The 72,089-nt window shown below is 35.5% G+C and overlaps 3 protein-coding genes, 1 non-coding gene and 2 pseudogenes across 5 annotated transcripts; 1 reads left to right on the forward strand and 5 right to left on the reverse strand.

Annotated features, from left to right (window-relative positions):
* Positions 1 to 2,133: 2,133 nt before the first annotated feature.
* On the reverse strand, positions 2,134 to 5,672 carry LOC108346504 (uncharacterized). The gene is made up of 2 exons (XM_017585580.2): positions 5,133 to 5,672; positions 2,134 to 4,527 (listed from the first exon to the last, which is right to left on the reverse strand). Exons 1-2 carry the CDS (start codon positions 5,481 to 5,483, stop codon positions 2,551 to 2,553), a joined length of 2,328 nt encoding a protein of 775 aa, XP_017441069.2. The 5' UTR covers positions 5,484 to 5,672; the 3' UTR covers positions 2,134 to 2,550.
* Positions 5,673 to 19,624: 13,952 nt separating this feature from the next.
* Positions 19,625 to 24,743, reverse strand: LOC128193888 (uncharacterized; annotated as a pseudogene).
* LOC128194160 (small nucleolar RNA R71) lies at positions 23,838 to 23,944 on the forward strand. The gene has a single exon (XR_008245475.1). It is a non-coding gene; the product is annotated as a small nucleolar RNA R71 (small nucleolar RNA).
* Positions 24,744 to 26,041: 1,298 nt separating the features above from the next.
* On the reverse strand, positions 26,042 to 27,733 carry LOC108346503 (ethylene-responsive transcription factor RAP2-4-like; annotated as a pseudogene).
* A 4,490-nt stretch (positions 27,734 to 32,223) lies between these two features.
* LOC108347097 (uncharacterized) lies at positions 32,224 to 35,188 on the reverse strand. The gene is made up of 6 exons (XM_017586223.2): positions 34,872 to 35,188; positions 34,319 to 34,378; positions 34,110 to 34,222; positions 33,711 to 33,779; positions 32,823 to 32,874; positions 32,224 to 32,657 (listed from the first exon to the last, which is right to left on the reverse strand). Exons 1-6 carry the CDS (start codon positions 35,148 to 35,150, stop codon positions 32,526 to 32,528), a joined length of 705 nt encoding a protein of 234 aa, XP_017441712.1. The 5' UTR covers positions 35,151 to 35,188; the 3' UTR covers positions 32,224 to 32,525.
* A 10,252-nt stretch (positions 35,189 to 45,440) lies between these two features.
* On the reverse strand, positions 45,441 to 54,816 carry LOC108347427 (uncharacterized). 2 transcript variants are annotated; one of them, XM_017586657.2, is made up of 3 exons: positions 54,442 to 54,816; positions 47,454 to 47,549; positions 45,441 to 47,009 (listed from the first exon to the last, which is right to left on the reverse strand). In XM_017586657.2, the coding sequence occupies exons 1-3, from the start codon at positions 54,676 to 54,678 to the stop codon at positions 45,750 to 45,752; spliced, it is 1,593 nt and encodes a 530-aa protein (XP_017442146.1). In that variant the 5' UTR covers positions 54,679 to 54,816; the 3' UTR covers positions 45,441 to 45,749. The 2 variants fall into 2 exon arrangements, with proteins under 2 accessions (XP_017442146.1, XP_017442147.1); XM_017586658.2 differs by lacking the exon at positions 47,454 to 47,549 and having other exon boundaries at positions 54,442 to 54,814.
* Positions 54,817 to 72,089: the final 17,273 nt, after the last annotated feature.

Here is a 72,089-nt window from a genome sequence, read left to right on the forward strand (position 1 = left end):
AGATCCTCGTCGTCGACTAGGCCATCAAGTTTTTCGCTTTCCTTTCCAAGCTTGCGGCTCTCTGCAACGCCACGCTGCAAGACCTCACCTTCAAGTACCAACTCCCTGGCGAAGACCTCGATGCCCTAATCTCCGTTACCAACGACGACGACCTAGAACACATGATGCACGAGTACGACCATCTCTATTGCCCTTCCAAAACTGTTAGGATGAGACTCTTTCTCTTCACGCTTTCGTTAAACCCTAATTCCCCGTTCTCCTCGGATCGTGATCGCTTCGTTGATGCTCTTAACTTTGCTCCAATTCCTTCACAACCTAACGCCATCAAAACCCCTCCCGTTACTCCTTCTAATGTCAATTACCTCTTCGGTCTCGACAAGGCCGTTGCTCGTCCCACTCTCCCTCCTACCTTTGCGACCGTCAATCCAAGTGGAGGTTTCACATGCTAATCAATTGCAGCCTCTACTCCATTGCTCTACAACCCCCCTTTTGAATCATTCCACCGAATTTCACGATTCTACCACATACTCATTCCGATGAGAAGACCCTATATGGAAATTATCACCAAAACTATTTCATGGATCCTCCCTTTTCCCCTTAAAAGCATTTTTTAACGCGATTTAATGTCAAAGAATCATATAATTCTTCTGGGCAATAGATTCCACTTTTTTTCCATTTTGAAAATCTCAAAGTTTTAAATTTTTCCATCCAAATAATAATGGGCACCAACCTGGTTCTAATCCAAAGAACAATATTCTCATTAATGACGGAGTTATCAATATTCTCATTAATGGCAAGAGAATGCGGAGAAGGAAAGAGGGAAATCAGAAAGAATAATAACCCTTGAATGCATACATGTAACGGAAACAACAGTGAGTAAATGTAGGGACATTCATTACATGTAGAAGATGTCGGAGAAGGTTCCTCTTGCTAATGTGCCCCATCCCGATGGGTACCAGCAGGAGAAGCAGTTTTTCAATGAGGGTTTTCCATCTAAGACGACCACTGTGCCACGTCATTAAAAATTTGCATAGTCAACAAGCCAACACACTTAAATTTTAACGTCGTCCAGTCCAATTAATGGCAAGGTTTCAATTGAGTCAATTTTACAAAAATAGGGGCCTAATTAAGATCAAATAATATGGGAGGATCTATTTGAGAAGATTGCGCAAAAATAAGGACATCCAAGATGATTATACCTTAAAATTTTTGTAGTATTAAATTATAATTTTAAAAAGAGTTATATGTTTATTAGATTAACAATATATTTATTTTTATGGTTAGATGTTGTAAAATAGAATTTTTAAAATGTATAATTAATTATTTTTAAATATTAAACAAAACTAGATGAAAAATAAATTAATAAATAAATACATAACATTAAGTTCAAGTTAATGTAGCAATTGTTGATTTCTAGTTTTATTTAAAATTAGAGAAATTAAATTCAATGTATAGGTTATTAAAAATTATAGATTAAAAATAAAGGTGCAATTGATTTAGTGAAAACTTATTATAAAGGAAAAAAAATTATTCAATTACAATTATACTTTAAATAAAAATTGTTTTGTAATTATACCTAAATGTTTTTTTTTTCTTTTATAATTATTTTGTAATTATATTAAATATAAACAGGTTGGAATTGGGCTACCTCGGCTAGAAGCACAGGTCGGACTCATATTCCATTGTGAACTCCCAGTTTATTGAATCCAGCAATTATACATAACAATGTTTATTTAAAACATAATTGTAATTGAAAAACAAAAGATTTCTTTAAAACATAATTGTAATTGAATAATTTTTTTCTTTATAATAAGTTTTCACTAAATCAATTGCACACTTATTTTTAATTTTTAATAATCTATACATTGAATTTAATTTTTAATTTCTCTAATTTTAAATAAAACTAGAAATCAACCATGGCTACATTAACTTACACTTAAATGTTCTGCATTTCTTAATTAATTTATTTTTCTTCTAGTTTCTTATTTCAATATTTAAAAATACTTAATTGTACATTTAAAATTCAATTTTACAGCATCCAACCATAAATATAAATATGTTGTTAATCTAATAAATATAACTCTTTTTAAAACTATACTTTAATACTACAAGAATTAAATATAAAAATTATAGTTTTAAAAAAACAAGTTCAGATTTCTAACTAAAAAGTTCTCTACAGGAAAACCACGTTATCAGGGTAAATATTCTTTACAATGTGCTATATTGAGAATATAAAAAAGCACACGTGCTACTGCAGAAAAAAAAAAACTTTTGGGACATCCTAACATTGCATTGACCGGCAAAATTCATATCCCAAGAAAATATGTAAATATCTTTGAAGCCCCGAAAATGAAAAAATTGAAGTGCGGGAGAGAATAGTTGAGTATTCTTTAGTCCTACCAAGCAATGGGAACTACATATTCCGAAGGTATTTGGTCATAAAAAAGCTTGGGTAGAAGCGGGTATCACAACTGAACCATCTTGAGGAAATTTTACAGCCTTTTAGTTTCAGAACCCTCTCCACTTTGGGCGCTGACACTTGCACCTGCCTTAGCTTTTGACCTCAGTGGGACAGGTAACAGTTTTTGTTTCGTCTGAAAGATTTTCTATCTCAACATGTTTTTTACTTTCTGATACTTGGGCCTTCAATAACTGGGGTTCATGACTTACTCCGGTCATAGATGTGGGTGCAGGTACCTCTGCAGTCACGGCAAGCTCAATTTCTATTTCGCCTGAAGGATTTTCAATGCCAACATGAGCTTTGGTATCTGATGCTTGAGTCCGCAACAACAGAGGTTCATAACTTGGTCCAGACATAGATGCGGGAGATGGTATATCAGCAGCCATGGCCAGCTCAGCTTTTGTTTCACCAGAAGCATTTTCCATCTCAACATGTGTTTTGATTTCTGAACCTTGTGTCTGCAACAACTGAGGTTCACAACTTGGTCCAGTCATAGATGTGGGTGCCAATATCTCAGCGGCTACCACAAGCCGAGGTTTTGTTTCACGGGAAGGATTTTCCTTCTCAACACGAGCTTTGATTTCTGATACTTGTGACTGCAACAACTGGGCTTCATAACTTGGTCCAGCCATAGATGTGGGTGCCCCCGGTATCTCAACATCCACTGCCAGCTCAGTTTTTGTTTTGCCGGAAGAATCTTCAATATCAACATGTGCTTGGATTTCTGATTGCAATAACTGGGGTTCAGAACTTGGTCCATCAACAGATGTGTGTGCTGGTTCTGTTATTGTAACTTGTGTTTTAGATAGAACAGTCGTCAGGAGCTCAACAAAAAGTGCACTATTACCATCACCTCGTTGAACTAGAATATTAATTGCATCAGACACCGCCTGCTTGAGGTTTATAACTCTTTTACTAACCTCCTCTACTTTACGGATGTGAGTAAACTCTTTTATATGGGCGTCGTAACCTTGTCTTGACAAAAGCTTAAGATGGCAAGTATCACATGTAAAAGGCATTGGATTTTTACCACCAGGTCTTCGCAATTCAACACTTTTTGCATTCAACGTGGCATTGATGTCAGGTCGGTAAAGTCCTTGAGGCCGCAAGGGCTTTCTAGACACAGCTCGCTTATCCCCCCTGGGCAAAATGTGCTTGCCTTTACTGCGCAAAATGTGCTTATCTTCTCTGCGCAAAATGTGGTCATCTTCTCTGCACAAAATGTGGTCATCTTCTCTGCGCAAAATGTGCTTATCTTCTCTGCGCAAAATGTGGTCATCTTCTCTGCGCAAAATGTGGTCATCACGAGTGTGCCTTGGTTTTGACAAATGGTTTCTCCCAGTCACATGACTCTTGTGAACAAATTGTGACTCAGATTTAACATCATCACGAGTGTGCCTTGGTTTTGACAAATGGTTTCTCCCAGTCACATGACTCTTGTGAACAAATTGTGACTCAGATTTAACATCACACAAGTCATTTCTAACAGACACACTATTTGCAGGTTGCTTTGAACCATCATTAGTTCCCATGTATTTATCTCCTTTCTCCCTGCTTTTCCCCTCAGAAGCTTCAACTGGAACTTCAGAAATGGTTTCCACATTACTGTGAAGCTGTATGTCCCTCGTGTTGTTATCATCCATAAACCCAGAGGCAATATCTTGTGTAGAGCATCTGTTTCTTTCAGACTTCTGAACTTTCTTAGTATGATCTTCTAAATTTAATCGAGAGATATCAACCTGGCCACTCTGTTTTCCATGTATAGTGCTGCTCCTTTGTACTAATTCTTCACATACCCTCTTATTCTTCTGATGTTTCTCATCATTTTGCTCCAACATTCGTGGTTTATGGTAGTCGACCTTACAATTTTCACTTAAGGTCTTATCTGGTGGTTGCAATGGTGCTGGCTTAGGTAGTGGTGTCTTCCCAGAGAATGATGACGAAGGTTGTACCACTGGAGTAGTATTAGAAGTATCAGGTGGACTTGGTGCATTAGAAATGACATGTGCAGAAGATGGTATGTGTCTATCACCATGCACTCTACCTCCGTCTTTAGATGGCCATGTCTGTAAATGAGAATTCACAGATGACTTTAAACATATATCAAAAAGGTTGCAATAATGAGCAATGAGGGGAAGATCTGAGGAAATTTATAAATATAGTTAACTCTATCTCACAAGTAGTTTTTTTTAATGGACATTGTTGCGGTCATCTGTAAATACGATTACTATTAATCCCTTCCAATACCAAGTTAACAAGCATTTGACATTTCAATAACCATTTCGGTAATCTCATGACATCATTAGCTCTCGTGAGCCAACAAAGCTAACCCCATTAGACATTTCCAGCAGAATCAAAACACAGTCAACCACACATCACACATCAATAATCATATACAATTACGTTCATTTCCTCTTAAGCCACTTTTGAAACAAAATTAACTCATGAAGCGAGATATGTGGACAACACAAAGGGAAAAATTTTATCCTACACGACAGCTCCGAGACAATTCAGATAATATTAAACAAGTCAAAAGCAGCAAAGCACGTTACAGATCCATCCAGAAAACTAACTATGCACATTGAAATAAAGGTCCTAAATATAATAAAAAAAATTGAACCCTGTATAAGCAATAATAACAAGTGATTGGGATATGAAAATATGGAGAGACCTGATCGGTGTGACGCACATAGTGATCATCGCGAATGGGAAATTTGGATTCAAGTCCCCTGTCCCGAAGCCTAGGAGACATTGTAGAGGGAGGCACAACATCTCCTTTTTCTTTTTCCGCTTCTTCTTTTCTCCTTGATGAAAAGTGTTCAATGGCCTTGTGCCTCTTCGTCTCTCTCCTCTGGGACTCATCATTTCTCTTCCGCTTATTCTGCTTCCCCGAATCCCCACCTTGGTGTGAGGGGTTTAGATCGGAATCACTTTTGTCGCCAGTGATGGGTCGTTGTTCAGTTAGGGATTTGCTTTTGGGGGTGTCATAGGACACAGAATCAGGGACGGAGGCAGAAGACATGGCGGCGGAGACAGAGACAGAGACACAGAGAGATTGCGGTGCTTGAAAGAGGAAGGACGACGAGGATGATTGAGGTTTTATGGTGTTGGCGGCGTAAACCTTTTTTGATATCTTGCAATCTCGAAACCTAATTTTTGTTCCTTCTTCCTCGTTTTCCAGCCGAGGATTGGACTTTAGAGTTGAAATGTAAGAGTCAGATCTCGTGCTTTTTAGGGTGGAAATATATAATTTTTTATTATTAAATAACTTTTTATTTTAAATAATTACTTATTATAAATAATTATTTGAATTGAAAAAATAATTATTAAAAAAAGTAAAATAGTAAAATAATTATTTTATTATAAAATAATTAAATTTAGATTACCAGTTGTTTAAAAATATAATTATTTTAATTAAAATAACAATTATTTAAAGAATAAAATTGAAAAAAAATACAATGTAAAACAAATCTGGAAGTATAGATAAATGGTAATATGTGAGAAAAAAATAATTTGGGTAAAAATTTTAATTATTACAATTTAATGACTACAAAAGAGTAAATAAAATTAATGTTTTTTAATTATTATAATATATTTTTATATATTTAGTTCAGAGCATTTTACATTTCATTTTTTCTGCATTTTCGGATTAAAAAAATTCTTTTTCAATAAATTTCAAAATTTGTTAAAAGTTTTTAAAATATCTCTCAACAAATTTTGATATTTATTAAAAAAATTATTCAACTAATTTTGAAATTTGTTAAAGAAAAAATCTTTCAACAAATTTTGAAATTTGACGAAAGATTTTTTGAAAGTTTAAATAAATTTCAAAATTTATTAAACACTTAATAAATTTCAAAATTTATTGGATGATATTTTCTTCAACAAATTTTAAAATTTGTTAAGAAAAGAAACGTGGGATGTAAAGTTTTTTAAAATATAGGAGATAGTTTTGAAATTTTAAAACAATGTGGGAATAAAAAAGAAATGTGGAGTATTGTAGGAAGAAATACTCTTTGCGCTTTTCTATTTTCTTATGGGCTTTTTTCTATAGGTATTTTCTTACCACTTCTTTATTATTTTCCTTCTAGGTGTACTTTCTTCCTACACCTCATAATTTCTTCTTACAACCTTATAAGTATAAAACAAAATCAAATTTACCCTGTTAGAAACATTCCATACTTCATGATCTACCAAATTGTATAATTCATAACTTCAAAATATATTTTTAATTTTACAACATGAGATTGTATTTTAGAATATACAATTTAAAATTCATTTTCATTGTAAATTATGTAATTTAAAATATATTTCTAGCAATTAATTTAACATATATTTTAAAATTATGCAATTCGAAAATCTACAAGTTCATTTTTATTAAATATTTTGAGTTAATTATGTAATTATTTTAGGTTTAAAATACATTTATAATAGTAGAGTCCATAATATATTTCTAAATTTCTTAATTTAAGAATGAACATTTCAAACATTTTTATACTCTCGTAAAGAACTAAAACATTAGAAAATGGCACAACGTAATTACCCTTTCTTAGTCATAATTGAACAAACCTTCATGACATGTACCTAATCAAGATTGCGAGAGAAATATATAAAAAGATTTAAAGAATAATTCTAATGCATAATTTCAAAGAGTAGGGTAACATATATATATATATATATATATATATATATATATATATATATATAAGGATCTTATAATTTCTCATCTATTAAAGGAATGATAACTGCACACATCTGCACAAATTATAATAATGCCTAAATTATAGCCAACATAATATTTAATTATCTAATACTTAATAATAGAATATTTGACATATCTTAACACCCACACTCAAGTTGATGCATAAATATCACACATTTCCAACTTGAATATAGACTCATTAAACAATCTGCTTGATACTCTTTTGGTGAGAACATCAGTCAACTACAATTCTGATCTTACAAAAGGAAAGGAAATTATTCCAACTTCAAGCTTCTCTTTGATGAAATGTTTATCAATCTCCAAATGCTTTGTTATATCATGTTGCACAAGATTGTGAGCAATTGTTATAGCCGACGTATTGTGAGAGTACAAAATCATAGCTTCAAATGGTTTAAAGCTCAAATCTGATAACACATTTTTAATCAACAAAAGTTCATATACACCTAGTTTCATGCCTCTAAGTTCTGCTTTAGAACTAGATCTTGCTACTACAGGTTGTTTTTTACTCCTTCAAGTTACAAGATTCCCTCCTACAAAAGTAAAATATCCAGAGGTAGATCTTTTATCATCTTTTGAATCTGCCCAATCTGCATCAGTGTACCCTTCTACCTTTAAGTTTCCATGATTTAAGAACAAAATTCCTTTTCCAGGAGTAGGCTTCAAATATCTCAAAATCTTTTCCATAACATCCTTATGAAGCTTTCGTGGGTCATGCATAAATTGACTAACAACATTCAATGCATAGGTAATATTTAGGCGTGTATGGAACAAATAAATTAATTTTCCTACCAGCCTTTAGTATCTCCCTCTGTCTCTACTTGTTCAATTTGAGCATTGAAAGAGTTTATGATTTTATTCAATTGGTGTATCAACTGGTTTACTCCCAAGCAACCCAGTTTTCGATAGTAAGTCAATAATATATTTTCTTTGGCATAGGAAAATACCATGTTTTGACCTAGCCACTTCAATATCCAAAAATTATTTAAGGTTTCCAAGTTGTTTCATCTCAAATTCAGATGCAAGGTATTGTTGTAAACTAGAAATCTCATCTTAGTCATTTCCTGTAACAATCATGTCATGTACATATATAATCAAAGCTGTAATTTTTCTTTTTCCTCTCTTAAAAAATAAGGTGTGATAAGAGTTACATGCTCTATATTCAAAAACATTCACAGACTTGGTAAACCTTCCAAACCATGCTCTTGGGGATTATTTTAATCCATGTAAAGCCTTATTTAATTTGCAAACCTTCATTCCAATTGAATCTGCCATGCCTGGTGGAGAATCCATATAAATTTCTTCTGAAATTTATCCTTGTGTGAAAGCATTTTTCACATCTAATTGTAGAAGAGGCCAATCTTGGTTTGCTGCTAGCGAGAGAAGTATTCTCACAGTGTTGAGTTTGGCCACCGGTGCGAACCTCTCTTAGTAATCTACACCATAAGATTGAGTGTAACTTTTAGCCACAAGTCGTGTTTTATACTTTAATAGTTCCATCAACTTTATGCTTAATTGTAAATATCCATTTGCAGCCCACCATTTTTTTCCCTCTTGGTAAGGACACAAGACCCCAAGTGTTGTTTTTTCTAAAGCTTTCATCTCATCAACCATTGTTCTGGTCCATCTAGGTTCTGCCAAAGCTTCTTGTATATTACAAGGAATTATATGACTGGGATAACCTGTGAGATGACACATATTTAGTAATGAGATATTTAACTTTGGCTTGGAAGTGTGGTTTATATTTAGTTGGAGGTTGACCATGGTTAGAACAAGATGAAAGATTATATTGAACAGTAGTAGACTCAATGTTTAGTGTCTTACCAATGTGAAAGCATTGTATCTTTGAAGTAATTTTGATGATGATGCAAGTGACTGTGATGATCAAAGACTTGAGGTTTCTTGAGAAGCAATGCTTGCTGATTTGAAATGTTTGATCAATCTGCACAACTGGGTGTATTCTGCGTGATCAGGATTTGCAATCTCTGAAGATTGGCTTGGATTCCCTGTGGTGTTTGTAGGAAGAATAACTGTGTTCTTGACTTTGAGGGTGCCTCAAAGGGATAGACAACAGAAGAGGGTGTTCTTGTTGTTGGTCTAGTTTGGTTATTGCCTATATTTAGATTAGAGGGTTAGAGAGGTGTTTTACACTTTTGTCGTGAGGTCTTTGTAAAAACCTTGATCCTTATAGTGAATTTGCTTCCTGTGATTGGAAGGACACTAGATGTAGGCAAGTTGGCCGAACCAGTATAAAAATCAGCGTTTGAATTTTCTGATCCCTACACTATTTTATTAAGTCGATTACGTTGTCTTTATATTCGATTAAGTTTATTGTTGCATTGCATATCTTTTAACTTGCGATTCAAGAAAAGTGTAAAAACATCTTATTTGGTGAAATAGTTTTTGAAAGCTTTTATTTTTACACTTCACCAATTCACCCCCCTCTTGGTGTGAGAAACTAAGTCATTCTATTTTAACACGTCTAATGTTGAATATTAATGACATTAAGCTTAAAAACTACTGCATTTGTGAGAACTTTTTGAAATGTGGTTGTGAAGAATATAACAGTAAATACCAATAAACTCAGGATCCTCAACAGTAAATATAGGTAAGTATTAATCAAACCTTACTTGAGTTGTGCTTCACCAAAACCCTACATAAGGAGAACATGCAACAATCAGCGAGCCACACACCATGACAACAACAACATAAGAGAAATGAGGGAATGTGCCACCCACTACGATAGAGAATGCTTCATTTGTGTTTCACCAAAACCCTAAACATGAGTGAGCATCTACAACATGAGCAATGCCAACACAAGAGCTTCAGTGCGATAGGAAGGAGGGAATGTGTCAGCCACAACAACAACAACACCACCACAACATGAGCAACGCCACTACAACATAAGCAATGTCAGCACAACATGAGAGCAACCAATGAGCAATGACGAGGGTCAATGACAAATAAAAGTAAGGAGCAAATGAAAATGCAATGTAGAGAAATAAAGGCATGTGCAATGTAGAGAAGCAAATAGATGAAGCGTGAATGAAAGTGAAGCGCCAAAGGGATGTAAAAAGGAGGATTAAACATTCTAATCGGTTATAATGACTAAAAAGTATAGAAACTCTTCTCCAATATTATAGATTTGTCATCGTGCCACTTTTTATACCAGTTCCAGGTTTAACCAATATAGAAACACTTTGTAATTTATTACAGTTTTGTCATTGTGTCACTTTCTATACCACTTTTGGGTCTAACTAGTATACAAAATCTTTGTAATTTATTATAGTTTTGTTATCATGTCACTTTCTATATTGCTTCTGGGTCCAACCGGTATAGAAAGATTTCACGTATTTAAAATACTGCCACCACATAACTTTTTATACTTGGTAAATTATAACCCATATAAAAATGTGGTATAAAAAGGCTTTCTATACTAGTGAATAAATTTTGTATAAAAACCATCAAATCCGATAACATTTCCCTAAAAAATCAAACTACTACCCTGTAATTCAATATCTTTCTTTAAACTCCAAACCAAAACCAAAACATTTGCCCAACAACACTTCTACCGCCACAAAAATCACGAAGCTCGACGTCTGAATCTCAAAAAAGCAAGTAACAAAACAACAAAGGTCGCCCTCTACATACAGAAATAAAACACAATAAACAGAAACACATAATTATGCCCTACTACAACAGGTGAGAGAATATAGATTGGTAAATTAAATATTTTCTTTAAAATTAAAAATATATTTTTATAATAAAAAGGTAAATATATAATTGTTGGATACAAGTGTTTTTGGCTAATCTCGATGAATTAATGGAGCAATAATTTACATTTGCAACCTTTTACAATTTTTCTACTTTTCAAATATATATTTAATATGTTTAAGAGCTTTTGAAATTTTTATATTTTTTATGATATTAAACTATGTGAGACTAATTTCAAAAGACTGTGCCATTGAACCAATATCAATGATTACCTAAGTGCCAGGAAATTTATCGGAGTTAATTCGTTGACCTTTAGTGTTAGGAAATTTTTTAGAATTAATCACTTGACCTTAGTGTCTAGAAATTTAGTGAATAAATTTTGTTTGCCTCAATTCATGGTTTAGCCAATAAATTACAATCGTGCCAATGTGTGATTTAGGGGATAAATTTTGGTTGCCTCATTATGTGATTTAGTGAATAAATTTTGTTTGTCTTAGTGTTTGGTTTAGTGGATGAATTTCATTCACCTTGGTGTTTGGTTTAGCAAATGAATTTTGTTCACTTTAATGCACTTTTTAAGGATAAAATTTGGTCTCTTCATGATAATGAATCTCTATTTATAGACAAGTATGAGAAGTTTAGACTTTTCACCTTGAAGACTTGAGTCTGGGGCCTATGGTCTGTCCAAGACGAGTATGAGAATTTTAGGCTTTTTGCCTTGCAGATTTGAATATGAGAAGCTATGGTCTGTCTAGAATAATGATTGTCAATATTTAGACAAGTATAAGAAGTTGATAATATTTAAATTTAGATTGATTTTGGAATTTATTTAGAACAAGAAACACTAATAATAGTATCACTACATACCTTAACAAATTAACAATTTAAATTGGAAACTATAAAAGAATAATCTTATTTATTGAATCACCATGCATAACTGTGTAAAGGGTTATATATATATATATATATATATATATATATATATATATATATATATATATATATATATATATATATATATATATATATATATATATATATATATATATATATATATATATATATATATATATATACATGAAAGGAAGTAACAAACCTTAAAGTAAGGAAACAGAATAAATAGCAAATGAAGATAAGCAAGTACTATAACAAATATAAATTAGTTAGAAACTAATTTGACTAAATGACGTGTATTAGCCCCCGTCAAATTGGATAATGTATATTAAGCATTCCGAGTTTGGAAAAAATAGATCTAAAAGGTGCAGATGTCAAAGGTTTTGTTTAAATGTCATCCAATTGTTGTGATGAAGGGATAGGTAGAAGATGAATAAGGCCTTGGTTTAGTTTTTCCGGAACAATGTGACAATCCAACTCAATATGTTTTGTACGTTCATGGAAATTGGGATTATGAGCAATATGAATTGCTGAGTGGTTGTCACAAAAAAGAGACACAGGAGAATGTTCACTAACTTGTGAATCCTGCAGAAGATAAGAGATCCATTGTACTTCACACACTATTGCTGCAAATACTCAGCTTCACATGAGGATCGTGCTGCAGTAGTTTGCTTCTTGGATCGCCACGAGATTAAAGAGGAACCAATGTATAAACAATATCAGTAATTGATTTTCTATAGTCAATGCAACCAGCCTAGTCAAAGTCATTGTATGCGGTGAGCTTGTGAGTGTTTGATGATGGATATAAACGACCACACCCAGGTGAGCCTTTAATATAGCGGAGTACTCTTTGAGCAACTGTTTGATGTTGATCTGCGGGGCAAATAAGAATTGACTAAGTTTGTTCACCACAAAAGCTATGTTTGGCCATATAGTTGTAAGATAAAGAAGTCTTCTTATCAATCTTCTATAACTGTGGATGCTTGAGAGTGATTCGTCAGTAATAGCTCCCAACTTAACAAAGCTATCCACGAGTCTTGTTACTGCTTTATAATAGAGAAGACCATAATATGATAAAAGTTCTAAGGCATATTTGCGTTAGTTAACCACTATGCCTTTGGAAAATTGTGCAATTTCTAGACACAAAAAGAACTTGGCTTCTCCAAGATCCTTAACGTGAAATTGTGCATGAAGAGACTGTTTGACCTTATTGTTTTCAGAAATCTCATTTCCTGTTGTTGATGGATTGACAAGTGTACCAATTCGCACAAGTAATATAAAATGGTATCCCAGAGGACTCTCGACACTAAACAGTCGTGTGATAAATAATTAATTAAGACTTAAAATAAACGAGATCATTGGTTTAAAATGCAAAGATAGAAAATTAAATATGAATGCAAATTGATCAATAGTAGAGTAACACAAAGATGAACGAATGTTGTTTAATATGAGATGAATATGTTGTTGGGGTTAGATTTCACCAAGTTTCCTCTCATGTATATAAGAATTCCTCCTTATGCATTAATGTTAATGTCACTCACTAAAGTACTTGGGCGCCCGAGCGATGGATGTCAATTTTCGTAGGGCTTGAGCCTCCAATTTCACCCAAGCTTCGGGGCTCCGACGCTTGGGCGGCGGACATCGATTTTTCCACGCTCAAGCCTTTTGCAGGTCGCCCAAGCTTCATGCGGTTCCCTCTTCTAGTGCTTTTCTAGGCCTTTCTGAGCTCTATATCCTTAGCACTTCATCTCTGTTTCCTATATTAACTCATTTTCTATCAAAACAAAGAGAATTAGTCATAAAATCATCAAATTCAACCTAAACTCTCTTATTCACACAACTTAATGAAAAAGCATGAGTCCAAGCAAGTTTCTAAGTCAAAAAGGATGTATTTAGTATCAAAATTATATCACAGATAACGGTATTTTAAACCGTTATCACAACCCCAAACTTAGAATTTTGTTTGTCCTCAAGCAAAACAAAATGTAACTTAGCTCTCAACAAATATCACAATGGTTCAGCAGTTTTTCAAAATCTTTTTCTAAGACAAGTAATCACTTAAATTAGCTAATCGTAGGAATATAAGTAAAGATGCACAGATGCTTTCTCTCAAATAACTTAAAGTGATACTCAAACAGTTCAACAAATGCTATCCTTAAGAGCAATCAATCAACCAAGTAGAGATGTATTCAGAAATTCAAAGAACTATTCCTCACCAAGGAAAGTGTTTCACTTAAGTACTCAAAAGTGTATCACTCAAGCATTCAAAAGTATCTCACTCCCTTACAGGTGTATAGTGTTGGTGCCTTTTTCACTCTGCTATCACACTGTCACACAAATTAATTTTGCTTTTCATTTAACCATAATCAAACAAACTTACAAGCAAGTTGTCATCACAAGGGCTTTACATGGCTTGTAGCTTGGCTGGGCTAAGAAAGAAATTGGTTTTTTCTGGTCAGCAAAGTTCCTTGAGTTAAGAGAGACATTTATGAAATTATCAATTACTCACAGGTTCTCTTTTCAAGAAGATCTTTCCCAACCTTTTTCCCTTACAGTGAGTTCTATTTTCTTTTCTTTTTATTTTTCCTTTCTAATGGGGCTGTCGCGGCCCATTCAAATTTGATGTGCATTAAAAATGCAGTATAGTGCTAGGAAATGACTCCTAGGTCGTCTCTCAAGGACCAAACTGTGGTTCGAGAATCAGGTCAACATTAAGTAGGGGGGTTTTGAAAGTGTTTTTGTGATTAGAAATGGACTAAATTAAAACACGAACATAAACACAGATGCAAACACATAATTAAAATGATTGGTCACTTAAGCTAACATCACAATTTAATTACCACAACTGAACATAATAGACAACATTAAAGTAAATGAAAACACTGGAATAAAACATTCAATGCAAAAATGTGAACCAATTGAAAGGAGTGAGACTTAACATCCGTGACAATGAGCGTTGAAAGAAGCAAATGATGAATAAGTAAAAATCACTTAAAAGTTAGCAAGCATTCAACATGAGAATTGTAAACACATGCATCTCGGTACAGGCGTGAAACTAAAAAAAATAAGGAACTTTTAATGAGTAAACCATGCAACTCTACTCCTCTCTAATCTCTGCTTCCACGTTCCCTTGCACATTCGTGACACCAATTCCACTTCTTCATCTCAAAGCACCCCTCCATTAAGCCAAAATTCCTCCAAATGAAAGATGAATGAATCCTCTTTTTCCTTCAGCCAGGCCATGACACCTCACAAACGTGCTGCTGCTTCCAAAACGTGACACCACTGCCCTTCTTTGAATCCCGTGCCTTATCTAAAATGAAAAGTGAATCAACCCATCCACTTTCCGTGCCTTACTTCTCTTATGAATCACTATTTCTCAACGCTTCTCTTCTCCCTTGCAAATGAACGAGTTCTTCCTTGCTCCACATCACGGACACACCTCACACCATCTAATCATCATGCTTCAATTCCAGCATCGCTTCTTCATTCTGCTCAACGTGTGCAAGTCACCGTGCAACTAAAATAAACATAAATCACTGCTTCTCTCCATGATTTCCTATTTCAATGCATTAAGATAAAAGCCTTTTGAAACTCTCCATTCCAGCACGTCACCATGTGCACTCTGTCCGTGTTGCATTCCATCTCAATCCATCATGTGTGCCTCAGTTTTAAAGAAAGAAAAACCCCTTGACGTGACCGTGCTGGAGACCATGCTCTTCATTTTTCCAATGAAAATTGAATGTGATGAAAGATGTGCCTTGTGTATGGCAGAATAAAATAAAAAAAAAATTCAATGCCAAACAATGTTGGCTGTGACAGCGTTGGAATCAAGAGGATAAAAGAGTACTCAATGCAAAAGTGCTGAATCCTCTTTTATTCAATGAGAAACCAGCGTAAAAACCCTCCAAACTCTAAAAAAAACGTTCAAAAGCCAAACCTCTCCAAAAACAAGTGGCAAGTGGCGGCTGCCCTTCTCCAAGGCCGTGTGTCCTATTTTATGAGGGTGGGGTCCACACAAAAAAAACCCTAAGGTGCCAAGTCATCCACCCCCACTTTTGGGCCTAGTTCATTTTGCCAAAAATTGGCACAATCTACAAAAGTTAATCCAAAAACATTCTACACTACTAAATTACAATTTAATTAAGTCTTAAATGTCTATGTGGAGAGTCTTGAATTTATTTGGCATTCTTCCTGATGTCCAAAAATGTATCTCCAAAATTTTTCCTACAATCAATGATGAAAATAATTAGCTCAAATAATTCAATTTAATTAAAATAAGAATTTCTGCTCAAATTAAGCACAGTTAGCAAAAACGGAAAAATACCGGACATTTAAGCACAATTCCCTGATTAATTCTAGCACAATAAACTAAGTGAAATCAAGAAAATATTGACTCATCAAAATAGACTACACTTAGTCTTTTGCACTCTTGAGCAAAATCAAGATGCAAATCAAGGAATAGTTCAAAGGACATCAGGCAAGTGACACAAACTCAGCACACAGAAAACAAAGACTAACAAGGATAGAGACAAAATTACACAGTTCTCAAGGAATCTGGACCAAGAAGGATGTAGACAGTGCCCAACACATATTCAAAGAAAGCAGATAATCACAAAAATCATCCAAGCAATTCCAATCATGACAAAATGATCAATCAGCTCAAAAGGTGATTCAAAAGTATCAAAACCTCACAGATGCACTATCAATGTTTCTCTCAAGTGTCTAGGGTAAACAATGTCAACTCAATGCACTCAAGAAAGCAAACAACAACAGACTTGGCGAGCCTCTAAAATCAACACTCAGAAACATATGCATGTTCAAATCAAAAGGTCTTTTATGGATGTAATGGGGCCAAGGATAAGGGAGGATAAATATGGTTGAGAAGCTACAAACCAAAAGAAATAGAGGAGCAATGGGGAACAAGTGTAAACACAGTCAAATTACACCCAAAACCTCTAATTCAATCCTCTTCTTGACTCCATTGTTCACAATTTTTTTTTTCTCTATTTTTTTCTTTTCTCATCCTGTGTCTTTTCTTTTCTCTCTCTTTAACACACAACTGTAAGAGACAAGATATAAATCATATTTCCGAAAACAAAACAAGAAGAGGAACCAACTAGCTAATTCATCAGAATCCCCAGGGAGACCAACTTGTTCCCAAGACACTTCCAAAGCTCTAAAATTCCCTAAGGTTAAGGTAATCATGGTTTTTCACTTAGGGCTAGTGTATGAGCTTCAAAACAAAGAAATGGGGAATGTATAGGCTCAAAAGGGGTTATCAAAGGTTTAGAACAGGGTAGGCTTATTTGGCTAGAGAGGCTCAAGAACAAAATTGTCTTTATCACTTCCAAACATGCATATCCATCAAGAGTTATAAAAAAGAGTCAAGCCAAGGCATATGTGCAAGCAATCACTAGTAAAAAATATGCTTTTTAACTCGCCTAATAGACTTCGGTCTAAGAAAAACCGAAGCCTATCAGAAAGCGGTGGCAATTTTGTAGTTTTGATGAATTTATATGCCTCGGTTCAGTGAGAACCGAAGCATATAGCACATATTACAGCCTATTAACTCGATTAAAGGTGGAACCGAGGTCTGTGTTTTGGCGTATTGACTCGGTTAAAGGAGAACTGAGGCCTATTACCTCTATTGACTCGATTAAAGGAGAACCAAGGCCTATTACTTCTCGCACATTACCTACTCTCACAGCAAAAGCAGAAACGCTTTTCTTTCCTCTCGCAGCAAAGGCAGAAACAAAAAGGGGAATCTCTCTTCTTCCACTTGGCAGCCACGGCGCGAGGAGGTTCTTTCCTCCATTGCAGCAGCTTGCGCTCCGGAGGGGAGGCGCGATGGTGGAGACGAGTACCTCGGCGGCGATGATGGGAGGCTCGCCGATCTAAGGCGTTTGGCGAGCATAGAAGATGGTGCCTTGGAGATGATGGGAGGTTCGTCGATCTAAGAGTTGAACGAATCGCGGTGGTTTCTGTGGAGGCAAGGTCGTGGCGAGGTCGCGGCAAGGGCATCCTGCAGCGATGGCATTTCTGCGAGAAGGGGAGGCATCAACCTTCATCTTTTCTTCTCTCTGTTCTGGTTTGGCCTTGCAGGAGCCTCTCTTCTTCCCCAAATCGTTCTCAGACAACCTCTGCAATGCTCATTGCATCAAAACCCATACTTTTTTTCTGTGTTATTTTGGGAGCGATTTTTGTGTAGTTGGTGTTGGAGTGCTTGCTTCTGAGATTTGGTTATGTATTTTTTTTTATTTGGTTCTGTGAAAGGGAAGGAAAATTCAATAACTTGCTGTGACTGTGGACTATTTTGCTTGAACTGTGGATTGTTTTGTTTGGACTGTGGACTGTGCAACGAAGATGAAGAAGTGGATTGTGCAAGGAAGAGGAAGAAGAGGACTGTGCATACTAAAAAAAAACACGCTATTGCCTCGATTATCTAAGAACCGAGGCATAATCTGATCTCGTTTAAACCCGGTTCAGAACCGAGGCATAAAGCCACCCCCTTTTTACCTCGTCCGTATATGCCTCGGTTGTAGAACCGGTGCCTATAAGCAAAATTAACCGATGCTATTTCCCTTTACTGCACTAATGAATCAAGAGTCATATCACACAAGAAAGAACATAAAGTGGCTCAATTCTCACACAGGGTATTTGTCATAATCAAATCAACCTCTTAAACATCATAATCATCTTCCCAAGCAAAGAAATACAAGAATTTTAAACCATAAGTATCAATCAAGTGAAGGAAATGACAAGTCTACAACCCAAATAAAGTCCATAAAGCAAGAGAAACAAGAAAAATATTACACAAGACACAACAAAAACTACCTAGAAAACAAGACCTAAACAAAGGAAAATCTCCCCTAATAGACCACACTTAAACTACACAATGTCCTCAGTGTGTCGCAATCATCAGATTAACAATCAGAACAGTCAAAAGATATAAACAAGTGCAATAAAAGTGAGGAGGGAAGGAGAAAAGAGAACTCCATGAATCAGAGGGAAAGAGAGGCGGGGTCGACCAAAGACGTCTCCTCCACTACTGCATCCAACAAAGAAGGATTGCTGAGGAAGGACTTCAGTTTATGCCCATTAACCTTGAAGCTTTCAGCTGGGGATGGTACTTGGATCTTTACTGCACCATAAGGATAGACATTAGTCACAACAAAAGGTCCAGTCCACTTTGATCTCAACTTACCCCCCATGATTCCGAGCCTAGAGTTATACAATAAAACTTGTTGGCCAACCTCGAAGTCCTTTCTAACAATAAAACTATCACAAAACTTCTTTGTCCTTTCCTTGTAGAACTTCGAGTTCTCATAGGCCTCCAATCGGATCTCATCCAATTCATTCAGTTGCAACTTTCTTTCCTCTCCAGCTTGGTCCATGGAGAAGTTGCAAGACTTCACAACCCAGTATGCCCGATGCTCAATCTCAATTGGTAGATGACATGCCTTTCCAAAGACAATCCGGTAGGGAGACATTCCTATCGGTGCTTTGGAGGCAGTTCTATGGGCCCAAAGAGCATCGTCCAACCTATTGCTCCAATCTTTCCTATTGGGCTGGACAATCTTCTCCAAAATCCTCTTAATCTCCCTGTTTGAGATCTCCGCTTGCCCATTTGTTTAGGGGTGGTAAGGTGTAGAGACTCTGTGTATTACCCCATACTTCTTTAGCAAGGCTTGCATTGATCTGTTGCAAAAATGGGTTCCTTGATCACTAACAATTGCTCGGGGCACTCCAAACCTGCAAAATTAGTGAGATCTAACAAAATCTACAACAATCCGAGCATCGTTAGTTTTGGTGGCTCTAGCTTCCACCCATTTTTAAACATAATCCACAGCAAGGATAATATAAGAGAAACCAAAAGAAACAGGAAAAGGACCCATAAAGTCTATACCCCAGACATCAAATACCTCACAGAACAACATAGGCTGTTGAGGCATCTGTTGTCTCCATGAAAGTGATCCTCCTGCTCTTTGACATGGCTTGCATATGCTGCAAATTCTCTCCGCATCGTTAAAGATGGAGGGCCAATAGAAACCACAATCTAGCACCCTGCGAGCAGTTCTTTGAATTCCCAGATGACCACCAGGTGAGAAGGCATGGCAGAACTGTAGGACCGAGTCAATCTCATGGTCCGGAATGCATCTCCTAGTAACCTGATCACTGCACAACTTCCACAGATATGGGTCATCCCAAATGTAATACTTAGCATCACTCTTAATTTTAGCAATTTGAGCACGAGATGCTAAGGGAGGAAAAACATAAGCAACCAAATAATTGACAATATTTGCAAACCAAGGAGTAGGGTGGGAAAGTGAAACCGTCAACAAACTCTCATCAGGAAAGTCATCCTGAATAGGCAAAACATCGGCTTCATCCTCAGCCCTCTCAATCCTGCTGAGGTGGTCTGAAACCAAATTTTGTGCTCCACTCCGGTCTTGGATTTGCAGGTCAAATTCTTGGAGTAAGAGCATCCACCTTATCAATCTTGGCTTTGACTCAACCTTTTTCAAAAGAAACTTCAGAGCTGCATGGTCAGTGAATACAATAGCAGGTGAACCAAGCAAATATGATCTAAATTTATCAAGAGCAAAAACAATGGCTAAACACTTTTTCTCAATGGTGGTATAGTTTGCCTGGGCAACATCTAAAGTCCTAGAAGCATAATAGATCACTCGCGGCAACTTGTCAATCTTTTGTGTCAAGACAGCTCCCAATGCATAATTGGATGCATCACACATAAGCTCAAAAGGGGTTATCCAATCTGGTGCCTGAATGATCGGAGTGGTGGTCAAAGCTTCCTTCAGGCGATCAAAAGCCTGTTTGCATCTGTCATCAAAGTCAAACTCAATGTCTTTCTGCAACAATTTGGACAAGGGAAGCGCTTTCTTGTTGAAGTCCTTGATGAAGTGCCTATAGAAACCTGCATGCCCAAGAAAAGATCGAACCTCTCGCACGCAAGAGGGGTAAGGCAATTGCGAAATCATAGATATTTTTGCAGGATCTACCTCTATTCCCTTGCTAGAAATGATATGCCCTAGAACCAAACCTCGTTCTACCATAAAATGACATTTCTCAAAATTGAGAACAAGGTTTGTTTCTATGCATCTTTTCAAAACTTTCTCCAAACTATCTAAGCATGTATCAAATGAGGATCCATATACAGTAAAATCATCCATAAACACCTCTATGCAACCTTCAAGAAAGTCGCTAAAAATGCTAAGCACGCACCGCTGGAAGGTACCAGGGGCGTTGCATAGGCCAAAAGGCATCCTCCTATAGGCAAAAGTGCCAAAGAGGCAGGTGAATGTGGTTTTCTCTTGATCCTCAAGAGCAATATTGATTTGAAAATAACCAGAAAAACCATCAAGAAAGCAATAATGAGATTTACCTGCCAGGCGCTCCAACATTTGATCAATGAATGGCAGGGGAAAATGATATTTCCTGGTTGCTTGATTAAGCCTCCTATAATCTATGCAGACTCTCCAACTGTTCTGCACCCTTGTGGGGATTAGCTCATCCCTCTCATTCTTCACTACAATGAGGCCAGTCTTCTTAGGCACAACATGGATTGGGCTCACCCATTGACTATCTGAAATTGGGTAGATGAACCAAGCTTGCAGAAGCTTGGTCACCTCCTTCTTGATGACATCCATAATCACGGGGTTTTGCCTTCTTTGTGGCTGCCTAACTGGCTTTCCTCCATCCTCTAAACGAATTCTATGCATGCATGTGGATGGGCTGATACCAGGTATGTCAGCCAAGCTCCAACCAATGGCCTTTTTGTGCTCTCTTAGCACATTCAACAACTTCTCCTCTTGAACAACATCAAGGGAGGTGGAAATAATCATTAGTTTTTTCTCATCATCCTCTAAGTATGAATACTTTAGGTTATCTGGGAGCTGTTTGAGCTCAAGAGTAGGTGTCTGCAAGTCAGATTCATTTGTACTTCCTGCAACATGGTTAATGCATTTTGACTCTAAAGAATTCATAGGTAGAGGCAGAACACCCATCTCATCAGACTCCAAATCCATATCCATGACAGATACATCATTAACATCATCAATATCAAGAACATCATCAACATCATGGATATCAAAATCCTCATCAAAATCAACATCGTTCTCTAATTCAGATTCAATGTATGTATGTAGAGAAGACAGAAAAGAATGTTCTTTCTTATGCAAAGAATCAAACTCATGAACAACATATTTATCAATAATGTCATCCAACATGTCAATCTTAAAAACAGAATGGTCCTCAACTGGGAACTTCATTGCATCATGAATATTAAAGTGAACCACAATATCAGCAAATTCCATGGATAAAGTTCCAGCATACACATCAATCTTGGTTCGGGCAGTTTTCAAAAATGGCCTGCCTAAGATGATGGGAGCGGATCCATGAGAGAATCCCTCCATTTCCAAAACATAAAAGTCGGCAGGAAAAATCAGTTCACAAACCCTAACCAAGACATCCTCTATGTAACCTGTTGGGTGGATAACACTCCTGTTGGCCAACTGAATGACCACACCCGTAGGTTGTAAAGGACCCAGAGATAAAGATTTATATATAGACAAAGGCATGACATTAATAGAAGCACCCAAATCAAGCATGGCATTTTCAAATTTACTATTTCCAATCATACTAGGAATGCAAAACGTACCTAGGTCCTTGCACTTTTCAGGAATGTGCGGGACTGACTTACCAATAAACGCGGATACATTCCTACCCATGCTGATTCTTTCATCTCCTTTCATTTTTCTTTTATGTGTGCACAGGTCCTTCAGAAATTTTGCATATCTTGGAATCTGCTTTATGGCATCAAGTAGAGGTATGTTCACCTCTACCTTCCTGAAGGTCTCCAATATTTCCTTGTCCACCTCTTCCATCTTTTTGCTAGGCATCGCCTTTGGAGGGAATGGAAGAGGAATCAGGCGGGGAAAGGTAGGAGATTCACTAGTGGTGGTGGTGGAAGAAGAAAGTTCACCTGAAGAAGAAGAAGGTCCACCTGCCTCAAATGTCTTGCTTGGACCAGCCTGGTCCTCTTTTCTGTGAGAAGTAGTAGGTCTAGGTTTAGGATGTTCAAGTGTTAGAGGTGGAATGGTGGGCACAACAATTTGCTTCCCAGATCTGAGGGTGATGGCACTAACATTCTTAGGATTCTGCACAGTCTGGGATGGCAATTTATCAGAATTCTAAGACTGTGCCTGATTCAGCTGTGTAGCCATCTGCCCCATTTGATTAGTCAAACTCTGGATGGAAGCTCTTGTCTCCTGCTAAAACTGGATATTCTGAATAGTCATCTGCTTCACCAACTCCCTCCAAGGTAAGCTCAGAAGAAGAAGTGGAAGGTTGAGAAGCTGGCTGGGCAGGAATCTCTTGCTGTTGCCTTTGAAATCTCTAAACAGGAGGAGGCACATATTTATGAGGACCTGCAGCATTCTGAAAATGAGGTGGGTGCTGTTGTTGTTGTTGCTGCTGATGATGTGAAGCATTGTTCCATCTGAGATTAGGGTGATCCCTCCACCCTGGGTTATACCTATTACTGGACAAGTCATAGTTTTATTGTTGTTGTGGTTGATGTTGATGTTGTTGCCTGTTGTTGTAAATGTTTGTAGCATAAGCTTGAGGTGCATCATGAGCACTAGGTTGCTGTAGAGAAGGACAAGCATCAGTGTAATGGTCACTAGAAGGACAAATAGCACACAACCGTGCAACAGAAGCAGATGGAGGTGTCGTCTCTGATTGGATGCCAACTGTGTCACCAAACTCACAAGAGCGTCAAGCTTGCCTTCCAATTTCTTATCTGTAGATGATGAAGAGTGGGTAGCAACATCATGAACTCCCTTGACCACAATAGCATCATTTCTCGCACTGAAGTGCTGGGAGTTAGAAGTCATCTTCTCAATCAAATGCCTAGCTTCAGCAGGCATCATGTCACCAAGCGCTCCACCACTAGCAGCGTCAATCATACTCCTTTCAATGTTGTTCAATCCTTCATAGAAATACTGGAGAAGGAGTTGCTCGGATATTTGATGGTGAGGGCAGCTTGCACATAGCTTCTTGAATCTCTCTCAATACTCATACAAGCTCTCTCCACCGAGCTGCCTAATCCCAAAAATGTCTTTTTTGATAGCTGTGGTCCGGGATGCTGGGAAAAATTTCTCCAAGAACAACCTCTTCAGATCATCCCAATTGGTGATGGATCTAGGTGCCAAGTAATACAACCAATCCTTTGCTACTCCTTCTAGTGAATGAGGGAATGCCTTCAAAAAGATATGATCTTCGGGAACATCTGGAGGCCTCATGGATGAACAAACAATATGGAATTCCTTTAAATGCTTATGCGAGCACTCACCTGCAAGGTCATGAAACTTGGGCAACAAATGGATCAGTCCAGTTTTGAGAACATACGACACGTCCTCATCAGGATATTGGATGCACAAGCTTTCATAAGTGAAATCAGGTGCAGCGATCTCCCTAAGAGTCCTCTCGCGAGGTGGAGGTTGTGCCATATTGTTCTTAGTGTGATTAAAATGTGCAGATGTAGATGTTGGAGGAGATGAAGATACAGATGCAGAATCAGATGCAGTATGCACAAAGTATTGAGCAGTGGATTCAGAATTAGTAGTAGGATGCAGAGTATCTAATGGAACTAACTCAAAAACAGACTCTAAAGATAAATTTCTAGAATGCCTAGCTAATCTATGAAAAGTCCTATCAATCTCAGGATCAAAGGGTGGTATGGGTCCAGGATTGCCCCTAGTCATACACTAAGTCACAACACCCTACAACCATGAAACGATAGCACAAAAAATTCAAACTCACAAAACAACCTAAGCAAACAAAACACACATACTCAAACATACAAGACAAAACATATAATAACACACACAACACACTAACACAACAAAAGACCTAAGACTGAACTGTTGGTCCCCGGCAACGGCGCCAAAATTTGATGGGACTGTCGCGGCCCATACAAATTTGATGTGCATTAAAAATGAAGTATAGTGCTAGGAAGTGACTCCTAGGCCGTCTCTCAAGGACCAAACCGTGGTTCGAGAATCAGGTCAACACTAAGTAAGGGGGGTTTTGAAAGTGTTTTTGTAATTAGAAATGAACTAAATTAAAACATGAACATAAACACTGATGTAAACAGAGAATTAAAACGATTGGTCACTTAAGCTAACATCACAATTTAATTGCCACAATTGAACATAATAGACAACATTAAAGTAAATGAAAACACTGGAATAAAACATTCAATGCAAAAATCTGAACCAATTGAGGAGTGAGAATTAACGTCCGTGACAATGAGCGTTGAAAGAAGCAAATGATGAGCGTTGAAAGAAGCAAATGATGAATACGTAAAAATCACTTAAAAGTTAGCAAGCATTCAACATGAGAATTGTAAACACATGCATCTCGGTACAGGCGTGAAACTAAAAAAAATAAGGAACTTTTAATGAGTAAACCATGCAACTCTACTCCTCTCTAATCTCTGCTTCCACGTTCCCTTGCACATCCGTGACACCAATTCCACTTCTTCATCTCAAAGCACCCCTCCGTTAAGCCAAAATTCCTCCAAATGAAAGATGAATGAATCCTCTTTTTCCTCCAGCCAGGCCGTGACACCTCACAAACGTGTTGCTGCTTCCAAAACGTGACACCACTGCCCTTCTTTGAATCCCGTGCTTTATCTAAAATGAAAAGTGAATCAGCCCCTCCACTTTCCGTACCTTTCTTCTCCCCTGAATCACCATTTCTCAACGCTTCTCTTTTCTTCTCCCTTGCAAATGAACGAGTTTTGCCTTGCTCCACGTCACGGACACACCTCACACCATCTAATCATCATGCTTCACTTCCAACATCGCTTCTTCATTCTACTCAACTTGTGCAAGTCACCGTGCAGCTAAAATAAACATAAATCACCGCTTCTTTCCATGCTCTCCTAATTCAATGCGTTAAGATAAAAGCCTTTTGAAACTCTCCATTCTAGCACGTCACCATGTGCACTCTGTCCATGCTGCATTGCATCTCAATCCATCATGTGTGCCTCATTTTTAAAGAAAGAAAAACCCTTGATGTGACCGTGCTGGAGACCGTGCTCTTCATTTCTCCAATGAAAATTGAATGTGATGAAAGACGTGCCTTGTGTGTGGCGGAATAAAATAAAGGTTTAATAGGTTCGGAAGTCCCTATATTTGCGGGTTCGTTTCACTTGGATCCTCCAATTTTAGAAGTGATCAATTAGGTCCCTAGTTTAATAAAATTGAGTCAATAATACCCTTTCTGTTAAATGCAATAGACGACGTTAACTTTTTAAACAGGTGGCATGCTGAGACATCATTTATTTGCATGGGGCAGAGTTTGAGCTTAATACGTGGCAATTTCTGTAATTTTTAATTTGCATTCAGATTCCCTTTTCCTTTCTAATCCTAATTGTTTAAAATTCGCCAAATTGTTTAATCCTGGAATTTCCTGGGACAAGGTTTGTTCGTTCAGTACATCCTTCATAGATCCATTCCTAGACGAAGAACCTTCAGACCCCTCGCTCTCCGTCGTAACAGGAGACGAGGAAGCTTCCACCTTGCAACACTTGTTGCTGGTGTTGTCGTCCGAACCCTTTTCAGAATCACCCTTCTCTGGCGGAGGAGCCACTTTGGACCGTGACCTCTTCGACGAACCCTAAGGCTTTTCGGTCTTCCCCTGTTTCTGCATCTCAGCCAGGCCTTCGCATATGGCCTGAAGCTTCGCGTCAACAGAGGAATGGAGCGGCTTGTACGCGGCCTTGTCGTACGCCAGAGCGGCTTCCTCGGCGGTGTCGAATGTTCCCAGCCAGAGCCTGGTCCGATTCTTGGGGAGTCTGATCTCAGCCACCCACTTCCCCAGTGCCTCTGCCGCACCCCTCAATAAAGCTTCATGGGCTTCAGAGGCATGCCCACGTGCTTCATGGGGATGGGCTTGGTCCCGAGGAAGTTGAGGGTGTTGGGATTCTGCTGCTGCTGGCTTTGGGTCTGGATTTGAGCCTGGATCTAAGAGATCTGAGAGGGGGTTAGGTGGTTGAGGCCGAGAAGAGACGTTGGTTGTCCATGCGCGAAGCCTATGATGTTTTGGGTGTTGGATAGGGATAACCCGTTGGCAAATGCATGGGTCATCGATGCGGAGCAGTTGTTTGAGTACATAACAGGGAAGGAGGGTGAAGAAGGGAAGTAGATGGGAGAAGGAGAGTAAGAAGTAGAAGGAAAAGAGGAGTTTGAAGGTGAGGAAGAAAAGGAAGGGGTTGAGGAAGGACTCTTCATAAAAGGTTCAAGAACTTCCATTAGTTCACCCCTAAACGGATCTGAGGGAAGCTGAAACTCTGTGCTGCTGTAAAAACCCATCATAGCTGCCATCAGATCAATTCAACCTGCGTCTTTCTAAAACTGAAGAACAACTGGTTAATTAAAACACCGGATCTAAAAAACAAAGATAAAACTAAAAAAACTTTTTTCTACAAAGAAAGGATGAAGGAGATTTGAAATAGACAACCTCATTGATCTTGTGGTCTTAATATAAGATTAAACTTCGAGGGATCAAAAATAACCCTCTTGGCTAGTTTCAAAGGGAAAAAAAATGGGGGAGGGGATCAAAATTTTACTAGCGAATTTTGACACTAAAACCTGGATCTCGTTTCTGAAAACACCTGGCTTTCGAGAAATACTTCTAAGTTTGCTTCTTGGTGAGTTAAAAGACAAACCCAAAAATCTTAGTTTGAAAGACAGATGATTAACAGAAAGGGATTCAGAGAAGCGGGGTGTTGCAGAGAGGGGGAGAAGGAGAAGAAGATGAACCACAGAAGACTGAAAGCTTTGAAGAAAACAGAGAAAGAGAAAAAAATATCTGTGAAGGCCTCTCGTCACTCTTGGTTCTGCCACGTATTAAGCTCAAACTCTGCCACCTGCAAATAAAATGATACCTCAGCATGCCACCTGTTTAAAAAGTTAACGCAGTCCATTGCATTTAACGGAAAGGATATTATTGACTCAATTTTGTTAAATTAGGGACCTAATTGATCACTTCTAAAATTGGAGGACCCAAGTGAAACGAACCCGCAAATATAGGGACCTCCGAACCTATTAAACCTAAAATAAAATAAAAAAGCAATGCCAAACAATGTTGGCCGTGACAACGTTGGAATCAAGAGGATAAAAGAGTACTCAATGCAAAAGTGTTGAATCCTCTTTCATTCAATGAGAAACCAGCGTAAAAACCCTCCAAACTCTAAAAAAAATGTTCAAAAGCCAAACCTCTCCAAAAACAAGTGGCAAGTGGCGGGTGCCCTTCTCCAAGGCCGTGTGTCCTATTTTATGAGGGTGGAGTCCACACAAAAAAAAAAACCTAGGGTGCCAAGTCATCCATCCCCACTTTTGAGCCTAGTTCATTTTGCCAAAAATTGGCTCAATCTACAAAAGTTAATCCAAAAACATTCTACACTACTAAATTACAATTTAATTAATTCTAAAATGTCTATGGGAAGAGTCTTGAATTTATTTGGCATTCTTCCTGATGTTCAAAAAATTATCTCCAAAATTTTTCCTACAATAAATGATGAAAATAATTAGCCAGATAATTCAAATTAATTAAAATAAGAATATCTGGTCGAATTAAGCGCAATTAGCAAAACCGGAAAAATACTGGATATTTAAGCACAATTCACTAATTAATTCTAGCACAATAAATTAAATGAAGTCAAGAAAATATTGACTCATCACTTTTTCCTTTCATTTTCTTTCCTTTTGTTTTTTTTTTTTTCTTTTTCTATTGCTTTTCAATTGCTCACTGCTTAGAAAAGTGGGGTTGCTTACCAACAACCCCAAACTTGAACCTTTTTCAATACCTCACAAATATTCTCAACTCAACTCAAGGTAAAGAATTTAAAACATGATTTTCAAAACATGCTTAATGCTCAAGGTTCAAAGGGTAGAGCAATTGGTTTTCTTTTCAGTGGAAAATTTTATGAAGGCTAAAAGAATAAGGGAAAACAAAAGATGGCCTTGATCATATGAAACCTGCAAGCAAGTAGTTCAATAACAGAAAATTTGGGCAAAATCATTTATGCTTCAAGAGTAATAGCAATTATTGACAACAACACTGAAGCCCAAAACTCACACAGGTAAACTCTCAAGGTCCAAAATCATTTAGTTGTTTGATAAATTATGACATATTGAGTTGATTTTGTAGTTTTGATTCATCTTTAATGATTATACGTTGGAATGCTAATATGCTATATGGTTGGAATTTCATTTGAGGTGAATTGAGTTATTGAATGGTGTCTGATTGTTAATTGGATTTGGCATTTGTGGTTGGTGTTAGATTGGTTCTACAGGGTTGGAATGACATAAATTTGTAGAAACATGTTTTGCAAAATTATGTAGACTCTTTGGGTGAGCATATACTCGTTGGGCAAAGTTAAAATCAAGGAGCTACTTACTTGGTGGTCAATGGGCGAGAAAAGTCTCGCTGGGAAAAACTGAAGTCAAAGAGCTCACTAATTTGATATTTGCAGAACGAAAACATACTGGTTGGACGACTTTTGGGAGGATTTAAATCTATAAGTTCTTGTGGTATTTCCACTGAGCGAGTTATCCAATGGATGAACAAGTGTGCTATGAAGCATTATTCATTGAACGAGTAAATCTCATAGCTGAGCAAAAAAACCAAAATGTTAATTAGAATTTCATATATTTCTTATGATGAGTTTAATGTGTGTGATTATTGCAATGGTTGGTTTATAACATGATATGTGAATGATTTGTACTAATCTAAGGAGGATGGATAGTGGTTAAAGTAGTGTGTATATTGATATATGGATTTCGTATTGGGAGTTATCTAGACGTCTAATAAGCATCCAATCTCAAGTAGAGATGGGTGGGGTATGTGGTGAGAGGAGTAGGAAGTCCTAGTCTAAAGGCTTTATCTTAGTCAAAGATGGTTGACGAACTAACCTTATGTGTGATAACTTGAGTGAACAAAATGTTTCACCACTATAAGTGTATAATTCACCAGAATCTAATATCAATACATATATCTGAATAGTCAAGTCTACAATGAATAATTATATACCCTAAGATTGGTTGATATATCTTTGCATATGTGTTAACATCTCTATTTTGCTATATGGATGCTCTTTTGATAAATTAGTTTACCCTTTTGATTTTGTTTGCATGTGTTTCTTGTTTACTATTATCATTTTAATGATTTAAGAAGATGAAAAGATATTTGTTGATAAAGTCCATGCTAAAGATGGTGTTGAAGTATAAAATAGGGTTTTAATTTTGTGTTTTGTGTAAAACTTTATTATTGCACTTTAGTTTTCATTGTAATAGAACTCTTAATAATATAGAATCTTTTATATATATATATATATATATATATATATATATATATATATATATATATATATATATATATATATTTATTGGTGTTCTAGTTATGTTTGGATAACTATAATAACATCTTATATTTTCTCTTGGATTAATTGTTTTCTATGTATTGGATGTGTGATGAATTTTTTAGTAGTTGAACATTATTAAAATGAAATATTACACTTTAAATATTTAAAATCAATAAAATAGTTTTTTTAATTAAACTTGTTAGTGTTTCAAAATGATGATGGTATAATGCTTCTTTTATCATTATTATTATTATTACTATTCACTAGTAAAAAAAGTGGATTTTGACGCCCTATATACGCTTCGGTTATTGAGAAACCGAAGCGTATAAGGTTATATACCTCGGTCCCCATTCAACCCGAGGTTCAAAAGCTATATTGCTTCGGTTAACACAAAACCGGTACCTATACACCTCTACTGCGCTGTCTGAAAAGTCTGACACGTAACTACTGCCTCGGTTTGCTACGAAACCGATGCCTAAACCCTTCCTATTGCTTCGTTTGGAATGAGACCGAAGCCTATTCACCTCTGCTGGTCACTATATTGACTCGGTTAAAGGTAGAACCGAGGTCTATTACCCGGTCAAATCACTCACACCTGACCCGCTTTTTCATTTTTTCCTCTTCTTTCCTCTAACACTCTCATCTCACTCTCATCTCCCCTCTCGTTCTTTCCTCGTCTCACTCTCATCTCACTCTCATCTCCCCTCTGCCCTCTCGCACTCTCACCCTCTGCCCTCTCGCACTCTCGCCCTCTGCCCTCTCGCCCTCTCGCCCTCTGCCCTCTCGCCCTCTGCCCTCTCGCTGCAAGCCGCCGTTCAACCCTTGCCGCAAGCCGCGTTCATCCCTTGCCGCAAGCCGCCATTCAACTACGCCATCGGCTGCTGCCGTTCCACGGTGCTCGAGAGAGGGATCTCCTCATCGCAAGCCTTTCATCGTCACGGTAAGCCTTCTACACTCACAGAATCATCTCTGTTAGGGTTTCTTCTCCTTTTCACCATTTCCCTTCGATTCCACCGATTAAAAGCTTGTTTTCACCGTTAGAAACTTTTTCCACCGATTAAACTTTGATTTACACCGATCAATCGGTCCATAATAAGTTTCCTTTTTCTTCTAGGGTTTCTACGGCGGAAGAGGGCTTTAAGGGCGGTGACGGCGGCAATGGATGGAGGTTTGCGAGCAGTGGCGAGGCTGTTGTTGTTGTTGGGGTCGAGGAGGACGAGGCGTTTGCAGAGGCATGCAGGACAGAAGCTGGTGAAGGCTTCGTCGGGGTGGCGGGGCAGGAGGTGGAGGGACGGCGGGCTTGCGGCGGTTGAGGTTTGGAGGAGCAAAAGCTCACACGGTAAATCTCAGGCTTTTGTATTTTACAAACCTTTGGACCTCTGACCACGCCGTTGGGGGAAGAATAGAGAAACTTGGCTTTCTGTTTCACCATGTGCGAAGAGGAAGAAATTTGGCTTCTCTGGCTTTCTGTTTCATCTCTGAGTTTCTTCTGTTGTTGTAGCTTCTAAGTATGTAATTTTGCTGCTTCTGTAGAGAGAATTTTGACATTGGATGTTGTAATATTGTCTTGTAATATTGTTGTTTCATCTGACAATGTAATATTGTTGTTTCATCTGAGAATGTAATATTGTTGTTTCATCTGAGAATGTAATATTGCTGTTTCATCTGAGTATGTAATTTGCTGTTTCATCTCTGAGTTTCATCTCTGGCTTTCTGTTTCATTTTTAACGTTTTTCAGTTTGGGGTTCTGGTGTTTGAAAATAGAATCAGAAAAAAAAAGATCCTACTACCTCGGTTTAGGTTCTAACCGAGGCCGTAGAGACAGACAACATAACTCGGTTTGGAACCGAGGCAAAAAGGATACCACTTTTTACCTCGCCTGAATATGCCTCGGTTCAAAAACCGATGCCTATGAGTGAAATTAACCGGTGTCGTATCCTCTTCCTACACTAGTGATTATTATTGTATTAAGATTAATTCAACCAAAGTACTATTTTCTTCCATTAAACTTTTACTCTATTTCCCCATTTCATTTATCTGCACTCTTTTACAATAATTTCAATTCATGATCTAAAATCTAAATCCTTCATCATGATCACAGCTTGCTGGAATATCTTTCTTCTTTTTTCCTCAAAACCTTCTCATGCATAATTGCAATTTATCAACATGAAGGAATAGTACACACAAGTAAGCTGCTGCACGATATGTTATCAACCCTTGCCAGGCATTACCATAAAATTCACCACAGAAGCTAGTGGAACCAGGCAAGCATTCTGAGATTAATCTTCGTCAGAGAAAAAATCAACATCTTTGGGAGGACCCCTTTGAAGTTTTGCTTGTAATTCTAGATTTTTGGGCAGAACAAGTTCAGTGCCCTGACCTGAAGTGGAGAAATATCTCTCCAGTACCATCTGGTACACAAAATATATATATAATAAAGTCAATATTCCAGAAATGTTTTATATTGTGATTGGAAATTTAAAGCAGATAGAGCATAAAACTTCATATCCCAAGGTCGTATAATTCTATTAATATAATATATTGCCAAAAAAGCATTACATATAAAAATCACTTACCATGGCAGCAAAGGCATCAAGTTTCTTTTGTTGACAGGACTTACTCAAACCCCTGAAAGAGTATTGGGTTAGTTTCCTCAATAAAATACTAAACTCCCACACAATTTTGATTGACAACTTTTAACAGTGATTTTCTAAATCTCATTTGACTTTCACATCCTCTAACACTATTTCCTCTAACACTATTTCCTCAAACACTATTTCCTCAAACACTATTTCTTCAAACACTATTTCCTCTGTGTTGAAATTCTCATATCAATTAGAAATAAGATCAATTTGAGTTATGCTTAAAGTCTAATATACCAACAATCCTTGTTTCACATCCCTCAACATGTCATTTCTCCATTCCCCCATTAGAGCACAGTAGGGTCTCTTATTTAAATACACTAAAAAGGAGTTCAGAAGTTAAGCACATAATAGCTTCAATGGAATAAAAACCAAAACAGTCTCAACCTACATAAAAAGAAGTTATAACATGTTTCTCATTGGACACAGCGTGCATATTTCTTCACAAGCAAGTCTTATATGCTCGGATGATGGTTTTAATTACAGCCTACTTAAATACTGAAGAACTTCAACATGGTTCTCTGTGAGAATGAGATTCCATAAGTATACACGGTTCTTTTCCCATCAATTTCCCCTCATGAAGCATATCATAACTGTGTCGACTACACTAAATGAATAGTGAATGAAAGATCCAGCAGGCAGTATAAATTTTGTTTAAACTTTTCATATTGGTGACATTGTGACAATGCACCAGATGCCAAATCATTGCCAACAATACCATATCACTTATGAAATTACTTACTATTTCTAATTTAATTCACACAAAAAGATAGAATTTCAAAGGTTATAATACAATCAATAAAGAAGTTTAAAAACAATTACATGTTGATCATTCGATCCATGGCTTCTGATGTTGTCCCATGTTCATCTTGTAGATATACTCTCCAACCCCTGAAGTAGAGTTCATATATAAATAAAAATTAAACTAGTAATATAAGTACTTAACAGTTCAATATAATCCTATCAGGAGTCATCCAGAATTCCAAATATGTCATTCAAATTTATTAGTAACTTAATGTCAATAAATATAATTGTTATTTGCTAAGGTCAACCACTTAATATAATTCATAACTCACGGTTCTGGTGGCTTAGCAGCTTCAAGAATGAAGATTATAACATATAAAGCTGAGCCTGATGCTATTGCTTTCATATTCTCATTACGGAATTCATAAATAAAGACAGAAGAATATAAATCGTCAAAGCTTCACTGAAATGGCTTACCTTTCAGCAGCTTGAACAGCAAGCCTTCCAGCAACACTTCTGACTTTGTTTGACTGAGGTGTTTCCTTCCCATCAGCAGATTTTGGAAGCCCAATTATAAACTCATCAACCTCCTACAGTTTTAAAATCATGTCAATTTGAATGTTATGTACCCTCAGAGAAAATAACCCATTCTTTAGTAGAACAAGAGAAAAAAGATGAATCCAGACCTCTTGTTCGGCAATGTTAATAATCTGAACCTCAAGCTTCTGTCCTCGCAGTTCCAACACCTAAATCAACCGCAGGCTTGTCAGGATTGATGACTGATGAAACACAAATAAATAATTCATAATTGCCGTAGAAGTAATGAGCATATATTAATATTGTCACAGTTAACTGCAACATTTTATTATCAACTGTAGCAATATGTGCTCCAATGGTAAATTTTATAAATGTACTAGATTTTGGTTTTAGTTCCTCAATGATTTGGGTTAGACCACCAATTTCATCCTTGAAGGATTACTTTCTCTTCTAAGTGTTCTCTAGTGTTAAAACAAAACTTAAAAAGTCTTAAGATATATCTAAAATCATGTTAAGTAGTCCCCCAAATATTTAAATACACTTCCAATTAGTCTCTAAACTTTACTAAAATACATCAATCTAAGTACAAAGACGATGAATATACAACCAAAAACACAGTAAAAAGATGACATCTTTAATTCACCCAAATTTCACTGAAAGAGGAAACTCTTAAAAGTAAAAGAGCAAAAGAGAAATTGTTACGGTTAAGGGGCGAATGGAGAAGCCTTTGCTTAGGGCAAGACCAGTGCGAGCCAATCCCAAGTCAAGGCCAAGGCTGAAACCTCCTCTCCATTGCGGCTCTCTCTTCCTCCGAAGTGCATTTGGGGGAAGTTCATCCAACTTTAGTGCATTTACTGTTAAGAAACTATGACCATACCCAATTTTACAATTCACAAAAGATGGGATTTTTCTAACATTGAGAGGGGAACAAGAGAGGAACAGTTTCTGGGGTGGCAGATGCAGCACTTGCTGCGACAACATTATTGCAAAGACTGAAAGAGAGTTTCAAAGAAACCAGAGAGGATAATATATATTGAAAGATTGAATGATTAAATAAGTTGGTAATTAATAGACTTAGGTTTATATTGAAATCAATATTTCTAATTCTTTTTATTGTGTAATATATTCATAATTAATGCATTAAAATACTTTTATGAAATATTCATAATAGATTAATTATAAATATATTATAATCATGTTTATAAATTTACTTTGACCGACAATTATGTAACTATTATATGGTATTATATTTTAATATTTATATGAATATGGTTTGTCATTTATTAATTGATATTGTGTACAAAAATATTTGTTAACTTATCATTAAAATTTTAATAATATTTTATGTTTTATAAAAATTATTATTTAATTAATATTTGAATAAATATAAAAACAAATAGATATATTTATTTTGCCGTACCTATAAAATAAAAACAAATTTTAAGATAAATAATCAATTTAATATGATAAATAGTGACATGTTTTGTATTCTTAATACAATAAAAAGTTATAATTTTAAGAAAATTTACAATATCTTATTAATATATGATTGTTGTAAGTATTATTCTAAAAATCCTTAAAATCCCATGGTGGAAGACATATGTAGGTGCAAGGTGTCAGAAGCCTTAAAAATCCTGTGTGAGTGGAAGGCAGACGTTAGTGAAAATCAGAAAGTGGAAGACAGGTGTGAACAGAGGAGTGACCGATCGGTTTTGACGGTAGGAGTAAAACTTAAGTTTTCAAATTTCACGCCACTTTTCTGCATATACCCTTCATCTTTAACCTTTTGAGTTTTCATTCTCTCCTCCTTCTCTCTACAAACCTCATACTTCTCTCTAAGAAATCTTACTCTTTTCTTCTTTCGATCATCATTCAGACCATGCCTAAGTATTCCTGGTGCCAAGAGCTACGCTTTGCACCGATCAAGTTTTGGGTTTAAGCTAGTAAGTTCATTCCTTCCTCAGCCGTGTGGTTTTCTGGTACATGCAAACCAAGTTCTGGTTGCATGGATTGATCACTTTTCTATATGTAATTCTGATAGTGTTTTGGTCCTTTATTTTGGTCTAGTTTTGTAATCAGTAAATTCTAAGGGTAGAAGAAATTGTAGTGGTGAACCAGTATTCTGCACCTGTGAGCGTCAAGTCACATTTAGAGGTAAGAGAAGCTTATATAATTTGATTATGATTATTGTTTTTAATGGTTGTATGTTTGTTTGATTATTGGATGAATATGAAGTATGGTTATTACTGCATTTTGGTTGTATGAGTGTATGAATATAAATGATGAGGAACTGGATTGATATAAGATTTGATCTTAAGTCTGTAACTTCCTGTGTAATTATATGTTTATCATCGAAAGTCATTATTGACCGTTCGGTTTCTCATTGAGTATTCGGTCGGGATTGGGTTCTTCTTTTGGGAAGAATTCTAGTGAATGACTGATCGGTTTCCTCTTAGTATACTTGTAAATAAGTGTTTGTCTAAGTGTAGTTGTCTCCTTGTATTTGGTATTCAATATTACTTACACATATACTAGTATATTTATCTTCCCTTAAAAATCCATTATTTGTATCTGTATTTAATTCTTCATTCTATAAGCTAAGTAGTGCTCGGTCTTAAACCCGACACTCGGTCTAAGTGGTGCTCGGTCTTAAACCAAGCGCTCGGTCTCGTCTCAGTAATCTATCATTACCATTTTTAAAATAAGAGTGTTCGGCTAAACTCAATAGTGTTCGGTTTCTACAGTGCTCGGTCTCAGAATAGCACTCGGTCTCTTCAGTGTGCTGTCTTAAGACTAAAAAAACTAAGTATTATTAGTACTCAGCATCTTTCTATCTCTCGGTTTCTTCATAGTATTCAGTTTGTTATTAGTATTCGGTGTCAAACAGTATTCGGTCTCATTAAATGGTGTTTGGCCTAGAGTCTTAGTATTAGGCCTAGGCTTTGTAGTGTTCGGTTTGAACTCTTAAGGGTCAGTTCATTGAAGCGGATCGATTGGTAAATAGTGCTCGGTCATGTTAGTTTCTAAGGAGTGTTATTCCATTCGGACTTGTTCTATGATGAGAAAGTGTGGTCTTATTTCAAGTTGAATATATTGATGATGAAGTATGATGGAATTTGAAATGTGATACGAATGAAATTGTTTGGATATGAAAGAGTATTCCAGGGAGGAATATCTCAAAAATTGGTTATTGAATGGTAAAGTATGAATGTGGGCAAAGCTTAGCTGGCGTTTTTCCTGATATTTCGTGATTACTCATTCTCACGTAGAGAGGAGTAACTCATGTGTGAGAATGGCAGGAGGTCCTAGTCCATAAGGTTAACTTGGACGGAACGGATTAGCCTCGGGTGACAACTGTTGAGGGTATCCCAGTTACTACATCACCCGAGTGCACAAACGTTGTAGCTATACAGAATTCATACAGTCCGGATAGTCAAAGTCAAATGGTTGTTTATTGCATGCAATAATGTATGATTGATTGTGTATAATTGACTTATTGATTTGTATCAGATTTATGTGATATATATATGGTCTTCCATTAATTAAATTACATAAGCTTACTCTATTTTCCTATCTTGTCTGTATTGTCGTTCGGTTGTCGTTCTTGTTGCAATGATCATCTTGTGGATGTGAGCAGAAGGAAAAGAGTTGCTGGAAGAAGCTCTGGAAGAAGTGGAAGTGAAGACCGAACCTTAGGACTGTTTGATTATTATTCTGCTTCTAGTTTTGTAGAACCGTTCGGTGTAGGTAATTTTGGAAATCGTTCGTTCTAGTCACTATTTCTGTGAAGTTTAAATTCTACATTATTTTTGTAAGGCCATTCGGCCAGAATTGTAGTTCTTAATTTCAGAACTAAACTGTAATATTAGTAATATGTGATTATTTTATTATATGGTTTTATGCTGTATTTTTGGGATGTTACGGTTATTTTTTTTTAATGAAGTTATTTTGCTATTAACATGTTGAGTATTGTACAATTGTAGTTAAAAAAAGATGGTGTAAATATTTTAAAACCAAAAGAGAAAAGAAAAAGAAAGTTGATGTATTATGCCAGCGTTGTAGGTATTTTTCAGATTTTTTTTTTATTAATGCTTACGCTGGAAAAGAGAAAATAAATAAATATCTAAGAAATAAAGCTTGTTTGATTGATGAAAAAAAAAGTGCATGAAAAACATTTTTAGTATAACATTATCTTAAGAGAAAAAAGAAAAAAGGAACATGAACGTATTAGTTAACTTTAGCTAGATCATTCAAGAAAGAAAAAAAAAATCTAAAAAAAAATACATTGTGGAGGTTCATACGTAGCTTTTTTTTTCCTCTTGCTTTTTCCCTAGCCAATTCTAGTTATGCTCAATGACTAGATAAAAAGGTTACTTCAACTTGGGTAAGTTTTAAAAAAAAATGAATATAGGTAATTTTATTTAAAGCACTTTTAAGGTTAAAGTTTTGTTAATATGCATAACATTAGTTAAAAATAAATTGAAACTGAAGTAATGTTATTTTGATACAATTTTTACCATCTCAATACAATTTCAATTTAAAATACATTAAATTACTTCACACAATTTTAATTTAAAATATATTAAAATAAGTCATGTTATTTTAGTATGATTTGAATGTTTCTGATTTAAAGTCGTATCATCTTATATAAAATCATATCATCCTTATATGATTTTTTCATATTGAAATCGTGTTAAAGTAGAATGATTTACTAATATTTATAATTTATTTTAATGTATCCATTTAGTAATTTGTTTTTAAAATTGCACTAATTTAGTAAACAAACCTATTGAGGTAGGTGCATGTTTTATATAAAGAAAAATAATATGATTTGGTGACATAATAAATTATTCTTAGTATTACTTGCATATGGTACAGGCTAACATGGTTACATTACATTTGTTTAAAAAAATTCTCATTATCTATCTTGTTATTTATTTGGTATCAAAAAAAAGATTTGAAAATGTTTATGCATGGAAATATTTTTAATTTTATTTTTGACTTAATTAAATTTTATATTTTTATAAACTTAGATATTTTTAAATAAATTTCTAATTATTTTTGTCTATCTATTAGATATTCAAACTATATTATAATAATCAAATACTCTCCAATCATATCGATATAGACTCGTTTTTGGCCGAATACAAATTAGACTAATAAGTCGACATGTTCTCGACTCATCCCTACTCAGACCAATGCGACATCACACAAGTTACATACTTACAATAATCTATGGTTAATCATGATAATTAAAACAGGTATTTCGGTCAGTAGATCTAGATCTATTAAGGTAAGAGCCCATTAATATAAATAGCACATCTTATAAGACATGTTAACTACATTAACTAATTATCGCATTTATAATTTGCTAACGCACTATATAAACTCATGTCGAAACGTTTTTTTGTCAACACAACCTTACCCAATTCAAGAATATCAAGAGAAAAAGAAAATATATTAGAGAGTGAAAATTTAAAATGTTTGGAATACATTTGAGTTTTTATAAAATACATATTCACCTATATAAATACACAAACCTTTTATATTTCCAATCAACTCCTTTTCATAAATATTGTTATATATTAATTTTAAAACTTCACATTTTTTAACATCCAAAAAATAAAACAAAATGCTGAGTTAAAATAATAATTACTATCTAATTAAAAAATATATGAACTTAATAAAAAATATAATTTTTTGAGGATTTAATAAAAAAATAATAAGAATTCCATTGAAAATATTCAAATTTATCATAAACTTAAACTTAAAAGTTAATTTTGTGTATATGAAACTTTCAGTACATATAAAATAAATAAATAAAGTTATTACAATTAAATCTAAATTTAAATTGTAGGCCCAATAATGGAAATCGAAATCTCATTCCACAAAAGCAAACAGAGATTGAAAGGAAAAGCAATATCAAAAGAATATTATAATTAAAGTAGACAACATACCTATTAGAATATTATAATTAAAGTAGACAACATACCTATTACTAATAGAATAAAATACCACAAGAAATTATAAATTAGGAATGGAAGATAAAAATCTTAGACATCAAAAGACGCAATGTGAATGAGTTGAAGATCAAAGTGTTAGAAATTAAGGGTGAAATGTGCAACGCGTAAGAGAGGAAGATGACAAGGAATAAAGAAAATAGATCACTTAGAATAACTAATGGATTTGACAAAAATATCTATAAGCGGATATTTATGAATACGAGTACTTGCATGTGATAATAGATATTTTAATATTTTTTTATAAAGGTGTTGGATAAAAATATCATAATATATTAGAGCTATTAAAATGGGTCCGATTCGGCTCGACCCACCACGGGTTGGTTACTTGGTGAGCCAACCCAACCTGACTCATTTATTAGCGAGTCACAAAAATTCGAACCTGACTCGACCCACCACGGGTTGATGGGTAAACGGGTTGACTCACTGACTCACTTAATTACAATTTTTTTTAAATAAAAAATTACAAACTTTCTATAATTTAAATCCAAACAAATTTCACTTTCAAAATGGATGTTTAATTAATTTTGAAAATAAGGAACTTAAATAATTTTTTCAAGCAAAAACAAAATAATAAATATTTTTTTATAAAATTAAAATTAAATTTTAATAAAATAAAATTAAGTAGATGGGTTGGTGGGCCAACCTGGCCCACCACGGATTCAACCTGCATTAGTCGTGTTTAAATGAGTCGGGTTGAAATCTGACCCGCATAAAAGAAATACAATTTTTTCAAACTCAACCGGTTCAAACCCGTGGTGGGCTAGATTGACCCACAAATTATAACTTATTTTGATAGCTCTATAATATATATATATATATATATATATATATATATATATATATATTTATAGATATTTATTACTTGTGAAAATTAAAATAAATATTTAATTTATATTATATTAAATTAAATTTAATTAAAATTAAAATTAATTTACATTTTATAAAATTAAATTTAATTAAAACTAAACTTTAAATTATATTTAACTTAAATTATATTATATTTTATATTTTTTATAATTTTATTTATTTTATAATTTTTTTTAAGTACATGTGAATGTCTTCAAATATCTTTGAATTTTAAAATAATTTATTGAAGAATTTTTTCTTCAACGAATTTTGAAATTCGTTAAAGATTTGAGAAATCCTTCCATAGATTTTAAAATTCGTTTTAGAAAGAAATTTTTTTAACTGATTTCGGAATCTTTTAAAGAAAAAAAAAAGGTTATAGAATATTTTGAATTAGGAAAGATAATTTTGAAATAAAAAAAATGCGAGAAAAACACTCATAAAGTTTTTATTTCAATTTAAATGAGACTTATCATATCATATTATTTTTAACTCACTCACACTAAATAAACACGATTTCTTCCATTTTTGTTGTTAAATATTTCGTATCAAAACAACTTTAAAATTGTACAATATCTTATTATCATATAAATTATTTTCCCAGCAATTTTCTATAAAAGAAAGTGTCTCGGTAGATATTTTGCGGGATCGAGAGACTAACCTGCTGATATGTCTGAACCGCTCGCTCGCTTCCAAACTCTTGCTATTGGCCGATCGGTGTTGGCATAAACCGATCGGTCTCCTTCTTGACGAGGGAGGATGTACCTGCAAAAGATACTCCGACGCTCAAGTTAGGCGTCTGATTTGAAGAGCCTCGGCTCTTAGTTGAATATTTAGTGAATGGTTATCACTATTAAGTATTTAAGAGTAACGTAGAGTAAATAATGCATAAGTGGAACGTACTTGGCTTTCGGCCAAATCTGAACCCTAATTTGGGAGAAAGGGGGAAAACCACGTGGCGAGCTCCCATTGGTGCGTCCTCCTCTGGTCAAAGCTGGTCAATAAGCCTTCTCTGGTCAAAGTCTGGTCAACTGAGGGGCTTTCTTGCAATTTCAGAAATTCAGAAGGGACTAAAGTGCAGATAGGGGAAATTCAGGGTATTTGTGTAATTTTAGAAAGTCAGGAAAGATAAAAAAATAAAATTCAGTTGTTGAATTAATTTAAATTGGGAATATCAACAGAAAATATCTTCCAAATAATGTTATAATTATTTAAATCTTTTAGTTATTTGGAAGATATAAGATAAAAGATTCTATCAACTGAATATTCAGAGTCCAAGCCCAATCAAGCCTATTTAAAGAGACCCAGAGGACTTCATTCATTCATTCTCCCATACTCCTCTCACTTTTCTTTCATCTTGTATTCAACTCCATTCATGGAGAGCTAAGCATCTAGGGCTATTCTGCTGTAATTCCATTATGGATTTTGAGGTTAGATTGAGTTAATGCAATTGTTTACTTTGGTTATTGATTTAAGTTGTTCTCTCTATGTCTTTCATCTCTCTATCTTGTTAAAAGCAAAGATTTTTGTATCATAATATGTTTGAATTATATGCATATTGATTATATGAGTTTTAGGGTTTCTAGGTTTAAATTGAGAATCTACTTTGATTTAATTTAGGAACTTTTATATGATTAAATGATTTTTACTATCAATTGAGAATGTACTTTGATTGATTAGTAATAATTTCAATTATAATCAATTGAGAATTTACTTTGATTGATTAGCTTTTAATTTGGTTAGGAGATTTAAGAATAGACATGATTAAACACAATAGAATTTGATTGAGAATGTACTTTGGTTGAACTTATTGTGAATAATCTAGAAAGGTTTTGCATTTGATTGAGAATTTACTTTGGTTAAATGCATGATCGCCCTCGAATTAATTAAGAATGTACTTTAATTAATTTGAAACTTAAATAATAATCAATTGAACAATTATCCGTGAATAACCGATGATGAATCTATCTTGGAAAAGTAGTGGAATTAGCCTATTTCATCGTAACTGTTTTTAAGTTTCTTATTTGTTCTTTAAACATTCTTCGAACATTACTTTTATCCATAAGCATTGCATAGCATTCGTAAGAGTCAGATATTCAAAAGCAATTCCGTGTTCGTTGGGAGACGACTCAAGGTTACTTTAGCCCTATCTACCTTCTTGAATACTACTTGGCAATACTGAAGTTGCCTTGAAAAGTAGTATTAATTTGATAGCTTCAACGACAGCCTATCACCCTTCAACATTAACCGAGAGGGATTTACCTCTCGTCCTGCAACATGAACAGAGAGGGATTTACCGCTCGTCCTTCAACATGAACCGAGACCGTTTTACCGCTCGAACTTCAACATTTACCGAGAGGGATTTACCGCTCGTCCTTCAACATTAACCGAGAGGGATTTACTGCTCCTCCTTCAACATTAACCGAGAGGGATTTGCCTCTCGTTCGTCAACATGAACCGAGAGGGATTTACCGCTCGACCTTCAACATTAAGCGAGAGGGATTTACCGCTCGTCCTTCAACATGAACCGAGAGCGTTTTACCGCTCGAACTTCAACATTTACTGAGAGGGATTTACCGCTCGTCCTTCAACATTAACCGAGAGGGATTTACCGCTAGTCCTTCAACATGAACCGAGAGGGATTTACCTCTCGTCCTTCAACATGAACGGAGAGGGATTTACCGCTCGATCTTTGACCTAGGAGTGCTTCCTAGTGAACGGACTTTACCGTTCGGCTTTGAGAGGGCTTTACCTCTCTCCCGAGAGGGATTTACCGCTCGGTCTTTGACCTAGGAGTGCTTTTTAGGGAACGGGCTTTACCGTTCAGCTTTGAGAGGGCTTTACCTCTACTTTGAGCTAGGAGTGCTTCCTAGTGAACGGGCTTTACCGTTCGGCTTTGAGAGGGCTTTACCTCTCTCCCGAGAGGAATTTACCGCTTGGTCTTTGACCTAGGAGTGCTTCCTAGGGAACGGGCTTTACTGTTCAGCTTTGAGAGGACTTTACCTCTTTGCTTTGAGCTAGGAGTGCTTCCTAGTGAACAGGATTTACGGTTCAGCTTTGTTGTTCCTCCATGCTCCTCGTGGTCACCATTGGGTTTGATGCTCGACCCCACGGTAGATATTTTGCGGGACCGAGAGACTAACCTGCTAATGTGTCTGAACCGCTCGATCGCTTCCAAACTCCTGCTATTGGCCGATCAGTGTTGGCATAAACCGATCGGTCTCCTTCTTGACGAGAGAGGATGTACCTGCAAAAGATACTCCGACGCTCAAGTTAGACGTCTGATTTGAAGAGTCTCGGCTCTTAGTTGAATATTTAGTGAATGATTATCACTATTGAGTATTTGAGAGTAACGTAGAGTAAATAATGCATAAGTGGAACATACCTGACTTTCGACCTTGGCTTTGTATTTATTATTTACCTCATGGATCCTGAGTTGATATAAACCCAATAAAATATAAACAGAATAAGATATAAACAGATTACTTGAAAATCCGGTTGGTTGTTTATAACCACTCGATCAATATTTTATACGATACATAAAGCTGTTTTTTTTGTTAACTAAAAGATTAAAGGCTCCACCGAATAGATGTCCCATAGTGCAAGGTGGTAGCGTGAGATGAGCCTTAATAGTAAATGCTATATATTACTACTGCAATATTGAGGCGAAATAAAAAATCATAGTAAAAATTACATTTACAATGTAATGGGACTACTTCACCATCTCCACAGTTCTTTCTTTCCTTAGCCATGCATTTGTTTCTTTCATGCTTCAGGTTTTAAAACCCTTTTGCAGATTCAAAATATATCGTATGTAGTACGTTTCGGCACACATTTTTACAAGTAATTTTACAAAAGAAACAAAAATATGTTTTACCAAATTTTTCTATAAACTATCCTGTAAAAAATTGCAATCAATAAAAAATTAGAAAATTATATTTTTTATAAATTAATTTAAATTTACAAAAAAATCTGTTATCAATTTTTTCTCTATCATAAAACTCCTCAAAGCAAACCCTGAAACAAAAATATCTTAAGCTAAAATACGTAACTTACACAAAAATTAGTATGTTAAAGTTATCTTATTAGGGTTTTCAAATTTTTGAAACTGTAATTTTTGAGAAAAATAGTTCAAACACGCTATGTTGCCGATGGTAACAACTTTTCTACACGTCTGTACAACCAAATATAGACTCTTAGAATCCGGCTGAAATGACATTCTTCATAAATATGAATAATTTTTTATACAATAAAGTTATACATGAACTAATTTGTAAATCCTTTATATTAACTTCTTTACAAATTAAATTTAACTTTATATTAACCAATAACAAAATTACTTAATCTTTTCTTCAAATTATTTTAAGTGCACATAGCAAAAATTTCAAAGCAGACCCTCGGATTTCTTAAATGTTAAACACGTTCACTGATCCGCTCCCGACTTTGATCACTCAAAGGTAATTTTCACATTGCAGTAACATAAAGGATTTCTAGCACCTCCCAACATCCATATGAGCAAATTCCTACAATATTCAAATCTACCTATGAGAAAAAATAAAATCCCAACAACAGTTAATAACCACCCTTTTGGGAAGAACAAAAGTGGAAAATTTAAGAGAATGATTGAATCATCTTTGGCCTACCAAGCGGTGGGAGATTCACATTCTGAAATTGGCTGTGGGTGTCGCAACAGAAATATATTGGGGGAATTTTACACCGGTTTAGTTTCAGAACCACCACCTTCAATTTGGGTGCTGACACTTGAGCCTTGCTGAGCTTTTGACTCCAGTGATGGATCAGGTAACACCTCAATTTTTGTTTCCGCAGAAGGATTATCCAAATTAGCATGTGCTGTGATTTCTGATACTTGTGTTTGCAACAACTGGGGTTCATAACTTGGTCCAGCCATAGATATGGGTCCAGGCATCTGAGCAGCGGTGACACCTGTCACTTGGGCTGCTGCTGTAACTTGTGCTTGAGATAGTACAGTCATCAGGAGCTGAGCCAAAAGTACCTGTGGATCATTATCACCTTGTTGTACTTGAGCATTAATTGCATTAGACAGAGCATTGATGTCAGGAGGGTAAAGGGCTTGAAGACCCAAGAGTGCTCCAGACAGAGCTTGCTGCTGGCCTACTCCAGATGAAGCTTGGGGATCATGAGCACGCCTTAGTTTCGATAAGTGCTTTTTTCCAGTCATATGGCTCTGGTAAACAATTTGTGATTCACATTTAACGTCACACAACTCACATCTAAAAGACATGGTTTGTGCAGATTCCACAGGCTTTAAACCATCATTGGTTCTCATGTATTTACCTCCTTTTCCTCCTCCTTTCTTCTTCCGCTTTAATCCTCGGCCTCTAGCGGCAGAGCTATCCGTGTTTTTTGCCTCAGGTGCTTCAGAAGCCTCAGAAATGTTTCCTACATTATTCTGCTGCTGAGTTTCGTCCTCGTGATTATTAACTATAACCCTAGAGCCCATATTTTCTGCTGGGGATCCATTATTCTCAGACTCCTGAACTTGCTTAGGTTGATCTGTCAAATTCAATTGAGAGGTAGGAATTTGCGCATTCTGTTGTCCATTCAGAGCATTACGCCTTTGCAATTCTTCATGCATCCTCATATTCTTCTGATGTTTCTTCCCATTCTTGTGTTGCTCCAAGATTTCTGGAGTATTGCACTCAACCTTACAAATTTCACAGCACACCTTACGTGGTGCTGGTGGTTGCACTCGAGCTTGTTTAGGTAATTGTGTTGGCACAGAGACTGATGATGAAGGTTCTATCGCTGAACTAGTCCCAGCAGCAACAGGTGCACCAGCTACATGAGAAATAGCAGCACCAGAAGAATGAGATGGTGCGTGTCTACCACCTCCAACACCATGGCCCCTACCATGGCCCCGACCACGACCAGCCCCTCTAAATGGTCTACCACCCCGGCCACCCCTACCTCTGTATTGAGATGGTCCAGTCTGTAAATAAGAATTCACATATGAATTCAAGAACATATTGGTATGGTTACAGTAATCAGGTACGAATGAACGAGAAATTTGAGAGTAAATTATTAGAATGACAAGATGTGCACAAACGATATAAAATAAGAAATGTGGTAATGTTCAGATAGAGAAATGTCAAAGGAAACAGTTATAAAATTAAAATCTTTCAGTATTTCATTCAGCATTTTCATAATTACCTTTGACGATTTCATCTCCAAACAAAATATCATTATTATAAGATGAATATAGAAAATTATACTTGTTGATAAGCTATTGTCAAATTGTTTTATTATCCCTTCATTGAAAATTATACTTGTTGATAAGCCATTGTGACATGTAATTCCCTCATTATGGTTTAGATAACACCATGTATGGCTCGCAGATAATTTCTTAACTTTCTAACCAACAAAATACACCCACCCTTTGACCAGGCACTTGGCCCAATTCATGCCTATCTCTATGAGCCTCAAGATACTGTTGATCTAGCAATCCTTGATAAGTTGTCAATTTATGGTCCTGAAAATATCATCAACGCTTTCCTAAGTCTGAAACTGAAAAGAAACATCCTCTGACAAAAGAAACCAAACCATATCAAATAAAAGTGATATTCAATGAATAACAAAGAGACAAGTTTCTAGTTCTAAACTGTGAGGCACTGATTATTACTTTGAAAGGCCAAACAGTTAAGAAGAGAAACAAAATGTTCTGATGCCCACATCAGCTCTAAAGCAACCAGCAAAGACCCACCATCATTAGGCCTTATTGTGACTTCAAAGATATGATATGAGCCACAATAGATTGTGCTTATATATATTATGTAACTCCTGTCTTTATCTGGTCACTCTAGGGTGTTGTGGCCAAGTTTGCAGAATTCTCAACACCTTCTGAAGGTTTTAAATGAAAAGCTGAGGATATAATACCTAATCCAGTAACGACCTTTTGTCCAGCAGAGAAGTTCCCAAAAGAAGCTGAGGAAGCACCGCACGCTATTTGCTCTAAAAGCAAAAGAAAATCTTTAAAAAGCAAGTGTTGCAAAATCTTCAATCAGCCTTCTCCGTTTACTTCTTGAAATATTATTTTCCCCATTTTGTCAGGGAATTAAGATACCGACATATTGATGTAGCAGGGAATTTGTTGAATCAAGTCAAGGAGGAATAAACCATATTAAATGGCTTAACTTTGACTGAATCGATCTTATGTCATCTTGTTTCAGCTACACCGAAGCAACTTACAAGAGCTAAATAAAAGCCCCAACTGATTGGCATAGAATATAATACAACAGTTCAAAGATGTCACCGGAGAAAATATTATATACGAAGCGTTTGCTGTGTGTAAAATATCCTATGCCAAAGCCTTTATCTGAAACAATGACGTGGAAACCCATAGCTTTTGTTGGTTCTACTGATCTTCTTTAGTGGAAGAGATACAAGCAAAAAGGAACAGGCTGACCACTACTATAAATGTTACAATACAAGTTACAAATAAAAACCAGAAAAAATTCATGATAAATAATATCACAGTTTACAGAATGACCATCAATATAGGATCAATAAGAAACAAAGTAATTAACAAAATATGAAAGACGATGGAGAAATTAATATAAAAAGAACATAACAAAATAAATAAAAAAAAAAGCAAAATGTGAATTAGGAAGTCTGAGAAAGAAATAAAAACAGAACACATGGGAAAAAGAAGTGTCTTATAAAGTGTGAAAGAACAGAGGTAACTTTTCGTGGAACATTTTACCCCCAAAACACTATAATAGTGTTCTAGGGCTAAACATGTGTTTTCAAATGCTGTCATGGTAGTGCTGCTACTGCAGCTGCACCAGCCTTAATTGAAAACCACTTCACTCTTTGAATCCCGTAGCAGTTTCTGGATGCATTGAATGCCACTCCTCTATATCATAAACAAAATAGTTTTGATTAAGCCTAATGACATTAATTGATCCATGAGAACCAACGGACATGAATTGAGAGAGTTATGGGTAGTTAAGAGAGCTATTGACAGGAAGTAGAAGCAGTCTATGATGTCAATTGCGGCCAATCATGGATAGTGATCACAAAATTTGAAGCTATGCAACTCCAAAGAGTGTAGCATCGCAAGTTTGAAAGCAGTTGTGATTTTGAACCAACTTCTGCCCCTCCATGTCTGGGTTTTTTGCCACCTGGATCATCAGCAAGCTCAGTTGCCTATGCAAAGCACATGTATACGTGACTTGCTTTGTGGCCAAATTGATTTCTTCTGCAAAATTAATTCTTCCTTCTTTTCTCTGTGAAATCAATATATTTGCCTCTTTTTGTTTGGTAGTTTAGTATTTTTAGGCCTTTCTGTAAACAATTGGAGACAAAAATGAACAGCAATGGAAGCTGGAATGTTCATCACACTACTTGGGTACCGCCAGAAATTTTATATAATTTAGAAGTTAAACCCTTATTTGATATTGATTATAATTCACGACATTACTGTTAGAATATGAAGTTGGAGGATTATACCATTTTGGATTTCGTCCATGGGTCTCCTGTGTTGCAGCTCCTAGTCTTAAAATGTTATATGATTGGCTTGACCATCCTCATTTGTCAAAATTAGAAAAAAATGTTCCTGAATATAGGGGTCTCTAGACCTTAGAATGTGAGTCATGTGAACTAGGAAAACATGTTAGATCTACCTTTCCTAAAAAGTCTCAATCAATGTGTAATTCTAGTTTTTCTATTATCCATTTTGCTATTTGGGGACCTAGTCACGTCTCCTCTTTTGGTTTTAGGTATTTGTTAAGTTCATTGATGAGTATTCAAGATGTACTTGAGTTTATCTTATGAAAGATTGCTCTAAATTGTTACCCATCTTCACATACTTTTTGATTGAAATCAAGAATCAAATTAGTCAAGTAATCAAAATCTTAAGAAGTGACAATGCCAAAGAGTACTTTTCCTCCACTTCTTCCGTAATCTTAAGTTCTCATGGTATATTACATTAGTCCACTTGTCCTCATACAACACACCAAAATGGTATAGTAGAGGAAAAATAAACACTTGGTTGAAACTACTTGTACCCTTTTGCTTGGTATCCATATTCTTGTCCATCACTGGGGAATGTCATCTTAACTGTATGTTTTCTTATTAATAAGATGCCCTCCTCGAGTTTTCTTATTAATAAGATGTCCCTTTCTCCATTCTCTTTCCAAATGATCATATCTTTCACACCTCTCCTCGACTTTTTGGCTATGTATGTTTTGTTCATGACATTTCTCTAAGGCTAGACAAGCTTTCCACTTGTGTTATCAAATGAGTCTTCTTGGGTTATTCTCGTCGAAGTCTTGATCAAAGTCCTCCTGGACCCTCCTCTCTACATATTGATATCTTCCAACACAGGACCCCGATGGATAGTCCACTTCTCCAAGAAAATGGTGAATCCCCTACTTTAGATTCTTCTCCCTTGCCACGCCTCTTGGTGAAGATGATTCAAGTTGGCCCATTGCTCTCAGAAAAGGTACTCGTTCCACTCAAAACCCACATCCTATTTATAATTTTCTTAGTTATCATAGATTGTTGGCTTCCTATTATTCTCTTTTATCCTGTCTTTTGTGATTATACAAAAATGTGAATGAAGCACTTGATCATCCTAGATGGTGACAAGCCATGATTGTAGAAATGGATGCTCTTGACCATAATATTACTTCGGAGCTCGTGCCCCTTCCATCGGGCAAAAAAGCAGTTGGTTGCCAATGGGAGTATGTAATTAAAGTCGGCTTTGATGGTGAAATTGATCGGCTTAAAGCTCGACTAGTTGCAAAAGGGTACACTCAGGTTTATGACCTTGAGTATTATGACACTTTCTCTCCTGTGGCCAAGATGACTATTATCCATCTCTTCTTTGTAATGGCAACAATTCGTCATTGGCCACTTCATCAATTGGATAAAAAAATGCCTTCCTCCACGATGATCTTGAGAAAGAAGTTTTATATGGAGCAAGCTCCTGGGTTTGTTGCTCAAGGAGAGTTTGGTATGGTATGCAAATTGCATTGATCCTTATATGACCTCAAGCAATCACCATGTGCTTGGTTTAGAAAATTAAACTCCACTGTTAAAAAAATTGGGCTAAAACACACTGAAGCAAATCATTCGGTCTTTTACTGTCATACATCTCTCAGGAAATGTGTTTACTTAATAGTATATGTTGATGATATAATTATTACAAGAAATGATACTGCTATAATATCTCAACTAAAGGAGTACTTGTGTAGACATTTTCAAACCAAGGATCTTGGAAGCCTCAAATACTTCTTAGGCATTTAAGTAGCTCAATCAAAAGATGGAGTTGTAATCTCCCAAAGAAAGTGTGCTCTTTGATATATTACGAGAAACAGACATGATTGATTGTAGATTGGTAGACAGTCCTATGGACCCAAATTAGAAATTAACGACAAAAGAAGGGGAATTATTTCCGAATCCAGAGAGATATAGGAGGTTGGTTGGAAAACTAATTTATCTTACTATTACAAGGCCGAATTTGTCTTTTGCAGTTGGATTGGTTAGTCAATTCATGCAGGCTCCATGTGTTGGCCATTGGAATCGTATTGTTCGCATTCTAAGGTACATCAAAAGGGCTCCCAGACAAGGGTTATTATATGAAGATAAAGGAAACATTCAGGTCTTTGGGTACTGTGATGCAAATTGGACAAGTTCACCTATTGACAGACAGTCTACTATCGGATATTGCGCTTTCCTTGGAGGAAACATTATTTCATGGAAAAGTAAGAAACAAAATGTAGTAGCTCGATCAACAACTGAAGCTGAATATAGGGAAATGGTGTCACTAACATGGTGAACTTATATAGGTGAAACAATTCCTTCAAGAGCTTTCTGTGACATCCAGACTATGAAAATGTATTGCGATAATCAAGCCACTCTCCACATTGCATCAAATCCAATGTTTCACGAGAGAACTAAACATATACAAATTGATTGTCATTTTGTTCGTGAAAATTTGTTGACAAAAGAAATATGTATTGAGTTTGTTGGATCAAATGACCAATTCACAAATGTGTTGACCAAGTCATTAAGAAGACCTCAGATTAAGTTTATTTGTTCCAAACTTGGTACATAGAATCTGTATGCTCCAGCTTAAGTGGGAGTGTTAGAATAGTTACATCTATGTATCATCATTAGTCTAAGTAGGGTGTAGTGTGCTAAACAATTTATGAGTTGTACGTATCGTTGTACCTTGTTATGCACCTAGATGTCTAGTGTAGTCCCTTAATCTTCAATGTACTCTTTTATCAATTTTTCATTATAAATATAAGATTGTGAGAGAGATCTCTTAAGCCCTCTAGAAATATATTTATTTGTCTTAATCTCAAGTGTTACGAATTTGTGTACCTATAAACCACATCGAGCTTGATAGCTACGCAACTGGAGAAGAAAGACAACAAACTAGCAACAAAATAAAGAAAATAGTAGCATTCATTCAAAATAAAAACTTTATCCCATGTGACACAGGCACTGAAGTTAAATTACAAGACCATTCAAACAAAAATTTTCAGAGGACCAATTGGAAGCCAACATTACCATTTACATCAGACAAAATATAGGAAGGTCAATATGGGTCTTAAACAATGCTACCATGTAAATTAATCACCAACAGTTATCCCATAAGAATTTTGTAGGTCATCCATCCCACTTTTGAGTCAAAATTAAGAGCTAGAGTTGCAAGGCATAACCCACCCTCACACTCAACAAATCGTTATCTTTTATGATGGCAAACACCAATATACAGTTTAAATCAACCAAAAAACCCCTCCTACTCATTCCCAAGGTTTAATAAACCACTCAGCAACCGCAATTTCATTTGCAATGTCCAAGGTCTTTGAGGATTTGCCAACAGCAATGTGAACACAATTGTGGAGGCAATTTTGAATGAAAACTGTTGCCAGAAGACCACATTTGTTCGCAATTTCCCATAATATCAAGGAACACAGGAAAATCACGACCACTATGGTAGCTGCAGTTTCCATGGCAACTGTTGCCTCAATGAACACAAAAATCACAAACACATCCACAAAGACTTGCTAATCACAGGTTGACGAACCCCATTCCATTTCCAACTATCAAACAAGTCATGAACATACTATTCACAGCCAAGTCCACTGTAATAAACTCTTTTACAGAGTTAGTTTAGGGCTTTTATGGTTTGTTTAACAGAAATTGTTAAACTGTTATATCCCAAACTTTCAGTTTGAGGATTAGATGGTGTATATAAAAACCTTCACGGGAACTTGAAGGGGATTATTCAATTATTAGCTTGTATATCTATGTGTCTGAGTGCCACCGTAGGGAGTTTTGGAGAGAGTCTGTGTTTGGTGCTTAGAAGCGAGCTGGTGAGACTGATAAAGAATAAAAAAAATTATCACATTGGTATCAGTTTTGCTGCGTGATGATGGATTCTTACGAGCTCTTTGATCTTCAAGAATCAGTGAGGCAATCTTTGGAAATAGTAAAAAAGTCAATTGCAGACCTCACAGCAACAGTTGGAGCTTTCAAGATGACAAAGAAACCATTAAAGATGATGAGATACAGGTCGAATTTGTAGAGACGGCTGTTTCACTGCTGGAACAGTTTTCTAAGTTAGAGGGAATCCCTGAAACTCAGAAGCTATTTGATGGTTGAGTTAGAAAAGTCACTCAGGGTTAATAGTCCTACATCTGTTCAGGAGGCAATCCGAATTACTTGCTTACAAGTTCATAATCTTTACAAAAGCTATGTTAATTCTGGCCTTGCCTTTGGAGCTAAACGCTGGGTGGCACCTTTGAATAGACAGTGTGAACGTTTTGCAAGGCAAAGGCCACAAACATACCCCGTGGGAGCATTGGTGTGCTATCAAATGGTGGAGGATGAAGAAAAATGATGTGGCTGGCTGAAAGAGTGATGTTGAGCTTTTGTACTGCTGTTGTTGCTTCTATGGCAAATGCTTGGACTCTATTAATAGTTGCCAATGAAGATGTAAAGTTCTAGACCAGAAGAAAAGTGTGGATGATTCAGGCATACCTCCCGGTATTATGCTTGGAGCTTCAACTTTCTTGTGGTTCCCAATTTCTTCAAGAACCGTTTTTTATTTTTTTCTATATGAAAACTCAAGGAATCAGTGGAACATTCTCTTTAAAGAGGGAGAAGTGGAAGAATTGGTACCCATTGACATTGGTCATGATACTGAAAACTATGTCTACTTGCTTTGAGTTTCATTTTAGAAAAGATTATCACACCCACCCACAATTTTAATTAGGTCACGATCCATTCACATAATTTTCCGCATAAAAATTTCACAAGCAAGCTAAGAACATTAAAACTAAACAGAACAAATGAATTTAATCATAACATGATTAAGAATTGGAAGGGTTAAAGGAAAAATTTACCGGGGCGGACTCCGGAACGGTGGGATTGACGCCGGGAGGGTGAAGAGGAGCGGGTTCGGATTGGAATTGAAACTGACCTTGATGTGTGTTGGAAAAATAGGCGTATTGGGAATTGTATGCGTAGTATTGTTGATAAGCATAGGATTGATCGTAGGGTTGGATTTGGATCTGAGAAGGGTCGTAGCCATAGGAATGTTGTTGCTGTTGCTGCTGGTAGTTGTAGCCCGAATAATCCATCTCTGCAACACGCTATTTGGTCTGAGTTTCTTGACGATGACGAAGAACAAGAAGAGGAAAAATCAACGGACACAGGTGCTGTGTGTTCTATTCTACCTTATCGAACGCAGTGTTGGGTAGTCGTTTTGCTCGCTTTCAACACGGACACATAGCATTTATTAATGGCTTAATTAAATTTTAGTTCAAAAAATAAATTTGAGTATTTGTAGTTTTCTTTTTATCAAAAAGGTTGTTATATGTTTAAAATATTTATTATTTTTATTTAAAAATTCGTCTCTAATTTATTTGTAAATGTGTTTCTTTAGTTTAATTTCTTATCGCTCAATTTGTAAATATTGACTTAGATTGATAAATTGATAAAAATTTGAGAGAAAATATGTAGGTTGATCCAGAAGTTAAAATAAAAAGTCAAAAGCAACAATTATTTCATCTCTTAAGAGAAAAATTAAAGGAAAAAATACTTAACGAAATAAAAAATATATTTAACATTGATCAAAATAACAAAGACTTAATTAAAAATACCGTAAGGTATTTAGAATTTAAATAAATTTTAATCAACTAAATTTGTAATATTTAAATATTTAATTTACCAAATAGTTTTACATTATTAGTAAATAAAATATTGTCATGAAACTTTTAAAATAATCATTATAGAAATTAATATCTCTATTATATATAATAACTTTTAGGAAAATTGCTATTATTTTTTAGCTTAATATCCAATTTTGTTTCCAGTTTGGTTGACAAATCTCAATTTAGTCCCTCGTTAGAAAAGTGTTTGAAATGGGTCTTTACTTGTAAATTTGTGAGTCAAATTAGTCCATTCCGTTTAAATATAATCAAATAGAGTTAATGGGATGACGATGTGATAGTAGTTAGTGGTTACATGTAAAAATATAATTATGTGCGTGGTTACGTGTTGGTTAATTAGAGAAGAAAGAGTTTTATTAAAAAATTGGGTTTTTTAAAATCAATTTCTCCATTCTCAATCAAGATAACAACTCATTCAACCATCGTCATAACCATCTTGCCACTCACAGCTACTACCAACACCTTTTCACCAATGTCCATTCTCATCCTTCTTATCATACTTTTCTCCTATTTCCCCTGCTTTCAACCAAAAACATAACACACCAAAAACATATTGACAATCCCAACCAACTTATTCTCCATCTTCAATCCTCAATTCTCAAATCATTCAAACCTTCATTCTCTCTGCAAATTCAACCCCACCATTCATTCATTTCTTAAGCCTCTCAAAAAACAGCTTGAAACACACCACACACAAAAAAGAACCCCATAAAACTTCACAGACACACAGAGGAATAAAAAAGTTCAGTTTTTTCTTTAGTGTGATCATCGTTTTCTTGGAAGGACTCGGAGAACGACGACAATGCCGTTTTCTTGGGAGGACTCGGAGAATAAGCTAGTGGCGTGGCCAACCATGCCATGATGCCTTGGAATTTGAGAACGAGAGAAACCCCAACCAAGCTCGGTGGAGGTGTAGGCGGTGACTAGGGGCTTAGTCTCCAATGGCAGCGGCGCCATAGAGAGAGAAACCCCAACCAAGAGTTTGGCCTCGCATTCATGACCAGAGTTGAACCCAATAGGAGTGGACCAGAGTGGCGTCTCCATCGTTCCTGGTGAGCGTTACAGAGTTGAAAAGGAGGAGAGAAACCCTAACGTTTGGAAGAAAAGAAAACTCTGGCCGCAACAAGCGTTGTCGGCGACAATCCCGGCGACAACGCAGTTGCAACGACGACTCTGGCAGCGGAGAATGGTGGGAGGCACGACGGTGAAAGCGCAGCGCGGAGAGGCGAGAGTAGAGGTTGGCGCGACGGTCGGCGGTGACTCTGGCGACGATCGGAGTCGCCGGCGACAGTTTTGGCCAGCCAGTGGGATGCGCAGCGGGGTTGGGCTGATGGAAGGTAGGGCTGCCACGGTTGGGAGTGAAGAAGAGACTCTAAACTTTGTCCCAAGAGAGAAAAAAGAAGAAACCCTAGTTTCTAATCTGAAGAAGCTTTGGGCCTATGCACCAAAACTCTTTCTTCTCTAATTAACTCTAATTAACCAACACATAAGCATGCACATAATTATATTTTTACATATAACCACTAACTACTGCCACATCATCATATCATAAATTCTCTTTACATTTACCAATACGTTTTATTTACTTCAATATCACACTTTTTTGTTAGGTAAAAATTCGGTTTTTGGAAAACTGAATTCATATATATATATATATATATATATATATATATATATATATATATATATATATATATATTCTATAATCTTAGGTTAGAATTCGACTTCTGGAAATCTTTAAGCATATACAGAAAAGCACCTAAATGATCTTTCTCCTCAACAATTCAATGGCCTAATGTGTTTATTGGTGTACTAAACACCACTCATGACCATTAAACTCACTCAGCCATCTAAAATACGAAACATGAAACAATAACTTCAAAGTAAACTCATTTAGGAAGCTTAGAAAAACATTTTTTTTTGGAAATTAAATACATCTTGTACAATGGTCTAAAAATGATGAGTTGATATTCATTTGAAAGGTCTTTGAGTCTATATTCCAACAAAACAAGAATAAACTCATTTGGAGTTTGGTGGAGAAAGTTAAGAGCAAAACAACCATGAAAGGTCATAGTTGGCAGGAATATATAAAATGTTAACTTTAAGAAATTAACTGCACCTACTCAGATGTCCAAAAATTACAAATTAGTATTCGTTGGAAAGCTTCTTGAGTCTATTTTCTAATAAAGAAAGAATCGCATCATTTGGAGGTCAATGGAAACAGTTATCATTAAAATAACGAGTAAAGGTTAAAGTTGACAGCATGTTATCTTTGTCATGACACCAACATTGGGTCTTTCCTCAACCAAGAACTGCCCAAAATCCAGTTTTCAAGCTCTACTCACACTTAACCATTAAAAATAACTCTCATCCATTCAAGAAATATGAAAAAATTACGTAAAATGTCTTTGGCTACATATGTGCCCATAGTTGGCTCCTACAACACAAGTTTTTGTACAAAACCTAATTTTTGTTCGTGTAATCGTTTACAGGGTCCTTGTAATCGATTACAATGGCCAAAAAGGCCTACACTTAATTACCAAGGCATAATTTTAAAGCTCTTTGAGTCTAGATTCCAATAAAACAAGAATAAATTCATTTGGAGTTCGGTGGAGAAAGTTATGAGCAAAATAATAAGCAAATGTCAGAGTTGGCAAGAATATATAAAGCGTTAACTTTAAGGAATCAACTACCTACTTAGATGTCCAAAAATTACAAATTAGTAGTCATTGGAAAACTTCTTGAGTCTAGTTTGTAATAAAAAAAGAATGACATCATTTGGTGGTCGGTGGGAAAAGTTATCATTAAAATAATTGTCTTGCATAATAATGTCTGAAACACAGTTGACATTATGACTACATCGAACATTAAAAGTAGTAGTTAACTAATCATTCGCCATAGTGGTGTCCAGTTGCACAACGTGGTCGCCGCCTATTCTTAGTTGGATTTCTCCTTCCATGTGGAGGTCTAGGTGGTTCTTCCTGTGAAGGTTGTCGTTGAATATGTTCTTCACCTTCATCTCATCCATAAGTAGCAAAGGAAGTACCTATTTCGTTATGGCTTTCAACAAAATAAAACGAGTTATCATAAGGTCCCCCAACAGTGTGGGGTCGAAGGTGGAGTAGGGCATAAGTTCCAAACAAGCTTGGCATGCCTAGATCCGAGAATGATGAAATGGAATGCCTTCTTGCATCCATACTTGCCTCTGCATGAGAAGTGTTTTCATGGTCCCTACTGTGATGGTATTCAAGAGAATGAAGATGTGTCGATGTCGAGGCACGATGCATCCTAGGGTCATTCAACATTTGTGGAATGGACAAAAACAAAATTGCATTCTCAAAATACCAAGACATGTACTTGCTTGTATGGACAAGTGGCCCTAGAACTGGAATTCCCATCAATGTTAGGTCACGCCTATTGTTCCATACGTCTATCCATTGGGCATGTCTAGTAACCCAATTCTCATCTTGTCCGCCCCTCATATCAACTTTATGGAGGTCATCAAGATTGTTTGGTAATTTAGGAACATGTTGTGATAGGTGAAATTGTAACTTGACCCGGTCTAACTGGTGTCATTCAACAATTGCAAAACAAATTAAAGTTGTGCATGACGTCCACAATGCCTGATCTCTGTAAGCTTGGGCATGAATAATTGACTCTAATTCCTCATACGGAGCCCATGTAAATTGCTTCAATGGACCATTATTGTCTGATTCATTTTTTTATCAAAAAATATTTGAATGACAAATACAATGTTACCTGGTTGTGTTCTATATGGTCTAGCCCTGATCGGTATCCGATTAAATCATTGTAGGGGACATTTCGAAAGGTCAAAACACGACCTCCGCTCCATTGGCATACAAGTGAGAAACTAAATTGCAGTCGCGAAATTGGTGCAATAAAGGGCATACAAAACCATGCCCATGATTGTAACAACGATGCACAACTACCCATGGTCTTTGAATGTCGATCTGTTGCTCTATACATCTCTCTGTACAACACAGCTAAACAAGCAGACTCCCAACTATATCGTCGAGTTCTATGAAGATTACTTAAGAAATTCAAGTACATTAAGTATACTTTATTACCTGTTTTATGAGGCATAAGAACCCCTCCAATTAGTCCTAATATATATGCCCTTGCATGGGCCTGTATTTCGTCGAGACTTGAGTCGTCATGTACATGCAACATATTTTCTCGCAACCACTTTAGCTTCACCGTAGATCCAACAAAGGACTCCCCCTTAATCGGTGTAATCCCTAACAACGTATCACACATATCTTCCCAATCAAATATTGTAGGTCCAATTACTGAAGGATCATCAACTTTAAGCCCCAATTGTAGTGACACATCTTGCAAGGTAATTGTGCATTCTCTAGTTGGAAGATGAAAAGTATATGTCTCAAGCCTCCACCTTTCGACCAACGTTGTAATTAACCCGTGATCTACTTTTAAGTGTCTCAATTTAGATACAACACCAAACCCAACTTCCTCTATAACAAGAGCAACTACAACATGTGGTTCAGGCATCGAATGGCAGTATGAAGACATAATGCTGCCCTCTGCATCCTAAAATTAAACAAAAAAAGAAAGTTTAGGACAAAAGTTAATTGGAATTTAAGTTTCTGAAAAACAAAAATAGCATACCATGGATGCAATATATGCAGCTCTGTGTTTTTCTTTCCTCCACAACAACATCTTTGAAGTGTTTTGGTCGTCTAGGATTTAATTGATGGCAATAATATCAATATGTGATGATGTTATGAACAACCACAATTGGAGATATATGTAGACAATTGCTCACTACATGAATTCAATGTCATCAGTTGGATTAAAGTTATAAAAAAAGATGACAATCTCTTACTTCAACAAATTACCATGCCTACTACAAGCCATGCAAACTTTTCTTCCCGGCTTTGTGTACAAATTGAAAACACAACCAATTATTGATGGCCAAGAGATCCGTCAACAAACAATATTTCAAAAGACTTTTCTGGACCTTCAAACCTTGTGTTGATGGATTCCCATATTGCAAACTGTTGGTGCAAGTGGAAGGAACATTCCTATACGGAAGATATAGGGGGACACTTTTGGTGGCTGTGGCACAAGATGGGAGAAACAACATACTCCCCATTGCTTTTGCTATAGTTGAGGGTGAAACAACAGACGCTTGGTTGTTTTTTCTAAAAAACCTTAGGAGACATGTCACACCTCAACAAAACTTGTGCTTAATTTCATATCGCCACAACTTCATTAGTTAAGCATTCAACAGACCAACTAGTGGGTGGACAGAAGGAAAATGTGTGCATGTGTATTGCATTCGACACATTGCACAAAATTTCACCTGAAGATTCAGGGATACAAGTTTGAAGAAGGACCTTGTCAACATGGGTAACTACTTCTTTTTAAAAATCTTTAACCAATTAAATGTCGTCTTTATTATTCTTCGTTATCCGTAATCATTACTATTTTCTTAAATATTTTTGTAGCATATGCAATGACTGAGCCGTGATGTAACTATTACTACAATATCATTAGGGAAAATAATCCCGAAGCAGCAGCTTGGATTGATCAAATTCTAAGACAACAATTCACACTTGCGTATGATGAAGACAGAAGATGAGGTCACCTAACAACAAATCTAGCCGAAGCAATTAACTCAGTCTTGAAGAAGACAAGAAATTTACCAATCTCCTCCATAGTATTGGCCACATACACAAGATGCAACTCTTTTTTCACATAAAGAGGGAAACAAATAAATGAAATGATTAGTGTTGATCATGTCTATTCTGAAAAAGCCACGAAGGTCCTACAGGATGCTGATTCAAAATCAAACACCCATAGGGTTGTTGAATTTGATAGAAATAAAACAAGATTCAGAGTTGAGGATATGGTAAACCCAAGACAAATACGACCTGCAGGAAAATTTGTTGTCAGATTGGATGAACGATGGTGTGATTGTGGCAAGTTTCAAAAGATTCATCTACCGTGTTCACATGTCTTAGCAGCTTGCAAACATGCTCATCATGACTTTAACATTTACATCAGTCCCTACTATAGGTTGGATGTCATCATGAAAGTGTATAATAATATGTTTGGGGAGCTACGACATGAAGAATATTGACCACCATACCAAGGCATAGAAATTTGGCCTCATTCAGCCACAAAAAGGAATGCAAAGGGTCGACCAAAATCATCCATAATCAGGACTGAAATAGACAACACATCCATGAAATTGCTCATACTGTCAAACCCCTGGCCACACAAGAAATCATTGTCCTCACAATCTTGGCATTAGAGGATCCACATCCCATTATGAAGAATGATTAGTTAGTTACTAGTTTTAATGTTCAATGTAGTCATAATGCCAATCGTATTTCAGACTTTGTTATGCAAGACAATTATGTTAAAATTAAAGAAAATATTCCATTCACTGATGTCAATGACTTCATCCTCTATTAAAGTTAATTATTGTGTCTTTTGTCAAAAAATTGAAAAATTGACCCAAAATAGACCACCAATCACCATAGGTACAATTAATTCCTTAAAGCTAACGTTTTATATATTCTTGTCAGTTCTGACCTTTGCTTGTTGTTTTGCTCTTAACTTTCTCCCCAAACCTCAGTTTTCAAGCTCTACTCACACTTAAGCACTAAAAAGAAGTCTCATTCATTGAAGAAATATGAAAAAATTATGAAAAATCTCTTCGGCTACTTATGTGCCCACAACTAGCTCCTACAGCACAAGTTTTTGTACAAAACCAGAATTTTTTTCGTGTAATCGTTTACAAGGTCCTTGGAATCGATTACACGAAAAAAATTATGGTCTTGTACAAAAACTTATGCTGCAAGAGTCAAATGTGGCCACACAAGTAGCCAAAGAGATTTTTCATAATTTTTTCATATTTCTTCAACGAATGAGACTTCTTTTTAGTGTTTAAGTGTGAGTAGACCTTGAAAACAGAGGTTTGGGCAGTCCATGGTGGAGGAAAGACCCAATGTTGGTGTGATGACCAAGTTAGGTGATATCCTGAAACAAGTGTAGGCCATTTTGTCCCTTGTAATCGATTACAAGGACCTATAAATGATTACACGAAAAAAAACTTGATTTTGTACAAAAACTTGTACTGTAGTAACTAGCTGTGGGAACATAACTCACCAATTGCAATTTGAGTGAGATAACATGCTGCAACTTTGACCTTTGCTGACTATTTTAATCATAACTTTTTCCACAGACTTTCAAATGATGCAATTCTTCTTTTAATAAAAACTAGACTAAAAAATCTTTTCAATGACTGGTAATTTGTGATTTTTGGACATCTGAGTAGGTGCAGTTAAGTCCTTAAAGTTAACGCTTTATATATTCCTGCGAACTCTGACCGTTGTTTTGCTCATAACTTTCTCCACCAATCTCCAAATGAGTTGATTTTTGTTTTGTTGGAATCGAGACTCAAAGATCTTTCAAATTACTATCAACCCATCATTTTTAGACCACTATACAAGATGCAGTTAATTTCCAAAAAAAAACACGTTTTTCTAAGCTTCGTAAATGAATTTACTTTTAAGTTATTGTTTCATGTTTCTTATTTTAAATGGATGAGTGAGTTTAATGGTCATGGGTGGTGTTTAGTGCACCAATAAACACATTAAACCATAGAATTGTTGAGGAGAAAGGTCATTTAAATGCTTTTCTATATATAAATGCTTAAAAAATAAAAGTCTTTAAAGAAATATTCAAACATAAAATTCTCACCTAAGATTACAAATTCGGTTTTCAGAAGCCAAATTCTAACCTAAGATTATAAAATATATATATAACTCAGAATTCCCACGAATTCTAGCCTAAATTATAATATATATATATATATATATATATATATATATATATAAATCAGAATTCAGTTTCAAAAACTGAATTCTAACCTAACATTATAAAGAAAAAAAAATATATAACTTAGAGAAACCAACCGAATTTTTACCTTAAACAAAAAATATGCTATTGAGATAAATAAAACGCACATTATGCTATTATGCTATATATCACTACAAAAATAATTAATTCTAGGCGAGGTTGTTTTCCTGTGGTTTTTAAAACCTCAACTAATTTTCGGCGATTTATAACAAAATCGTCCCTAATATTTAGTTATTTATTTATTTTAGAATAATTTTTCCCTAACCCTAGTGTCCTTTCCACTCCTTCATTCCCGCTTCTGCCTCTTGGTCTTATTTTCTACAAAATCTATTTGTTCCCCGTGTCGTTTCTTCGTCTTCAAACCAGGTGTGGAGTTGTTTCTTCATCTTCAAACAAGGTGTGGAGCTCTTGGGCTTGATTCCACTTTGGCAATTAAACTTGCAAAGAAATCTGTCGAGAAGAGAAACAAGGAAGCCCGTTGCGGAAGAAGTTGATAGAGTCATACCTAATCCGCGGTGCGATGGCCTCTGTCCGTGGGTGTGGTGGTAGGGGAACTTTTTTCGCGACAATGGTGTTTCAGTGTCTTCACGGCGAGTTTTCGGTGACTCAAGTGCGGCGTTTTCACGACGCGAGGATCTCGTTCTCCAGCGTTTTAGCGACAACAGAGACTTGGATGGAATTCACGATTTATTTAAGGTTTGAATTCGAGTTCTATTTTTAGGGATTTGAATGGGGTTTTCTTTCGGTGTCCCATGATTTTGGGTATGGTTGTGGAGGAGAAGAAATTCCAGGTATGGAAGCTATTTTAGTGGGATTGATTGCTTGTATGTGGTACGATATGCTTTTCCCCTATTTTAATGTTCATTCCAGTATAATTGTATGTTTGGGGAATTGAAAATAGAATACTCTTCTAATCCTTGTAACTGAGGTCTCTCTGCATTTCTTTGATATTCCTTAGGTACATATTGCAGTCAAGTTGTTGTTATCAAAGTTCTGAATATGGACTCGGGTATAGTGAAAAAACGGAGGGGAGTGAATATGGGTCTGGGTATGGTCGAAGGAAGAGTAGTGGGTATGGGGAAGAACAGCAACAGGACAATGGGTATGGTTATGGAGGGAGGAGTGAGTATGATGAGAAACCTAGCTATGGGAGCCAAGGAGGTGTTGAGAATGGTTATGGGCATCCACCTCAGGAGGAGGGCTACCGAAAGCCTTGCTATGAGAAGCGTGATGATGATGATGATGAGGGCTATGGACACAAGAAATATGTAAGTACTACTGCATCATGTTTTATCTTTACAATTTTTTATAGGTTTCTAGAATAGTGGCAACTCTAAACTCTCTATATTAAAAATTATTCTCTGGTTTGACATCCTTGCGATTTCTGTTGTGACAATGGAGAAAAAATCAATCCAGCTTTCGTTCATAATGTGTATTTTGCTCTTGTGAATGTGCTGGCTACTAGTAACTTGAGAAACAGAACTTTGAAAGTGAAATGTTTTGAATTTGTGTGAAAGTACCGAGTTTAAAACATTGGTTATGATTCAGTGATTTACAGGATAGAAATCTCAAATTAGAACATCGTAAAACCTGTTCGATGACAGCTAAGGAAATTCAATTTTTTTACTTGACAAGTCAATATAGGTTACCTGGATAGCCTACTGTCAGTTCAGTTCAAGTGGATCATAAAGAAGAACAAAGAATGAGTAGAAGACCACCTCCTGACAGTGCTAAGAGGTCATCGAGCTTCGGTCACAGACATTTCTTTTCATCCCTTTAAGCCGATATTATTCTTCGGGTATTCATTGCAATTGTTTGTCGTTTTTTGTTTTATGGGCATTACTCTGGTACACATTTTTTCCCTGGGTATGGGACATTGGAATCCAATATCTATCAAGCATTTCTTTGGCTGCTAGTTACTTTTATAATAGTTTTTAACACTAAAAGTAAAATCTGTGTTCAATAAATGATGAGTTGCCTTGGATGCCATACCCATCGGTGTGACACAAGAACTCCCTGATTTAGTTGGTTGCGTATACAATTAGTTTCACTTAATAATTAGTTGCATCATCCTCTTCTTGCTTGCAGTTCTGCTGATGGTGAAGTCTGAATTTGAGATACCCTTCAACATCGAACTGTGTCATCTGCATGGTGCTTAGTTCTATAATTTTTTTGGCATTCATATTTGTGAAGAATATCGTTGATTTTCAGAAATATGATCCATTGTACAAATTAATTTTATACTGCAGGTCACATAGTGCTGCACATGGTATTGTTGTTGTTGCTTGTGCTTCTTCCCTCGGAACCAATAAATTTGCCAGGTGCATCCTTTTCTACTTGATCTCCTCCAGTTCTGTTTTAATATCCAAGTATATTCTTGCTTTATCAATATTCATTACTCTGTATATGTGTAGCCAGGGTAGGGATGGAACTGTAAAAGTTTGGGAATTTGAGGATGCCGGTTTGTCAAGGTGTTGTAGTTCAACTTCTACAAATGTCTTATCCTTTTAGTTTTGAAATTGTTAACTTATTCTATAAAAATCCTTAATTGATTTTTTTAGCAGTAATATAAATGAAAACAAAATATACTATGCCTTTTTCCCTCGTCAATCTCCTTCATGCCTCAAACGTATTTTATTCATGGCTCAAATGGGCTAAGAAAAAATTTATAGGAACATTTGGACAGGACAAAAAATATTTTTGGAATCCAATTCAAATTTTCCAATACACATTCTCATTCTTACACAAAAACACACGTATATATTAGAAAAATAAAAAAGTTTAGATTTTATAAACTTTTATACCATTTTCAATCATTAAAAACACCATAGTATAATTTTTTATTAAGTTATGACACTAAAAGTCATAATAATATTAGTGTGTTTTTTATTAGTATAGTATTATATTATCAAGTTATGTGTTAGAATGAATTTGAAAAGATGAGTTATAATTTATTTATGAACTAGTTGGTAAAGGGATTCACTTTTTTATGTAATAGTGATTATTAGAGTTTATTAACAGGAAATAATTCTTGGTGGTTAGCTTGGGTTTAAGATTGTTTGGGGAATATAACTGAATATGCATGATGAGTATATAAGGTTAATGTGTGATGATTATATATGGTTGAGATTGTTTATAAATGTTTGATGATGTGTAAAAATAATGGTATTTATATATTACTTGGATAAGGGGTTGAAATCTGATTAGTGTATGAATGCACTATGTTTATGGGCTGAAGTGTCTTGTTTGTTGATAGTTGTTTTGTTAATAGAAACTAAACCTGGCCCAGACACTCAAGGTAAAAATCATATAGAAATTCTGCTTGTGTCTATATAATAATCTGTTTTGGTTATTGATGTTAATTTTTGGTGATCAATCTTCACTAAACTTTAATTCTGGGCATTTGTTATATATATTATTGTTTGCTTATTATTCTCTTATAAGGTTTGAATTGTTGAATGCTTAGTTCACTCATAGATTTGTTTGTTTGTAGGTATATGATAAAGAAGCATGAAGAGAATGAAGAACAAGAGTGATAATTGTTATTGGAGAACACTTTTTAATTTGTTATGTAGAAGTTTATTTTTAATTTTTAGGACAAACATTTGTTATTTCTTAAGTTTACAAGTTAATTGTATTTCTAATTTTACAGTTTATTTCATATAATAATAATTATTTTTGGTTTTATATTATTCTGGTTTAATATTAAACATATTTTATATTAATCATATTAATCAAGTCATTTGAAAAATAAAAAAATTAAACTATTTTCATTACCGGCGGTTTTTTGATAATCCACGTAAATCCCGACAGTTTATTATAACCTCAGCAATTACCGGCGGTTTTTGTCAAAACCCCCACAAATTACGGTGGTTTTTGAAAAACCCCGCAAATAGCGGCGGTTACGAACAAAACCGTCGGAAATCTTTGTGACGGTGGTTTTCCCAGTGGTTTTGCCAACCGCGGGAAATGAATTTACCAGGGGTTAAAACCGTCGGTAATGCAGGAAAAAACCCCTGGTAAAATCTTTTATTTTTGTAGTGTATATATATATATATATATATATGGGTAAATGTAAAGAGAATCTGTGTTATGTAAGAAAAAAAATCTACAGAAAATTCCTCCCAAATGCGTGTTTTTTCTTCGTTTCTTCATCTCGGTGTTTGTTGGCCATCTCTGAGACCGAATATTGCAACATTGTTCTTGCCGACACGTGCTCTGTTTTCGTCTTGCCTCTGTTTTGCAGTCATTGGTTGTCTTGGGTGAGTTTCTTAATCTTCCTTCCTAAGCGTGAGTTGTGGGTGGAAAAACTAACTTCCTTGGTTGCGATTTTAGGATGGAAAACCTAGTTTCCTCTGTATTGTTTTGTTTTCATTCTTTGCTTTGTGTGCCAGGGTTTTTTTAGTGAAGTCATTTTGTTTTTCTATGTTTTCGTTTTCTTTTAGTGGATTGTGATGAAAGTTGGTAGGTTTTTGTTCACTGAATAACGTTGTTTTAACTTAACTAAAGCGGATATGGTAACCAGAGAGATCGAGATCATGAAAGGGCTCAGGCAATGGTTGGTGAAAAAACTAAGGAACCTACGGATGATGGCTTGACTCCTGAACAGCGCAGGGAAAAGTTGTTTTCTTTCTTGCTATTGAGAATATTAAAATTTACATGCAAAGCAACTTTTGTTGTAGGAATCAAGTTTGAGAGAATGTCGAAATTATAATCACGTACAATTTAGTAGCAATTGGGCATGGTAAAAATGAATTAGATTTAAAATCAAATTTAGTTATTTTAAGGACTAGAAAATATTGATGTTTATGTGACGAAATCCGATGTTCCAAATCTTATCTATTTGTCTCTTGTTTATGAAGTTTACAATGAATTTAAACTAATAGTTATGTGTATCTTAAAAAGATGTGGTAAATTGTGTTTTTGTGTTGTCAGTCTCGTGTTTTAAATTTATAATTACCAACCAAATTCAATAAACGTATTTGCAAATATTCATACAACCACAATAGTTACCAAAGTTGGTGAAATTATCACCAAATGTTATGACCAATTGTGGCTAGAATGTGGTTGTCGAACACAAATTATTGTAATATTGTGGGATGATACAATTTAAAGCCATGATCTGACATTGTTTTACATGGATATAATTGTATTACTTATTATATAGTAGAGACTTTGGGTTTAGTCATCTGACATTTCAAATAAACAATTGAATAACTTTATTTAGCATGGAGGGCATTTGAGGTTGGCTTTTAATCCTTTGACTTCTATATGATATGGAATGCAATTTTGTCTGTTATAATGTATTGCCTCTAAATGGATCTTATCTAAATGTGTCTATCTTGTTGATTTATGCAATTTGTCAAAAGACATTGAAATGTGTGATAAACATGGTTATTGAATCGGTAATTATTTTTTATTTTTATTTTTTTAATTATGGGTACATTCTTGTTATACTAAAATGTTATATAATAACTAAAATGATATTTTTAAGTAAAACAAAGTGAAATGAAATAAATATTAAAAATATCATTAATAAAAATAAAGTTATATACAACCAAAGCATAATAATAAAATACAAAAAATATTATTGTTTTTTATTTAAATTCTATATCATTATCTCATACTTTTATTCTTCATTTTCTGAAATGAATGTGATTTATATGATTATTTTCTTCTAATATAATATTTTCTTAAATGCCATTTATTCTTCTAGCGATATTTGAGATGCCTTATTTTTTTTAATTATTTTTGTGTATTGATTTTGTTATATTATGAAATAAAAGAAAACATTAGAGTAGGGTTGAATAATGTTTTTAAGTTATCTTGCAAAACAGCGTTTTATCAATTGTAAAAGATATATAATTTAAATAAGATGTTTAGACCTTGGTTTTTATGAAGTGTGTATATGAAAAACGTTTCAAAGAGCAAAACAATAAAGTACAATTTTTATATTAGTTCATTCAACTTGAATTATGTCAAGTTCTTCTTTAAGAACTCCTAAGATGTTTCACCCATCTTCAAAAAGATTACACAAGTTTTACCTCTCTAAGTTTACAATGAGTATTCTCACCACTTCTGGTTCACATAGTCAATAGGTTTAGTCTGAGTTTACCCACTTCTGGTATACAAGTATTCTAATCACTTCTGGTTTCAATTCTAAACAATTGTATAGATTATTTAACTCAATTGAGCTAAACACCAAGTGTTTTAATTCTCTTCAAAATGTATAACACAATAAATGTTATGACCAAATACAGATCGGTAACTCTCAAAGGGAGGATAAGAACAATACAAAGAAATATGAGATTTTGCTAAGGTTTCTTTCTCTAGAAAATATAGCTTCGGACGATGTATGAACAAAGTAACAATAAGCTTCTTTTAGCGTTCAAATGATCTCTATATTGTCCTTCTTGTCTTCTCTTCAAGCTTTTGTTTATTTATAACTTTTATTGAGAAATGACCGTTAGGCAGAGAAGTTGACTTCATGTAGAGTTGGTAGCCTTTAGGTGAGAAGTCAACTTTGACCTTTGCTACTTGTTTGATGCATAAATTTTTTCACAGTTATCCAATTGAGCTAATTCTTTTTTTCGTTACATTCTTTATTCAATGATCTTCATTTTGAATGCAAGAACATATTTTTTGGAGTTCTATGGAAGATGCAATTTAATATCGAAAATACAAAACAAACTACAGATGACAAGTTTGACCTTTGTTGATTGATTGATGCATAACTTTCGCCACAAATTTGGTTGATTCTTTTTGTTTTAAATTATTGATTCAATGATGCACTAGTACAGTAAAGGAAAACGACAACAGTTATTTTTGCCTATAGGCAGCAGTTCCGCAACTGAGGTATATATAGGCGAGGAAAACAGGGGTAGACTTTTTGCCTTGGTTCTTAGGTACCCGAAGCAATACAATTTTTCCTTTTTTCATTTTTTATTTCGATAGAATTTCTGCCTTGGTTCCTACTGAACCAAGGTAGTATGTGAGACGCTACTGCCTCGGTTGTGACCTGAATCGATGTCATATAGTGCTTTCTGCCCCGGTTATGGTCACAATTGAGGCATATTCCCCTATTTTGTTTTTTAAGAACAGGTCTATTTTTACAACATTCCCAACTACAGAAACAAAACTACATATATTTAACAACCTAGAACAATCCAGAAGCATTTATTTTCAATAAAAATTCTACTAAAACATAAATCAATTCAAAATAATCATAAATCAACTTCTTAAAAGCATAAGTCAATTCAATGTAATCATAAATGAACTTAGAAGCATAAATCAATCCAATGTACAAAGTTAACAACTTACTATATCCTAATATCTACATACTATTATAGAGTTGAATTACATATTTAGCAAGTGATTTTCTTATGTGTCTAAGAGACTTCTCTGGAATTGAAGTAGTAAAATTGAATCTCTGCATAAAACACAATGATTTCAATTAGTGTATATGAACTCTAAACTATAAAGAAAATAAAATTAAACCAAAATATTACCCTTTGCCATCCACTAGTAACATGTGCACGAATAGTGGTCATCATCCAATACATGATGTAGTAACCACACTCATATGACCCGCTTTGTCTATTACACTACAATATATCATCATAATCTCCCTTGGTGCCAACTCTTCTCAAATCTTCATGTCAACCAAATCCAAACAAGCATTCACTCCATCTTTTGTTTTTTCCTTAATGTTGAGTAGTGTATCAATCAAGCTATCACAAACATTCTTCTCTACATGCATCACATTTATGCAATGTCTAACATCTAACTTTGACCAATATGAAAGTTCAAAGAATATTGATTTCTTCTTCCAAGGGGTCATTACAAATGACTTCTTGGATGTTTTCCCAAATACATGATGCACTTTATTAACTTTTTCAAGAACTTCAAGGCAAGTAAGTGAAATTAGTGCATCGTCTTTCTCTTGTTGTCCATTGAATGCTTTTTTTAACCTTCGATATGGATGATTAGATTGTAAAAATCTCCGATGACGCATATACACTGTCTTCCTTTCGTGTTTTAATTGATGAGCTGTAGTGTTTTCTTCACATATAGGACATGTTTTATGACCCTTCACAATGTATTCCAACAAATTATCGTAAGTTGGGAAGTCATTAATGGTGCAAAATAATATGGCATGCATCATGAAAGTTTCAAAAGCAAAAACATCAAATATTTCAATCCCATCAACCCACAACAACTTTAAGTCTTCAACTAGTGTGATGAGATAAACATCTATATCATTTCTAGGCTGCTTTGGACCAGATATCAACATTGACAACATCATGTACTTTCTTTTTATGCACAATCCAAGAGATAAGTTGTAAATTATCAATATAATGGGCCAACAACTTTGATTGGTACTTAAATTACCAAATGGGTTCGTTCCATCAATAGTTAAACCAACCCTAAGATTTCTACATTCTTGACCAAATTGGGGGGATTCTTGATCAATATGTTTTCATTACTTTGAATCAGCTGGATGACGAAGCAGCCTATCAATTGTTCTCTCATCTGCATGTCATCTTAGGTTTTTAGTGTCTTTCGGATTCGCGAACAAATGCTTAAGTTTGGCCACGAGTGGAAGGTACCAAACTACTTTCAGAGCATAATCATTCTTTTTTGTGTGACCACTATCTTCACTGTTTGTTTTTTGACTTGTATCGTGATAACCCACATTTTGGACACTTTGTCAAAACTTCATACTCATTCCTATATAATATGCAATCATTCGGACATGCACATATCCGTTTATACTTCATACCCATTTGACAAAGAATTTTTTTCCATCATAATTATGAGTGCGTAATGTATTTCCATCTAGCAGCATTTCATTCAATAACGACAACAATTCTGTAAAACTCTTATCAGTCCATCCATTGGCCGCCTTT

This window comes from Vigna angularis, chromosome 9 (assembly GCF_016808095.1).
Source record: "Vigna angularis cultivar LongXiaoDou No.4 chromosome 9, ASM1680809v1, whole genome shotgun sequence".
In the NCBI taxonomy this organism is placed as follows: Eukaryota; Viridiplantae; Streptophyta; class Magnoliopsida; order Fabales; family Fabaceae; genus Vigna; species Vigna angularis.

Excerpts from the sequence above, each read along its gene's own strand:
- LOC108346504 (XM_017585580.2), bottom strand. The coding sequence starts at position 5,483 with ATGTCTTCTGCCTCCGTCCCTGATTCTGTGTCCTATGACACCCCCAAA. Across the intron at positions 4,528-5,132 it reads ATGTGCGTCACACCGATCAG|ACATGGCCATCTAAAGACGG; the intron begins GTCTCTCCATAT and ends TCTCATTTACAG.
- LOC108347097 (XM_017586223.2), bottom strand. The coding sequence starts at position 35,150 with ATGTTGTCGCAGCAAGTGCTGCATCTGCCACCCCAGAAACTGTTCCTC. Across the intron at positions 34,223-34,318 it reads TTAACATTGCCGAACAAGAG|GAGGTTGATGAGTTTATAAT; the intron begins GTCTGGATTCAT and ends TTAAAACTGTAG. Across the intron at positions 33,780-34,109 it reads GCTGTTCAAGCTGCTGAAAG|GGGTTGGAGAGTATATCTAC; the intron begins GTAAGCCATTTC and ends ACTCTACTTCAG.
- LOC108347427 (XM_017586657.2), bottom strand. The coding sequence starts at position 54,678 with ATGGATTATTCGGGCTACAACTACCAGCAGCAACAGCAACAACATTCC. Across the intron at positions 47,550-54,441 it reads CCGTTCCGGAGTCCGCCCCG|GACCATAAATTGACAACTTA; the intron begins GTAAATTTTTCC and ends TGATATTTTCAG. Across the intron at positions 47,010-47,453 it reads GCCAAGTGCCTGGTCAAAGG|ACTGGACCATCTCAATACAG; the intron begins GTGGGTGTATTT and ends TCTTATTTACAG.